We start from the raw sequence: 72,089 nt of genomic DNA, 5'->3' as shown, positions 1-72,089 counted from the left end.
TTTACTAAGAAATGTGGTAAGCGGAATTTATCTTATAATCTTTTCTAGTGTCGGCTTTTGACAATTGGGGATTGCTTGGGAAAACAGCCACCCAACCCCATAAACGAAAAATCCTCCACTCTACTATACCTAAAAGTGGACCCCTACCAACCATTTTCTTTGTCCCCAAACAGCCTCCAACTCTAATATGAATCCGGATTTACAATTTATTAGCAGATGAGTCTATGCAAAAACATTGTTGAGTCTATGTCCTTTGATTTACACAAGTTCAGGGCCAATGTAGCTATTTTCCGATGACGAACTTGAGACGGTAACCACGCCATTGCAGTCCGAAACACTATCTTGCAGGCTCAACAACAGATGAGAAGTGGTGAAACTCATTGAAGGTTTGGTTCTTGGGACCACGGGAACCTCGGCTTCACCCACCAGCATCTGGACCACACCCCTCATTGTGGGTCGAGACATCGGGTCGGGGTGCGAACAAGCTAATCCCACCATTAGTACCCTCCTCATTGAACCCTCCTCGAACTCGCCTTCGAGTCTCGGATCAGCCGCGCTTAACAATCTCCCTTCCTGATGCAAACCCCAAACCCATTCCACCAAATTGGTATTGCATTTCAGACTATTGCCTATGCTGTCTCTCTCGATAGGTCGCCTCCCACTAGCCACCTCGAGAACCACCGCGCCGTAGCTGAATATGTCGGTTTTTTCAGTGGCTCGTCCAGTTAGGAGATATTCGGGTGCCAGATACCCCATCGTGCCCGCTGCTACCGTGGCATCCGGGGACTTATCGTGCTCAACTTGCCTTGCTAAACCGAAATCGCCCAGCTTTGCGTTGAACCCTTCATCGAGCATTATGTTGCTGGTCTTGACATCTCTATGGATAACCTGATGGTCACACTCTTGATGCAAATAGGCCAATGCAGAGGCAACGCCTAAGACTATTTTCTGCCTATGAACCCATGGCAATGGCGTTCGAGCATCATACAATGCTTTATCGAGACTCCCATTGGGCATTAAATCGTAAACTAACAGAATTTCTCCTTTTTCATGGCACCATCCTTGCAATTTCACGAGATTTCGATGCCTAAGAGTCCCCGATTATTGATAATTCAGACAAAAACTCGGCCTTCCCTTCAGTACTACTATGGCTGCATCTCTTTACTGCCACAATGTCGCCATTATCAGCTAAAATACCTTTATAAACAATCCCAAAGGCGCCGTGCCCGATTATTCTATTGCTATTGAAGCATCTCGTGGCTTCTTTGAGCTCTTTATAGGTGAATTCCTTTGGCGATTTGATGATCTCCGACGTAAAAGACTCGGATCTTCTCTCTTTTTTGAACTTTTTAGAATAAACCCAGATTAGAGCCGCCGCAAATAAGGCCAAAAAGAAAGCTCCGGCAGTTACCACTCCGGCGACCGCCCCTGGACCTTGTTTGCAGAGCTGGTTATGGCAAGAAGATGACTTACTGGTCTTTCCTTGAGCGGTGGAACTGGAATCGGAACCTGAAGGAGCCAATGAAGGCGGCGGTGTATTAGCTGTTGGGTTCATTAAAGTAGTCGTTGGCGACGGCGGCTGAGATGATGCTGACCCTGAATTTGACTCGAAAGAAGAGCTAAAACTCCACCATTCTATGTGTTGTGAAGCTCGGTGCTGCCTTGGGTTGAGCCCGAAAACCCAACGTACATGAAATCATTCACATACTGGCCGAGATTCAAAGTCGATGATAAAATGGGTTCTTTGGGTTTCAAATTCGAATACGAAATAGAGACATTAAAAGCATTCGACAAAGCATCGTAATCTATCCACGAATTAACGAGATCGCCGCTCTTCAGATCAATATCCACAGCTCCCAAATCGCCAACTTGAGAAGAAACCACACTGTTAAGATCCAGCCCAGCGTGGTTTCCATTAATGTCTTTGAGTTCAACGTCCATTAGAGTGTCGAATTCCACGGCGACGAACCCCAGGCCTTGACCCTTTTCATCGAGGAGACCCAAAGATCCGCCGGCGGCGCCGACGAATTCCGCGTTGGGGGAAATGACGAAGGCTAAACCGCCGCCGATGGAGGAAGGGTTGAGGTTGGTGACGGAGAAGGAGAAGAAAGTGGAGAAGCTACAAGGGGTGTTGGTTTCGGATTGCCGGAATCTCACCGGCTTCGAATACAAAACTCTGCCGGAGCCGGAGTAAGGAACTTCGAGTTCTCGAGTGAGACTGACGCTCCCGTTGTTTAAGTGAGCGTCGCCGAGGAGTTTTAGACTGCTGAGAGTTAATGTCCCGAAATCAAACTCCGTTGTTCCAAAGATTGTGCCGACATAACAGAAGAAACTAAGGGAAACAATGGATTTGATCTTGTAAGAAAAGGGCAACATTATTTTGGTTCAGATTCTGGTAATTGTCGAACCCCCATTAAAAAGAAAAAAAAAGGAAGATAATAATAACAGTTCCTTGTTTGGGTAGAGGGATTTATTGAAGGCAAAAAACTGAAATTTCAAGAGCTTTTGAAAGAAGAGAATATTTTTCCTTCGGATTAAAACAAGGAAAGCTGAGGAAACAAACAAGGAATAATGAGGAGGAAAAGAGTGAAAGAACCCAGGGGGAAAGATGAGTGAAGGAGACAGGCGGGTGAACAAGGCGACACGTGGATTTTTGCAACGGCCCGTTCTCCTTTGTCGCTGATAATGAAATGAAAAAAATTGTAACCTTTTTCTTTTCCTTGACCTCACAGAGTTTCGTTTCATCACTCTTTTTTTATAAGTAGATTCAGGTGCACGTGACTCAGAAAGGGAAAATGTATTAAAGAAACCCCTTTAAATTATTATTATTTCATTAAGTAAATATTTTTACTTAAAAAAACTTATCAGTATAATATTTCTTATACTGATTATATTGTAAACGAGTATCTAAAATATATTATATTTTTATTTAAATATTTAAAGTATTTTTTATTAAATAAATATCTCAAGTTATCTTTTTAAACAAAATATGGACTAAATTACTTAAACTTTTCATCTAAGTTTTAAAAGAGTTGACATGTAATATTAATTAGAGAATACTTTAGTATTTAGATGAAAAAAATTGAATACTTTAGGTATATATTTTGACAAAAAACTTTACGTATTTATTTTGATCAAAAAATAACTTTAGATACTTATTTTGATAAAAATACTTCAAGTGCTTAAATGAAAAAGATAATATACTTTATTTGCTTATATAAGCCTTTTTTATATATCGTGTATTTGTTTTGAGTAAGCTACACATTTAGTACCTAAATAAGTTTTATCAGTTTACACCTAAATTTTAAAAAAATTCAAAATCATACCTAAAGTTTAGTTTTTATTTCATTTTCGTACCTGTCGTTAAAAGCTTAATATGTTTAGTACTTAAACTATCAATTTTAGTCGTTTTAGTATCTAAAGTTTCAATTTTTTCAAAACTTAACGTTAAATTTTGAATGAGGTATTAAAATAAAACAAAAACTAAAGTTTTTAGTGTGGGTACTAAATGAAATAAAAACTAAGCTTTAAGCATAGTTTAAAAAAATAAAAATTTAAGTACTAAAACGAATCAAAACTAATAGTTTAAGTACTAAATACATAATTTATCCTTTTTTATGCTAAAATTCATATTAATTTTATTACTTTTTGGCTTATTATTTTTTTAAATTTTGAAATAATTAATATTAAAAAATTTCATCGGTATTTTTGTCATGTTTATAAAATATTCCTCTAATTATTGGTTATATTTCTAGTTTTGTGTGTAAATTAAAAGAATAAACCGTATACAATTATTTTAACTCATCTATTTTCATCAACAGTTATAAATATTATACCTTGTAAATATGACATACTTCTATAGATATGAGCTAGATACAAATTCCTCGGTCTATTTATTAGATCTAATAGAAGATATAGAAATTTAAGAATTTAGTTCAAAATTTTAATTTTCTTTTTTCAAAAATAACATGTATGCAAATTTTTTTTTTCTTTTCACATTAAAGTAAATTTAACATTTTTCTCAAATAATAAGGATGCATTTGGCTTCGAACCATGTCAAGGGATTCTCACACAATGAAAGTCTTTCGTCTATCAAAAACCTTTTAACAAGAATTTAATAAATTCAAGAGATTTATCAAGATCAAATCTACTAATTAATTATCGTATTTATACTTCAAACCCGATACAAATATGTACAATAAGTGGATATATACATTTCAATGACATGTAAGGAAGATGATTTTTTTCTTCTTCTAGAATGGTTCCAATTCACGACTGTTCTTCGTCTCTCTGAACTCATCATTGTCGGCCAACATAAATACTAATTATGACACTTCACCCAAATAAATAAGATAAATTGTCTACCGTGGTCATGACTTATTTATTCCATCAACCAGTTTTTATTATTAGTTAGTTTGAACGTTGTGGTTGATTAAATTTCAAGGACTTTAGTTGATGTTTTATTTATAAAGTCGGATATTACTTAACACTGAATGAAGAGAAATTTTTGGGGTTATACTCATGTTTCAGTATTGGGTTTCTTGGGTTGAATTCAATGGCTAATACGAATTTTAATGGGAAAGCAACTTACTTAATGTTCAATGTCGGTAAGTGTTTTGAATTCTCAGGATAAGGTAATTTTGGGTTTTGTTGTTAAGGGTTTTGATGAATTTAAGAATCATGATGTTTAATGTAGGATCCAATAAAGTCGATCCATTTCAATGGCTGAAACCCTGTCTGCCATGCGTTTGATCTGGATGGGCATGGTTGATGGTTGCTCATGGAGGTGATGGTGTCTTTTTGTTGCTCATGCTGATGGAAATATGTGTGATAATGAAAAAGGCAAGTTTCAAATAATTAAACAAGGCTTTTTCCATTTCTGGGAGTTCAACTTTCAAATTTCATGATGTTCTTCTATGCAGTAAGTTAATTTAAAAAAAAAATTTGTTTCATTTTTTGCCCTCTAGAACAAGGATGGTGCTGGCGATTCTTCATTCTCTGTTATCAAAGACCAAATTCAATTTTCTGTTGCGCTTGCACGACACAGTAAGGTACCGGTCACTGTTTATTTTGGAAAACTATTTCAAACTTTCTTAGTTTTGCATGCCTCCTGAACATTGGTAGTCTTTACCTCAAAACCATCATCCAAATCCAGAGGCCATCAATGGTTCTGTCATGTGTATATTTGTAGTAGGTGCCTGTATATTTCAGACTTTCTTAGTTTTGCAGGCCTTCTTGTTTATATGTGTCTTTTATTACATTACAGTTAATGCCATGATAGTCATAGGACCTGCCTTTGCACCTAGATATTAGTCTGGCTGTTGTTTCACATGGTTGTGCCATTGTATCATCCCCTCATGATGGATCTCCCACTTACAACACCGGGAGCCAATCGTCCCACTGGGACATTGTATGCCCGTTCGGTGCCCTGCAACCTGCCCCAAGCATTCGAGATGTTCCGAAAATTTCGCCCACTGGTTGGTCATCGTGTTCATACCGAACCCCTCTCAGGCTTGATTTTTACCCCGGAATCTGTACTGTTTGTCGAGAGGGGCACATAAAAGTCTGGGTGAGACCCGGTGTTGCAGAAAGCCAACCAAGCAACAGTGAAACCGTGTTAAGTTCAGTTTCCAAGGATAATGCATTACTTTCGAGCAAGATTAACAGTTCTAGCTACAAACAATGAGTATTCTCATCATCAAGAGATGCATGGAAAAGGGTCACATTTCTATTTGCTAGTGTGGTGGTCATTCATCGCGCATGATGCAGTTGGTTTTCTTGAAGCCAACAGTCTGTTGAAGACCGTCGCTCAACAACAGGATATTGCGTGTATCTAGGAGGAAATCTAGTGACTTGGTGCTCCAAGAAACAGTCTGTCGTATCTAGATCCACTTCAGAAGCTGAGTACAGGAGCCTTGCAAATTCTGTATCAGAATTTATATGGGTTGAGCAGCTCTTGACTAAAATTGGAGTCACTATAGAAGGAAAGCCTGTTGTGTGGTGTGAAAACACCTCTACTGTTTCTATGGCAGCTAATCCAACTCACCAGCTAGAATGAAGCATGTCCAGATCGACATACATTTTGTTCGGGAAAGGGTGATTGCTGAAAAACTTGTTGTGAACTTTCATTCCCTCTGTAGAACAGCTTGCAGATTTGCTTACTAAGCCTATTCCTCCAAGCTCATTTGCTTTCATGGGAGATAAGCTTGGAATTTTGATCTCAATGAATGTTCAAAAGGGTGAAGGGAGAAGAACCAGGATAATAACAGAGTATAATAGCTAAGCAGGTTGTGTAACTAAACCGGTTGACAGGAGGTTACAATTCTGTTAAGAATTGTACTGGGCCTTACCCATCTCAAGCAAATAATATTTCAGTATTATTCTTTTCAAAGTCAATATTACATTTAGTTAAAATCCCTAAACTACATTCTTAATCTCTGCTCAATTGTTGTTCGTTCATTAATATCACTGTGAATTCTTGATTTCTGTCAAGGAGGCGTAACCAACTGAATCCATTGTATATTCAGGGGGGGGGGAAATGCCATTGACAGCACCAAAGAGAGATGGACGAAGAAAGAACTTCCTTGTAAGTACAAACGGCTATTTCTGGAATATACATAGGATACTGAGGAATCACATGAAGCTTGCTCCTTTAAGATTTGTAGTATATCTTGGAGGTGCATGCGAGTTATTATTTATTATTGGTGATGCATCATCACCATTAGTGTATGTTTCTTGCTGGATAGTAAAACTGGTGTTGAACATGCAAATAGCTTCATGAAGCTGAACTCGTTCAAGTTTGTCCTGAAATTTGGGCAAATTATTTGATGATTTGGTTGAAACATAAGATTCTACTGTCATCATGTGCTTCAATCACTTGCCATACTAGAGCTATATATATATATATTTCAAGTATGGGCCTATCTTAGCATGATTTGGGTGGCAGTAAGAACCCAAAAAGGAGAAAGGTTACTACTTTAAAATGACTGATGGGAAGCTCTACAAACAAAAAGATCAGAGCTTTTATCCGAGCCAACGCATGGCTGATGAACACTTAAGGAGGTCTGAATAAAAAAGGGTTTATGTCAATGCACAGACAAAAGTGGACCCCAAAAAACTGTACCATTTTAGGCTCCCGTCTCAATAAACGATAGAAAATGCAGAGCATCATGTGGAGGGTTCCCACATCCCATGCTCCTTCTTTGTGATAAGAAAAGATTGATCGGTTACAAATTTCTTTGATCTTTATTTTAATTGGCTCACGAAATATAAGATTATCAGAGGAAATAAGATTATTGACGAAAATAAAATTACTAAGAATGTTATATTTTATATATAGTGTTTGGTTAAAAGAATAAAGATTATTGAAATGTATATTTTATCAAATTGTCCTTATTATATATTTATTTTTTTAACAAGTTAAATTATATTATAATATTACTATAATTAATTTATATATATTTTTAAAAAAATTAAATTCATAAAATTTATATAATTTTTTTTATAAAATTAAAAAAATAAATATGTTTAATGTAAGAGTAAAATTTTATTTTAACATCTGAACTTCATATAAAATTTTAATTATAGATTTTTTTATAAATCTAAAATAGTTTAAAGATAAATTTGTAATTTAATCTTCGTATATTTTTTTTATTTTATGATAAAAGAAAGATATTTTTTTTAAAAAAAATTAAGAACATTTTAATATAAAATATTAGTAATATAACAATACTTAAAGAAAGATAATATTTACATTTCTAATAATATACTCTCAAAATATCATTATTAGAAATAAAATATTATTGAGGCTGGGAATGTTTATCAATCAAAGAGGAGAATGACATTTAATTCTCCATTTCTCGATAATACGAGATGAATTGAATCAAACACCCCTTACAAATTAGAAGAATCCTATAGTTGCCACGTAATCTAAAAACACGTCACCCCAGCATCTACCTCTGCTCTCTTTGACCCCACAGTCATTAACTCGCCTGGACGCAAGTGGTGGGAGATTCAGATCTATCACGTTGTTGTTGGTGATTTTCTCGATATATCACCGGTGACCGGTAATATTATCGATCTAACACCGGTTAGATTATATTTCCCGATCTAACACCCTTAGCAGTAAAGCGCGCCCCCTACACCGCGCTATACGATGATTTGGCGCCACGTGGGGTATAGCGCGCCCCCTGCACCGCGCTATACATGTATATCTGACACGTGGGGTATAGCGCGGTGCTGGGGGGCGCTATACCCCTAACTACTGACCCCTCCTCCCTATAAATACCCCCATTGTCAATCAATTTTATCACACCAAATTCTCTCAAATTCTCTAAATTTCTCTCAAATACTCTCTTTTTAAGGTATATTTTATAATATTTTTACTATTATATTTTTACTTTATTAATATTTTACTAATATAATTCTTTTGCAGATATATAATAGAAGGCAGTCTACTTCGCTCGGATGGAAATCATATATTTCTATACTTTGCTAATACGGTAACATTTTAACATTTTAATTTAATTTAAATTATTAGTAATATTTAGTTATTTATTTAATGCATGATTATTATATTAATAATTAAATATCTCGACACTTTACTGATACTAACATTTTAACGTTTTAATTTAATTTAAATTATTATTAATAATTAGTTGATTCATTTAATGCATGATTATTAGATTAAGAATTAATTTTTGTAATTATTTATTTTTAGGAGAATGACCGTGTATTAGATCCTTTTATTAGGAATCTTAAGTTAGTGATACCCAGTCGTGTCTTGCCGTATTTAGTAGAGGCTGGATTCGGTTACATAGGTAGATACCAGGGTCACTGTAAGATAGAGCCAGAACTGATTTCTGCCTTAGTAGAGCGGTGGAGGCCGGAGACCCACCCATTCCATCTTCCGTGTGGAGAGTGCATGATCACGCTTGAGGATGTTTCTATGCACCTGGGACTTCCGGTGGATGGAGATGTGATATCGGGGATAGCTTCCAGTTCTTGGACTGGTTTGTGTCGGGATAGTCTAGGACGTGTCCCGGAAAATTTTATCGGAGGTAGGATACCGTTAAATTGGTTAGATGCCAATTTTTTGGAGTTGAGCGCAGACGCCTCTGAGGATGAGGTTAAGATGTATGCACGGGCATGCATACTGCAGCTGATAGGAGGGTTGCTGATGCCGGACAAATCGCGCAACCTAGTTCACTGCATGTGGTTGCGACATCTTAGCGACTTTCGTCTCGCCGGATCATTCAGTTGGGGCTCGGCAGTTTTGGCTTTACTGTACAGGGAGATGTGTGGAGCCATTGACTATAGGCGTAATGCTATCGGCGGATGTCTCCTGCTGCTGCAGTCTTGGGCATGGTATCGATTGCCCTTTTTATGTCCCGTTGTGAAAAACCCATTCGTATTTCCACTACTTCTGAGGTAATTATAAAACTGATTTTGTATATTAATAATTTTATACAGCGTATAACAAATTTTTTTCCTTAAATAGGTGGTCTACTGATAGGAAAAATCATCAGGAGCTACCTGATGATTTAGAAAAGATTAGGGTGCTAATCGATCAGAAGGCTGGCACACAGTATGAATTTTAATGTTTGAAAATCGATTTTAGATTATAGTTATATAATTAGATTATTATTTTGATAAAAAATATATATTATTTGTTTTAGTTTGAATGGGTGTCATATTCTACTGATGATGTGAAGACGGTGATCCCACCTGAGTTGAGGGGTCCATTAGATGTTTGGATGGCGATGGTCCCTCTGATCTGTTATGCGACCGTCGAGTGGCACTCCACTGATCGCGTGCTCCGACAGTTTGGTTGCTTTCAACCAATTCCGGAAGCACCTCGTAATATGGATGAGTTGCATAGCTTAGATAGACGCTGCAAGACAGATACAGATTGGCTGGTGAGGCAACATGAGTGGGTCGTGTTGTGGGATGATCGACATCGGCGCCTTCCACGTAGAGAGCCCATTTTTACTGACTTCTTGATGTATGCTGAGGATTATTATGAGTGGTTCAACAGTAACGGGAAACCGTTTCTACTTCCCGAGGATGCACGAGGGCAGACCTTTCCACGACGTCGACAGAGACGTTCACCGACACAGCACCATCGTCCCCCGACTCGTAGACGGAGAGCAGGTGCTTCCGGTTCATCCTCAGCTGCACCAGCAGGATCTTCCCAGCAGCCACCGCAGCCATATATGATGCCACCATCACCTTTCCATTACCAGATGTCGCCGTTGCCGCCTTCACCCGGTTTTATGACTCCGCCACCGCCACCGTCACAGATGACCCCTCTTGGAGGCTATTATGGGTCTATGTTTGCAGACAGATATCTGGATAGGCGGGTTCATCACACCATGGTCGCAGCACAGACACCGCCTTCTGTACAGTTTTCACACTCAGCGATGTCTGGGTTTTATGACTTTTCCCAGTTTTCGCAGGCCGGTGGGATAGTCAGTCATACACCTACAGGGTCCTTATTCTACGGAGGTGCTTCATCGTCATCAGCTCCTCATGTACCTGCACAAGACGACGACAACAACAACGACGATGACGACGACGACGATGGTGATGACAGCGAGGAGTCAAAACCAGTGATACGAAGAAATCCTCCTCTAGACCGACAGCCACCGCCCTGCGGAACACATTCGCGTCGCAGGCATCGATAGATTTTGTTTTTTATTATATTTGTATTTACTTTATTTTGTTAAATTGTAATTTTTTTTATTTCTCATTTAATTCTTACTTTATTTTGTTTTTAAAGTATTTCAGTTCGTTTTTTATTACCATTTAATATCAATTATTGTAATTTGGTTATCATTTACCATTTAATACTTATTGTTATTAGTTTGTTAAAATTTAATGATTGTGTTTGTTTTTTAATCTTCATCGGTGATTATCAAATGACATTAACTTGAAGTAAATGCAAATTAAAGTAGAAGAATTATTATTTGATAATAAAATATATCATTTCCTCATCAATTGTTACTTGATGACAACAGAAGTGGACATGTTTTTCTAGTGTGTCCTGGGTTTCTACAATGCCCACATCTTCTGTCTTGTCTAGATCTTTCTCTAATATCCATATCGCAATGAATTCGATTGGATTTTGGACGACCACGCTCCCTCAATAAACTCGGATTTGGTACAATCGGAAGCCAATCTTGAACCTCATCAGGGTCTTTGTCATTACCTATGGGGGGAAACTCAAATTCGTATACCTTAAAAACTTCAGATAATAGGTATACGGGATCCACAAATGGTTATAGTCTTGATGTGTGTGCGAGCAAGCTGCTATCACATGAGAGCATGGATACTTCAGAGCTTGAAAAAACCCGTAGTCGCACGTTCTGTCCCTTAGATTTACTCTTAACGACACATCTTCAATCCCTTGAAGAGGTCGCGGTAAATCTGTGACACGAAACATTTCATGCCTTCTAGAGAAGCTTGTTCCAGACATTCCATTTGATGCAACAATTTTTTTTCTGTAGATCTGCAACTAATCTAGGGAGATAGACATGACCGCCTTGCATCCAGGTTTGAGCTTGTCCGCCGAGTTTCGCAAAAAACGCCCTCAAACGAAAATATGTAGTCTTTACCAAAGCCGCTACAAGTAAGTGACGTGTACCCTTTAAGGTTGAATTGATTGCCTCTGCCAAGTTGGTCGTCATGTGTCCATATCGATATCCACCATCATATGCGTTCGTCCACATTTCTTTATCGATGAGGGTGATGTAATCATATCCTTCCTCGTTCTTCGCCCGCAACTCTTGAAACATTGATTCAAACGTTCGAGGAAGTAGTTCGTAACCTGATCAAAAAATATATAACTTACTAACTTGCTGTCTTTGCAAAATTAAAACGATTGGAAGATAACAAACTTGCTAAGTTTCACTTACCCATGCACACAATTAATTGACGCTCATCATTCTTCTTGTACCTTCCATGGTAGTTCGTGGCAATGTGTTGAAGACAATACCTATGTTGGACAAAGGGTGGTTGCCACATTGGACCCAAAGACTCCATTGCTGCTTTGATCCCAGCTCCGCGATCTGAAATGACACAGATGTTTTCCCTCGTGATAACATGTGCATGTAAATTTCAGAGGAAAAAAGCCCAAGAAGTTGTATCTTCTCATTCGACAAGAGCAAAAGCAACTGGAAGAATGTTGCGATTGCCATCTTGGACAACTGCCAATAATAAAACTTGTTTGTATTTTCCATACAAGAAAGTCCCGTCGATCTGGACCACAGGCTTGCAGAATTTGATAGCATTAACGCACTGTGGGTAACTCCAAAAAACCCGGTAGAATTGGCATCGATCGCGAAGAACTCGATCATTATGGTATGCATAGGAGGTTTCGAAGTCCACAATTGTCCCAGGATTCAACGTTCGCACCAGCCTAAACCAACCTGGAAGTTCGTTGTAAGATGCATTCCATTCGCCATGAAGTTTGACAATGGCATTTTGTTTTGCCAATCAAGCTTTTTTATAGGAGACAGTGTACCCATACTGCGATTGTATAGCTGAAATCAACACTGCAACAGCTATATGAGAGCTTGCTTTGACCATGGGCATGATGGCTTGGCATATCACTTCAGAGTCCAAGTTGGGATGATCTCGGTTGACCCCTCCAACACAACATGTGTGAGGACCGTTGTATACTGTTAGTTCTCATCTGTTATTTTTCCTCTTCCTCTTCGATACGCGAACCATCCAATTGCATTCGTTTTCGCGCTGGGCACAGTAGCATACATATTTTTCGGTCGTGGAGCGGTCTACTCTGGACTGAACAGAATTACGAATATTGTAATTTTTGATAGCCATCATCGCTTCTTCTTTGCTTGAAAACTTCATGCCTAAAGATAACTCACCATTATTTATTGATGAGTAATACCCATAGTTACCGAGATGAGGCATATCCGCAAATTCTGGCCCGTACATTGCACCATAATCAGCTTCATACATGTGTGCAGAGGGTCAGTTTGTTCCACATTTCCTGGAATTTCATCATCATCGGAGTTGAATTGCGGTGATTCTGGGTCAATGAACAGTCCAGTCTCAGCACCATCCGCACCAGGCTCACGAAGCGGTTCTCTGGTGGAGATGATGGTTCCTCCATGCTCTCCACATTTAGGTCAAAGAACCTACTACTTGCACGCCTTCCCCTTGAACTGGAAGGCATATCGATATTGAGATCGAAAAAGCTCGCAGTCGAATGCCTCCCCCTATAGCTTGAAGCCATCGCGTCAAATGGAAACTGCACAGATGGTTGCATCGATGACATCCATATTAAGGTCAAAGGGATTTGCAGATGAATTCCTTCCCCTTGAACTGGACGCGATGTTGCCATACGGATTGTTCGTCGACCTACCTTGGTACATATCGTAAGGAGTTGCGGATGAATGTCTCCCCATTATGGCATTAAAATCATTACATATTACTGTTGTCGGGCTGTCAACTTGATCAACTTGTTCAGTCAGCCCATAGTAGGAGCTTAATGATTGACCCCGAACAACACACACTTGAACAAAATATGCATACATCTCAATAACGGCGTCTGAATAATTACTTTGAGCTTCAACCATCATTTCAACATCATCATTGTTCGAAAGTTCGAACGCTGTATAAGTTAATGGCAACAATGATGTTGGAAATCTATATTGCAACGACGACACTCTTCTACTACTTCCAACATGAATCTTCCTCGAAATCTTCGTTATAAGCTCCTCAAGAGTTATGTTTCTCTTGAATGATATTTTAACACACTCATTTGATACGAAAACAACACCGGTTTCATTTTCTCGAATTTCACCATCATAATAAACAATAGCTGAAAGTCGCGCCATTATTTGAGTTTAAAAGTGCGGCTCTATTATATCTGGAAAAAAATGAAACAAACCTGATTTAATAAATTATATATGAACGAACATATAACACAATAAAATTTTTACACATCAACGTAAATAAATTAAATAATATAATTTAATATTATTTCCTGCACCGCAAAACTATTTCGACGTATGCTCCCGCTTTCCAATTTTACAAACACAAAAATTAATTGAAAATAATTAGTATAATATTTTTTTTCAAATAATCATAATAAACAATAAATAAAAAAATTATAACAAAATTACCTTATAACGAAAAATAGCACGAATTTCTAAATAAAATATGAGAAGATTGCCAGAATTATTGACTCGTTGACGGAATTGTTGTATTAATTTATAAGTTGAGAGGAGAGATGTGAGAAATTAACCGACGGAGAATGGTATTTATAGCGAGGAAAGTTATACAAAACGCGGTACATGCCCCGCGCTATATAAAATTATGTCAGGAGTAAAGGTATGTCACGATACCTGCCCTGCGCTATACAAAATTATTAGGAGTAAAAGTATAGCGCGGTACCTGATCCGCGCTATACTCTACGTGGCGTATAGCGTGCTGCAGGGGCCGTGCTATACCCACGTGGCGCCAGCTCACCGTATAGCGCGGTGCAGGGGGCGCGCTATACCTCACGTGTCACTAAATCATCGTATAGCGCGGTGCAGAGGGCGCGCTTTACTGCTAAGGGTATTATATCGAGAAATATAATCTACCGATTTTAGATCTAATATTACTGGTCACCAATGATATATCAAAAAAATCGTCAATAATCTAACAATATCTAAAGATAATATTTACATTTCTAATAATATAATCTCAAAATATTATTATTGAGGCTGGAAATATTTATCAATCAAGAGGAGAATGACATTTAATTCTCCATTCTCGATAATACGAGATGAATTGAATCAAACACCCCTTACAAATTAGAAGATCCTATAGTTGCCACGTAATCGAAAAACACTACCTCTGCTCTCTTTGACCCCACAGTCATTAACTCGCCTGGACGCAAGTGGTGGGAGATTCAGATCTATCACGTTGTTGCTTCAGCTAAATTACAGCCTTCACACTTCACTTCACGCATAACGCATCTCCTCATTTGAGAAAGAAACCCTCACTTAAAAGTTTTTATTTTTATTTTGTTTCGATCAAAAGTTGAAAACTCAGATTTGCGATTTGAAGCTAAGTTTATCAAAGGATGTAAAGATTTAGTCTTGGGAGATGTTTGCAGGGGGGGAAATGGATCGAGTTCTGTTTCAAGTGAAGTCAAGAAAAAGGGTTCCAATGAAGGTATGGTTAACTGCTCAAAGATCAATGGGTCTCCTCGTGGGTGGAAATCACACATCCTCCAGGTTTTGCACTCGCTAAATTTGTTCTTCTTCTTCCCGTTGGCTTCAATTTCTCTTGGTTTCCTCATTTTAGTAGATTAAAAACAACTCTCCTTTTGATTATTGGATCTTTCTTCCTGCTACTTGAAAAGCACCATGGATTTTAAGACCTTTAAGTCGATCATATTTCGTGGGTCTTTTGGGAGGCGTATCCTTTTACGTGCTTTAATGCTTGCTGCTGCTTTATCGATTTTTCCTTTGCTGCAATTCATCTCTGGGGCAGATCCAGGTATCTTGTATACCCTTTCTTCCTCAGAAGGTTGTGCTATTGGACCTCGTTCTTCAAGCTACATCATGTTCTCCAAACTTTGGGGTTCATTTGGGTCGGTTCAATGCGAGCAAAACATTAACTTGACAATCAGCGTGGTTAAAGAGCTGATGGGGAAGCAAATGTTGAGTAACACTGCGAGAGCTCTTTGTGTTGGTGAAGGCTCAGTGTCGGCTGTTATGGCATTGAGAGACTTGGGATTCTCTGATGTTACTGGGGTTTACAGGCACCCCTTTTTCTCTCTCAAGCACAAGAGATTTGGTTATGAGCTCGATTACGTTGACAATTCTTATGATTTTGTGATCTCTAGGGACCTAGATAAGGTTTCGGCCCCTGCTATTCTTGTGCTCGAGATTGAACGCGTTCTTAAGCCCGGTGGAATCGGGTCCATGCTTGTTGGTCCTAGTGGTTCCGAACCTACTAACTTGATCCGGAACGCTACTCCGGTTTCGTCTTTGCTGAAAGCTTCCACTGTTGTTCACGTTGATTATGTGGACAATTTTACATTGATTGTATTCAAGAAGAAACTCGGAAACACCACTTACTTCGAGCAGTATCGGCTTCCGGCCGATTGCCCGACTCTGGCAAACACCAACGATATAATGGGCAACATTGAGCCTCTTTTGGAGGAGAAACCGGTTGGATTTGGAACAAGTATTGCTTATTTGCCTGAGCTCGTTAACATATCTGATAAGCAACGTTTGGTGTATATTGATATTGGAGCTGGTGAGCATTTGAACTCCAATGTTACGGATTGGTTCTTGCCGTCATATCCCATGGATCGCAAGGCCTTTGATGTGTATTTCGTCGATCATAATACTTCGGTGATGCTATCCTATGTTAACAAGCCTGGTATCAACTTCGTTTACTACCCGGGCCTTGCTGGAAATAGAGCTTCAATCGATCCGGGAAATAAGGTTTCCACTGATATTGATATTATCGATGATTCAGATCCATTTGTTGAAGATGAAGGATTCAACTTCCTTCTCTGGATTAAAGAAACTGTCCAACATGCAGACTTTGTGGTTCTGAAGATGAATGCAGGAGCAATGGAATTGAAAATACTCTCGGACTTGTTCGAAAGTGGAGCCATATGCTTCATCGACGAGCTTTTTCTACACTGTTCGGACCGAATTGAAAACGGAGGAGTGGTGAAGGGAGACTGCATGGATCTCTTCAAGGCCCTTAGAAGATCTGGTGTTTATGTCCATCAGTGGTGGGGAGATTAGAGACACCATTAAAATGGTGGAACTGTGTCTTTTTCGAAACGAGTAGGTCTGCGTACTAGTCTTACGTTGTTATTATGGTTATGGTGGTCAATTTCCCTCATCTTTCTGATAAGTTGAGAGGGAACTGCTTTGTGTGGTTGAGCGGAAAAATAAGCGACCACTAATGTTTTTAGCTTTTGCTTGAATAAAAAAGCTCACACATTATTTGTGTGGGTATTGCCTAGTTTCTTTTTATGTCAAGTTTTTGCAGTGAAGTCATTCAAATGGTGCAAACACGATTGCAGTAAAGCTAAAGAGTGAAACATGATTTTAGAATATCTTTGATTTCTTTCATATAGTATATACACAAAAAATACAAGAATTATACACAAAATTTGCGGTTACATTGCTAATTCAATGAACGCTAATAAAGGAAATGTGGGGGGTTAGTTACTTCAAACATCAGAATTCTATAGAAAAACTGGAAACTAAGCGAGTTTTTGTTTATAATAAAGCTAAAATGATGATTATAACAGGTTGGTGATGATCAAGGCCAACATACTGAATCCATTTTCATTAGCTCAATTTTACAATGTGTTGGTAGAAACTGGAATTTACAGAGAAAGGTCAGAACTGGAGATCAATTTAAAAAGGCTCCTCACTAACCAATTCAGTACAATATAGAACAAAAACCCAGTAAAGAGAAAAGTTCCTCGCTAACAAATTCAAGAAAAAAGAAAGGGAATTAATTACCTAAAAGCCGGCTGGTGGTGGCCATTACAGAGACGGAAGTGATGGCGAAACTGAAGTGTGAAATACGAAGAAAAGGGCTACCTTTGGTCACAGGCATGACTTGAACGTCCTTCATCCTCACTCTAGCCTCTAGGACCATGCACCGCAGTCTCCGTCAACAGCGGAGCCTCCACCGGTGTACCGCCAGACGGCTGACGTTCATGGTTTCAAATTTTCAAGATAGGATTTTCAATGATTTGGGAGAAACGAAGCTATAATTCGGAAAGGGGATAATGTCGATTAATGTTCTTCCTTTTTTAGGTTCTGTACATCTGGACTTCCTAGTGATGTTAACATTAACATTGGAGAAATGTCTTTCCATCTCCACAAGGTGTGTTATTTCAGCTGTATTTTGTATTTGAAATGGCTGCTGTTTTTCAAGGTAAGTTGATTCGATAATGGTTTGTTTCGATAACGATTTGCAGTTTCCGTTGCTTTCGAGAAGTGGGATGCTAAGGAGGCTTATTGAAGAGTGTTCTACTGGTGAATGGTGATGGAACTAGTTTTAGTTTGAGGCTTGATGATTTACCCGGTGGTGCCAAAGCTTTCGAGCTTATATCCAAGTTTTGCTATGGTGTTAAAATTGAACTCAAAGCACACAACGATGTTAGTGTTCGATGTGTGGCGGAATACCTCGAGATGACTGATGATTCCGGAGACGAGAATCTCGTTTTGCAGACGGAGTCTTTCCTTGGGGAAGTACTCTGTACTTGGGCGGATTCGATTAGAGCTCTTAAAGCATGTGAAGAAGTTATGCCATATGCTGAAGAACTTCACATTGTGTCGAGGTGCATCGATTCGTTGGCAATGAAGGCTCGTGAGGATCCAAGTTTATACGACTGGCCTTTGGAAGGACGTGAGAGCAAGCAGAGTCCAGAACATACTGGCTTATGGAACAGAATATTGACCCCGACCAGAACAAAATCTACGGGGCGATGATTAGTGGTACGAAGATGTAACGTTCCTCAGTTTACCGATATATAAAAGACTGGTTTTAGCTATTGAATTAAGAGGCATGAGGGCTTTGAACATTGCTGCATCTGTGGTACACTATTCTAGGAGGTATCTTCCCTTGATGAATTTAAAATATAGCTTGGACGATGTGAACCAGCGGACGAAGATACCAAAACCTTCGGAAGCCTATCAGAGGGCTCTCCTGGAAGAGATTGTATGGCTAATTCCTAGCATGAAGGGAGTCACATTCGTCCAATTCCTCATTAGATTGCTTCATACGGCTATGGTACTGCATGCAAGTCCTTCGTGCCGAGAAAATTTGGAGAAGAGGGTCGGAGTGCAGTTGGATCAAGCTTCACTTGTCAACTCGCTCATACTGGATATGAGTTATTCCGAGACTCTTTATGATATTGACTGTGTTATGAGGATTCTCGATCATTTCCTGTTAGTAGAGCAGGCTTCAGCTATAGTGACTCCGGCTAACATAGTCAAGGAGGGGCAGTTAACGAGCGGATCTGATTCATTACGGCCAATGAAAACAGTGGCCTGTTTGATAGACGAATTTTTGGCAGAAGTAGCACTAGATGTTAATTTCAAGCTTCCCAAGTTCGAGACACTTGCTGCTAGCATCCCCGATTATGCAAGACCACTCGATGATGGCCTCTATCAATCAATTGATTGAAGGTCGTATTATCTCCTATGGCTGATTTCAATGTTTGTTAATATGAGTTAAGGGTACGAGACCTGGATTCGCTTAACATAATCCACAATTTGTAGGCACATTCATGGATTACAGATGTTGAAAGAGAGCAACTATGAAGATTGATGAATTGTCAAAAGCTCTCAATTGAGGCCACCACATGCAGCTCAGAAAGAGAGGCTACCACTTCGAGTGATCGTCCAAGTACTCTTCTTCAAACAACTACGAATACGAACATCAATTTCAGGATGGTTCTTTGAATCTGATAATCTCGAAAACTCAGTAAAACTTAATGAAAACTTAGGACTCAAGGAAGATGAGTCTCATCCAAAAGGCTCTACAGAACACGTGCAACCGATGACAGAGAGGACGATGTGAAGCATAGAGTTTCCGAGATCGAAAAGGATTGTTCGAGTATGAAAGAGGAGATCCCAGAAGCTCGTGAAAACCAAGAGCAGTTGGAAGAATTTCCCTAGAAGGTTAGGATTTAATAAGCCACAATCTTGTTGTTTGAAAAGATCAAAGCCTTCCGATCTGAGGGCAACCTCATCATCCGTACCGTAAACATACAACAAAATTGGGAAAATATTGAGGTGGTGGTACCTGCAGCTTTGAAGGTCAATTAATAAAAAAATCTGTTTTAATTTCTGGCATTTTTATCATGATAGCTTTTGATGTTATATAAATACAACAAAATCTCGACACTTTTCAGATTTTTTCATTAGTAATCGATTTTCGCGACGTTCTAGCATGGTAGAAGGTCCTTTGGTGGTGGTATAATAGATTCTTCAGGTGACTTCCCATTCTCAACAACGAAAGCCATCTTTAGACCCCACATTGTATGCGGCTCCAGGTGACAATGCATAAACCAAACACCTGCATATATTGTGTGATAAGCCCGAGTAAGTTCAATAAGCCAGTATCGATCAATAGGGTAGTTTCTGCGAAAATTTACCTGGATTATTGGCTCGGAATCGTATAGCTGTCCACCATCCAGTTGGCACTCCAACTGTATTTCTCTAGGGAGAATCGACGAGGTTGAACTTTGCAGGGTCCTTGGAGGGATTGAAGTTCCCCATGCCAGTTCCGACTATGAAATAATTGAAACCGTGAAGATGGAACGGGTGTGACTCCTGTTATACCAACTCAATGGTGGAATTGAAAGCCACCTTACTGAGCCTTGTTCCCAATGAAGTGCCAAGGTTTGCCGTAAGTGGTGCGCCAGTGTAGTTAAATGGAACTGGAGGTCTGTCAGGGAAGTTGGTTTTGAATACTCCTTAGATGTTGAAATAATGAGCTTGCAGAAGTCCGACCTTTGGCATCACAAAGGTAACGTTGTTCAATGAAGTTGTGAGTTGTGTACCATTTTGGCAACTTGGACATGGATTTGCCCCCAAACCAATCGTGTAAAACAGACGGCAGTCGACTTTAAGTGGGACGTTTGCGGGTAATTGTGAGGTATTAGGCTTTTAAGTCTTGTTATAGCTCGAGGCGACGTGGGTGTTGTTTGTTGCGGGTAATTTGGGCATGGATGGGAGAACTGTGTTCGGGATGCCCTTGTAATGTAGGACCCCAGCAACAGTTTTGTTATCAACAGGAACTGGTGCATCCATGAAAGGCCTGGCTGCCATGAAGTATCGACTCGGAGGCTGATCGGGTTTGATTAGAACATTGTTTGTTTGACTTGGCGCGATTAAGATAACTCTGGTTGTGAAGGGCTTGGTGTAGACTGCATCAATCTCTACCACAGTCATGTTATGGCCTCCAATTGAGAAAAATAGTTCATCGTTGAGTGCAGCATTGATGATCCGCAACAGGTAAGTTTTGCGAGCCTCAACGTCCACTGTTAACGTATCTAAAATCAAAACAAGTCACGTTGCTTAACATTAGAATACTGCTTGAAGATGAACATTTCTTAAAAACTGTTTTCTTTCTTCTGATCTACAGCATGAAGCTACAGCTTACGTTTGATGAACATGGAAAGAGAGGCCCCGGTTTTCCGTTAATCATATGAGCATCGGAAGTCGGCGGTGGTAGCCCCAACTTATTGGCTTGGTTAATGAGTGTTTCGACGTCTGAATTCCACCATTCCCCTGCATATAAAACTTGTTCTCGTTAGGCACTCCATTTCTCCATATCAAAGAACTCTGAAAAGTTAGTGACCTTAACCAGTTACAAACCTAGTATTATCTTAGTTTCTCACAAGGTTGAGGAAATGGAAACATTGTTCCTTCTTTTGGCATAATGGCAATGGCGCCGTAAACCGTAGCTCGTAGCCACAAAATATGTGCCTGCCACCACAATGTTCCTCGTTGTCCGGTGACATTAAAGTCGTAGGTGTAGCTATGTCCGGTCTTGAAGGGGCATTGTGTTATGTATGCAGGTCCATCGGCCCAACCATTGCGAAATTGCTTTAAGCCATGCCTGCATATGAACAAAAACTATAACTTGATTCAACCATTTCCACTTGTATGTGTGCATGTAAATGACATACCAATGAATGGAAATGTTATATTGTGCATAGTTTTTAACGTTGACGAGAACTCGATTGCCTTCTCAAGCATAAATGGTCGGTCCCGGAAACCTTCCGTTCACCGTGACAATTGGTTTTGCGTGGCAAAGCCTGCTCACATTCTTGACTCTAATCTGAACCCAGAAGAATAAACAAAGCAGTATAAAGAGTTATAGAAAGTCCTTATCCATTCATTGCAAAAGAAAATCATTACAAATCCAGAACATATGAGGAAAAAGAAAAACCCCCACATCAAACTGATACTTCCTCACAGCAGCTTCAGCTGGAAAACTCAGAAACCAAGAAAAACAGAAAACGCAGAGAAAAAATGACCCAAAGTAACTATCAAGCTGCATTGCCATTTTTCAAACGCTTGTGATTTTGGCAGAGAAAAGCATTGATACTTAGAGTGCTGAAAATATGAGGTAGGTTAATGGAAATTGCTGGTAGTTAGGCGCTGATTTCATTATGCTAATAAAGCAAATACAAGGGCTACACAAGCCTTGGAAGCAACAGGTTAAGACGTTGAGATATCCATGTATTGTCTGTTATATGTATATAAAGATGAAATAAAAATATGGCAATCTTCAAGAAGCTAACTTGATATTGATTATAAGAATTTGTGGTTAACAGCTTGGCATAGCAAGTCACCAAAAGCTTTTGCATTGCCTTAACAAATTAATATTGTTGTGGAATTCGGGTTAATTTCCACCAATAATAACAAATTCACATTTGAAAACTATTATCTAGGTGACTAGTGTGAAAACGATTGTACTAAAAATCACACCAAGGTAGATTCCAGGAAAGAGGAGGGGTCACAATGGTCCCTCTTAAAACCCACTTTCCTTAGACAGAACTACCAAGACAAGTAATTTTAATAGGACAATAATTAAGAACAAATATACCCGACAATAGCTATTAAATAGAATAGACATAAAGAGAACACCAAAATTTAACGAGGTTAGGCCAAAATTATGCCTACCTCCTCGAACACTACTAAAATAATATTTCACTAGTAGATGAAATATTACAAAGAGAAAGAAAGAATACAAATAGCCTTTAATATAGAAGAAGGTTTATATTTGTGGGATGCTAAACTAAGGAGGAGGAGGATTTTATTTATAACAAAAGAATTTACCCTCCTCCTTATACAAAACCAATGTGGGATATTTGCAAAAAACCAACAAATCTCCACCTTGGCAAATTCCACACACGTCTCTAAAAAAATCCAATCTTCAGTAGTGTTTGCAAATTCATCTTTCAATTTGTAACAATATTGACCAAGTCTAAACAATGTTTAAACTTGACCGCAGTTACCACTTTTGTCAACATATCAGCAGGATTCTCAGTGGTCCGAATCTTCTGGATTATGACTCCACCTTCTTCTAGAATCTCTCGTACAAAGTGATATCGAACATCGATGTGCTTCATCCTTGCATATTAAACTTGGTTCTTTGCTAAATGAATAGCACTCTGACTGTCACAGTGCACTTTTATGTGCTTTTGTTCCATTCCCTTTATGTGCTTTTGTTCCATTCCCAATTCACCAAACAACCCTTGAAGCCAAATTGCCTCCTTCACAGCCTCTGTAACTGCCATATACTCTGCCTCTGTAGTAGACAAAGCCACTGTTGACTGTAAGGTGGACTTCCAACTATGTGCTTTGTGTTCCATTCCCAATTCACCAAACAACCCTTGAAGCCAAATTGCCTCCTTCACAGCCTCTGTAACTGCCATATACTCTGCCTCTGTAGTAGACAAAGCCACTGTTGACTGTAAGGTGGACTTCCAACTGATTTGGTGCTTTTGTAAATGTAAACACATAACCAGTAGTTGATCGACGCTTGTCCAAATCACCTGCATAGTCTGAATCACAATACCCAACTACACACTGACCATCTTGTTTGTCTTGCTGAATGACCAAACCAACATCTACGGTGTTCAGAATATACCGTGGAATCCATTTCACAGCTTCCCAATGCTCCTTTCCAGGATCATGCATATACCTACTCACAACCCCAACTGCCTGTGAAATATCGGGTCTCGTACACACCATTGCATACATTAAGCTACCAACAGCACTTGCATACGGAACCTTTGACATGTATTCCCGTTCTGCATCATCCTTAGGTGACATGGATGCAACGTGTAACACCCTTAACTCATATCCGACCCGAATACAAGTCCGAGGTGTCATATTGACTTTTCAAAACCTTGACTCTTATAGAAAATCACGTGAATTTTTAAAACTTTTATTAAAACGAAATACATTAATTTACATAAAACCATAAAATACAAAATCGATCAGAGTATTCGTAATTAACACTTATTACATGCCCACATTCTATACATAACCAAGTACATACTTTGTCAATTACTTCTGATCTGATCTCTTAGTAGTATTGTTGTCCGTGCTACTTCTATTTCCACTTTTCTTGATTCTTTGTACCTACGTGTAAATCACTTACACGCTAAGTCATAGACTTAGTGAGGCAATAAATGAATATGCAACAATAAACTTATGAATGTTCATACTTACCATTGGATCATGACATTTCAAGATGCATGTATCTATCACACGATAACATATATAATCATATAATAATACACATACGAAACTTACCTTCTTGTATCACTTTCACTTTAATTCGGTATTTTAATTGCATTGCCCATGTATATTATTGAGAATAGAGGTATGTGAGTGCATTGAGGTTGTGCACTAATGCTGTCACCATAGCTCGTATCAATTCCCTCATGGGGCACCGAACCTTAGTTTAGTATTCGTCCCGAAGGACCACGATCCAGAGGTCACAATATAAACTGCTCATATGTGCCTTTAAACATATGTAAACTGTTCATATGTGCCTTTAAACATATGTAAACTGTTTATATGCCTTTAAACATATGTAAATTGTTCATATGTGCCTTTAAACATATGTAAACTGTTCATATGTGCCTTTAAACATATGTAAACCCTCGACTCTTGGCATTCCAACTACACCTATAGTTCTCATATCGTATACTATGGGCATTATTCTTATACCTTTCATATCACTTGTTCTTTCTTTTTGTCACATACCACATGTATGTGTAATTATATATTTCATATCATATCACATGTATCACAAGTGCATACGTTCACGTAGATCATGTAGCTCATATCACTTAATTCATATCATGTTCTCATATCACATATCATATCACCATAATTATCATGTATGCATGTTCACAATCATTGTATTATAAAAATCAATATAAGGATTAGACTTATCACAAGTCTTATTCCATTATACTATACATATAGTATGCACTTACCTTAGCTTTGCTTTGATTCGATTCTAATCCTTTGATCGTTCCGGAATAAGCTTACTTTTAGTATCTACATAATCACACATGGATCTATATAAGTATTATAACTAATATAGTCTAATGGTTCACTCTTTAGACTAAGAGAAAAGTTAATTTCATCTTTTAATGAAGGTATGCATCGATGCACTACTGATGTATCGGTCCATAAAAGGTATTCGATTTAGTATTATTGCTGGGATACATCGATGCACTCCTTATGCATCGATGCATCGATTGCATTCGATGTTTCATTATTAATGGGATGCATCGATGCACTACTTATGCATCGATGCACGAATTGCATTCGAAGTCTTTATTTTAAAAGAGTGCATCGATGCACTACCAATGCATCGGTGCACATTCAAACAATTTCTGGGTTTTAACCTTGATGCATCGATGCACTATGAATGTGCATCGGTGCACTCTACCTAGAATCCCTTTTTGAACCCGAAAGTTCATTCATTTTGGATGAAATCCTTCATGTTTCATCCCCTTTTTCATTCTTAACTCTAGTACACATCCTTAAACCAATTTATACTCATTTATTTCATCTTTAACCTTCAAATCCTATCCTTCATATGAAATTCAAGAATTACATCAATAATCCAACATGTTTGAATTCCACTTTTAACACTTCATATATCTTAACTAGATTGATGACAAGTCAAATTTAACTTTCAATTCTAGTTATGAACTCTATTCCAAGATTTCATTTAAGAACTTCAAATCTTAAATCTCTCCTAACTCCATCATCCTTTGATGTTAAGATAACTTAAGCTTTCCTTTAGCTTAGTTATCATCTAATGATCAAAACCCAAATCTTAAAATTAACAAATAATTAACTAAGTAGAAGACTCACCTTTGAGCTTGGAGATACGGGAGGAGAGGAAGAAGAAGAAGAAAAGAGAGTTTCTAGAGAAATCTCTCAATCTTATCCCATATATATCATTATCTTATCCTTTCCAAGTCAAATGACCACTTTGACCTTAAAATCCTTTAATAATTACTAACAACTTTTAGGATTTATTTTCATATAAATCATTGAACTAATTCATTCTTCTACTTTAATCACCAAATTCTGAAACTTTACAATTAAGTCACTAACCCATAGTTTGGGATGTTACAACTCTCCCCTCCTTATAAGAAAATTCGTCCTCGAATTTTCACTGCACATCTTGATAAGAACATATCTTCTAATGTTCTTATGTTGCTTCCCTGACTTATTCTTTCTTGTCATCATCAGACACTTACTTTTCAATCCTTTAGTTTTCCAACTATCTTTTTCGTTATATATTCATCTTTTGTTGCTTATCATATAAACAATAACCATTAATATCAATCCATTGTTGTCTTTTCTCTCATTCGATTATGCATTTTTCCTTTGACCTTTCTAAAATTTCATATAATGTCACTCATCACATTGACAGTAACATCCATCTCATCACTCTATATCATAAATTCCATCTATTTCTTCATAACTCTCTAATTACCTTATAACCATACCAAACTTGTATTTCGTCATCATTTGACCAAAACACAACTTTAAATCTTCTTCAATTGTGATTAAACATATACTTTAAGGAGTCAAACAATATTTTCACATCACCTTGCACACTTTTCGTGTTTCTATATCGAACTTATCATTTACACTTCTATACGAATCCTCACTCAATTCACTATATCACATTTACGTAATCAAAATATACAACTATATTCAATACAATTTCATCACAAAATCTTGTTAGTCAACGCTAACTCTTTCATTCTAAAGTACAAATCCTTATCATCTCCACACTCTTTCTTATACACAATACTATCCCTTTGTTTCAAATTCATAACTCTGATTTCATTCATATAATGTTACCTATCCTGTAGACAGTAACATCAATTCTTATAACTCAAAATCAAAAATCAATCAATTGATTTTTTCCTCATTTTCTAATTAATTCACCGCAATCTAAACTTTTACTCATTCTTTCATCATTGTCTGTATTACGATACACATAATCTCTTCATATAACCTTACATACTTTTCTTACTTCTAATCAAACATATAATCTGCACTTCCTTATAACCCTTTATCATATTTAATCTTTCAATACCAGACCATACTAATTGAGTCTGTCTGACTCTCTTTGATGGTACTGAACTCTATGAAGCACCAATTCTCTTAATCATATGAGGTTTTTATTCTCCAAACTTTTCATTCTGAGCTCTTTCTCTTTAAAGCTTTAACACAATTAACCATTTCTTGAAACGATAACAAATTCAAAACCAGTAACACTCTTTTAATTTAAGGCGCAAGTCCTAAACAACAAATCACATGTATCATTTTCAGTCGGAATTAACTCAGCAGCAATTCTGCTTAGCTTATTAAACTTATAACCATACTCATACAAAGTGTAATTCCCTTGTTTCAAGCTTGTGTATTCCAGTTTCATATGTCTTATAAACTGGTCATCAATGCGCTTATTCTTGAACTCTTATACAATTCTAATCACATCAGAACATTCTTCAACATGAAGAATAATTTTTCAAATTTTATACAGGCACTTCCTGAGGTGTTCGCTCTTCTCCCTGCCTGGCCAGGGCAGGTGAATGCTATTACCTTCAGGTTTATTACCTTTCACTTCTTTCGAAGCTCTTATTATCATACTTCTATTATCACATAATAATCTATTTTTATTAGCAAGACAACATACTCCTTAAACTATCAGATCAAATTTTTTTTTCACTTTGAGTTGGCATGTATACTTTTTAAAACACTTCTGACTTCGATATAAGTCTAGAATCGGCTAAACCGTAGCTCTGATACCATTAAATATAACACCCTTAACTCATACTTGACCCGAATACAAGTCCGAGGTGTCACATTGACTTTTCAAAACTTGACTCTTATAGAAAATCACGGGAATTTTCAAAACTTTCATTAAAACGAAATACATTAATTTACATAAAACCATAAAATACAAAATCGATCAGAGTATTCGTAATTAACACTTATTACATGCCCACATTCTATACATAACCAAGTACATACTTTGTCAATTACTTCTGATCTGATCTCTTAGTAGTATTGCTGTCCGTGCTACTTCTATTTCCACTTTTCCTGATTCTTTGTACCTACGTGTAAATCACTTACACGCTAAGTCATAGACTTAGTGAGGCAATAAATGAATATGCAACAATAAACTTATGAATGTTCATACTTACCATTGGATCATGACATTTCAAGATGCATGTATCTATCACACGATAACATATATAATCATATAATACACATACGAAACTTACCTTCTTGTATCACTTTCACTTTAATTCGGTATTTCAATTGCATTGCCCATGTATATTATTGAGAATAGAGGTATGTGAGTGCATTGAGGTTGTGCACTAATGTTGTCACCACAGCTCGTATCAATTCCCTCATGGGGCACCGAACCTTAGTTTAGTATTCGTCCCAAGAACCACGATCCAGAGGTCACAATATAAACTACTCATATGTGCCTTTAAACATATGTAAACTGTTTATATGTGCCTTTAAACATATATAAACTATTCATATGTGCCTTTAAACATATATAAACTATTCATATGTGCCTTTAAACATATGTAAACTGTTTATATGTGCCTTTAAACATATGTAAACTGTTCATATGTGCCTTTAAACATATGCAAACTGTTCATATGTGCCTTTAAACATATGTAAACCCTCAACTCTTGGCATGCCAACTACACCTATAATTCTCATATCGTATACTATGGGCATTATTCTTATACCTTTTATATCACTTGTTCTTTCTCTTCTGTCACATACCACATGTATGTGTAATTATATATTTCATATCATATCACATGTATCATAAGTGCATACATTCACGTAGATCATGTAGCTCATATCACTTAATTCATATCATGTTCTCATATCACATATCATATCACCATAATTATCATGTATGTATGTTCACAATCATTGTATTATAAAAATCAACATAAGGATTAGACTTATCACAAGTCTTATTCTATTATACTATACATATAGTATGCACTTACCTTAGCTTTGCTTTGATTCGATTCTAATCCTTTGATCGTTCCGGAATAAGCTTACTTTTAGTATCTATATAATCACACATGGATCTATATCAGTATTATAACTAATATAGTCTAATGGTTCACTCTTTAGACTAAGAGAAAAGTCAATTTCATCTTTTAATGAAGGTATGCATCGATGCACTACTGATGTATCGGTGCATAAAAGGTATTCGATTTAGTATTATTGTTGGGATGCATCGATGCACTCCTTATGCATCGATGCACCGATTGCATTCGATGTTTCATTATTAATGGGATGCATCGATGCACTACTTATGCATCGATGCACGAATTGCATTCGAAGTCTTTATTTTAAAAGAGTGTATCGATGCACTACCAATGCATCGGTGCACATTCAAACAATTTCTGGGTTTTAACCTTGATGCATCGATGCACTATGAATGTGCATCGGTGCACTCTACCCAAAATCCTCTTTTTGAACCCGAAAGTTCATTCATTTTGGATTAAATCCTTCATGTTTCATCCCCTTTTTCATTCTTAACTCTAGTACACATCCTTAAACCAATTTATACTCATTTATTTCATCTTTAACCTTCAAATCCTATCCTTCATATGAGATTCAAGAATTACATCAATAATCCAACATGTTTGAATTCCACTTTTAACACTTCATATATCTTAACTAGATTGATGACAAGTCAAATTTAACTTTCAATTCTAGTTATGAACTCTATTCCAAGATTTCATTTAAGAACTTCAAATCTTAAATCTCTCCTAACTCTATCATCATTTGATGTTAAGATAACTTAAGCTTTCCTTTAGCTTAGCTATCATCTAATGATCAAAACCCAAATCTTAAAATTAACAAATAATTAACTAAGTAGAAGACTCACCTTTGAGCTTGGAGATACAGGAGGAGAGGGAAGAAGAAGAAGAAAAGAGAGTTTCTGGAGAAATCTCTCAATCTTATCCCATATATATCATTATCTTATCCTTTCCAAGTCAAATGACCACTTTGCCCTTAAAATCCTTTAATAATTACTAACAACTGTTAGGATTTATTTTCATATAAATCATTGAACTAATTCATTCTTCTACTTTAATCACCAAATTCTGAAACTTTACAATTAAGTCACTAACCCATAGTTTGGGATGTTACACACCGAGCTTGAAATGAGGAGCAAGAGGTGTACTAACTGGTTTTGACTTCTCATTCATGCCAAAACGTTTTAGTACCATCCTTAGATATTCTTTCTAAGACAAACAAAGCCTCCCCAATTTATTATCTCTTGATATCTCCATGCCTAGAATCTTCTTTGCTTCACCAAGATCCTTCATCTCAAACTCCCTGTTCAATTGAGTCTTTAGTTTCGCAATTTCTGTTTGACTCCTGGAAGCTATCAACATATCATCAACATAAAGAAGAAGATATATATAGGATCCGTCTTGTATCTTGCGTAAATACACACAATGATTTGCTTCTTGTGTACTTCTGCCCTATCATAAACTTGTCAAATCGCTTGTACCACTGCCTTGGAGATTGCTTCAATCCGTATAGCGATTTTTCTAATTTGCATACCATCTCTTCTTTTTCAATCACTTTGAATCCATCTGGCTGAGTCATGTAAATTTCCTCATCCAAGTCTCCATGTAAAAATGCAGTTTTTACATCCATCTGAACTAGTTCCAAATCCAACTGTGCTACCAAAGCCAACAAAATTCTGATGGAGGAATGTTTTACAACTGGAGAAAATACTTCATTATAATCAACTCCCTCCGTTTGAGCGTAGCCTTTAGCCACCAATCTTGCTTTGTAGCGGATGTTATTCTTGTCAGGAAATCCATCTTTCTTTGCATATACCCACTTGCACCCAATTTCATTCTTTTCCTTCGGAAGACTAGCTAATTTCCACGTCTGATTCTTTTGAAGGGATTGCATTTCTTCATTCATGGCGATCCTCCACTTTTTATGTTCTGAACTTTGTACTGCTTCATTAAAAGTGGCAGGAACGTCATCAATTGCAATTGGTGATGCAAAAGAGACCATATCAGCATAACAAGCAAGTTGTCTAATGGTCCTCTTTCCCTTTCTGAGTGCAATTGATTCATGTTGCTGTGGAGGTTCTTGGGTCTGAACCTCTTCTTCATCTGACTCTTCTTCTACCATAGGAGAGTCAACATCGTTTCTTTACTGGCTGGGTCAATTCTGCTTCTTTCAAACTCCACCCGTTTGGGAGTTCCATTTGTCTGCTCTAATTTTTCTGAAGTCACCTTTCTCAACATGGTAGATTCATCAAAGGTAATATCCCTGCTAAAGATTATTTTCTTTGTTTCTGGACCCCAAAGACGATAGCCTTTCACACTAGAGGTGATCCCAATAAAGATCACCTTCTTTGCTCTTGGATCCAGCTTTGACTCCTTAACATGGTAGTATGCAGTGGAACAAAACACATGTAAGGAATCATAATCTGTAGCAGGTATTCCAAATCATTTCTCTAATGGTGTTTTACCACCAATAGCAGTCGATGGTAAGCGGTTGACAAGGTGACAAGCATAGACCAAAGCCTCAGCCCAAAATTCTTTGCCTAACCCAGCATTAGACAACATACACCGAACCTTCTCCACTAATGTTCGGTTCATACGCTCTGCCACCCCATTCTGTTGTGGTGTACTTTTGACAGTGAAATGCCTGACAATACCTTCTTTTTCACAGACTTTCAGAAATGGATCATTTTTGTACTCTCCACCATTGTCTGTACGGAGATGTTTGATTTTTCTGCCTGTTTGAGTCTCCACCATCTTTTTCCATTTAAGGAAAAATCCTAGCACCTCATCCTTTGTCTTCATTGTATACACCCAAACTCTCCGGGAAAAATCATCAACAAAGGTGACATAATAGTGTGTTCCTCCCAATGAAGTTGTCTTGGAAGGCCCCCATACATCTGAATGAACATAATCCAAAATACATTTAGTATCATGGATTGCTGTTCCAAACACATATGCCATAACCTGGTTGCTTCTGACTCTGTTCATCAGTAGAAGCTGCCACTGCTGATGTCCCAACAATTGTACTACCCAGAAAGTAATACACATTGTTTCTTTTCCGGATTCCCTTCATTATCACCAGTGCACCAGAGATAATCCTCATAATCCCATCTTTTGCCCTCACTTCTAAACCTTTTGACTCTAAGGTTCCCATAGAGATGAGATTTCTCATTAAATCTGGTACATAATTGACAACTGTTAAGGTTTTGATTGATCCATCCTGATTCCTCAAGCGAATTGAACCAATCCCAAGTGTGTCAAGAGGGAAATTATTTGTTGTGTAGACAATTCCACCTTTTAGTTCTTTAAAATCAAAGAACCATTCTCTATTGGGGGTCATATGGTGGCTACAAGCTGAATCTAACAGCCATGAACTGGAATAACTGGTTGATGGCGTAGCAGCGAATGCGAAATCTGAATTTGCATCATCATACTTGACCACATTTGATTTTGAGACAACCTTTCCCCTTTCAGGTTTGCCTTTGTTCTTTAGCCTGAGACATTCTTTCTTCCAGTGCCCTTTTTCTCGACAAAAGGCACATTCATCTTTGCTCAATCTGGACTTTGACTTCGATCTCTCTCTCATTCCTTTATTCTGACTCTTCGAACAGCCTCTAACAATAAGAGCTTCTGCTTCGACACTTGTGTTTTCTTGTTTGTCTTTCTTTCTCAATTCATAACTATACAAGGCAGCAGTTACTTCACTGAGAGACACATCAACTTTCCCATGAAGTAGAGTAGTTTCAAGATACTCAAACTCATCAGGAAGTGATCCCATCAACATCAGAGCCAGATCTTCGTCTTCAAAAGTCACGTCCATATTCATCAGATCAGTCACCAGCTGATTAAAGCTAGTAATGTGATCATTCATAGTGGTACCTGGTACATAGTTGAAGCGGAACAATCTCTTTTTCATATAGAGCTTGTTCTGACCGATTTTCTTTAAAAAATTCTCCTCCAGTGCTTTCCACAATTTACTTGCAGAAGTTTCCTTAGAAAATGCATACTTCTTCTCTCTAGAAAGACACGATCGAATAGTACCACATGCAATCTATTGATCCTCTTCCATTCTTTCTCCTCAACATCATCTGGTTTCTCTCCTTCAATAGCAATGTCTAAACCCTGCTGAAATAGGGCATCTAGAACCTCACTTTGCCATATGCCGAAATGACCGGTGCCATCAAAAATCTCCACTGCAAATCTACATTTGTCACAGCTGTTGACGACGATGTGGATGTTTTTGTTGCGTCTGCCATTTCTGCTACAAATTCTATTTAATAGTTGTCAATGCGGAATGCCAATTATCCCAAGGAATTTTTTTTTTCTGATGTGGAAGATCAGCCTAAGCCGCAACCACAGAACATACTAAAATAAACTAAGAGCTCTGATACCAATTGTTGTGGAATTCGGGTTAATTTCTACCAATAATAACAAATTCACCTTGAAAACTATTATCTAGGTGACTAGTATGAAAACGATTGTACTAAAAATCACACCAAGGTAGATTCCCAGGAAAGAGGAGGGGTCTCAATGGTTCCTCTTAAAACCCACTTTCCTTAGGCAGAACTACCAAGACAAGTAATTTTAATAGGACAATAATTAACAACAACTATACCCGATAATAGCTATTAAATAGACATAAAGAGAACACCAAAATTTAACGAGGTTATACCAAAATTATGCCTACCTCCTCGAACACTACTAAAATAATATTTCACTAGTAGAGGAAATATTATAAAGAGAAAGAAAGAATACAAATATCTTTTAATATAGAAGAAGGCTTATATTTGTGGGATGCTAAACTAAGGAGGATGAGTGCTCTATTTATAACAAAAGAATTTCCCCTCCTCCTTATACAAAACCAATGTGGAATATTTGCCAAAAACCAACAAATATATGCATTAAGCGGGTTATTCTTCAAGGATTAAACTGCCTGTTTAGTTTATGCAGGATAGGGCATAATTTATTTCAATTCATTTTTTTAAAAAATTATTCATGATTGTCAATAATTTCTAGAGCGGTGGTTAAAAACATTGTAGTGGCCCTTGTATGAGGAGGTGTGACTCAATGAGAAGTGAGAAGTGTCTGGAAAGCCAACATCATTGTCGTGGCCCGAGAAAGTTGTGGTAATCGATCAATGAGAAATAACGGTAAATCTTAGGTGCGACAGCTTAATATACGGCTAAAGAAAAAGAGTTATCAAAAATATTATTATTTTTTAACATTTTCGGTAAAACATTACCTAAAATATTATTTGTTCTATCGGAATGTTAATATTGAACATTACTTAAACATTATTTTTTCTACCGGAAATTAGCTAGTGAAATTAACATTTCCGGTAGAACAAATAATGTTTTAGGTAACAATTTATCGAAAATATCAAAATAATAATAATATTTCTGATAATGCATTTTCTTAACCGTATATTAGGCTGTCCACTCATAAATAATGCAACAGAGAATTATAATAACCGACTTTAAGAGAATTGACAGAATTATTTAGAATTTTCAGAGTCTCTTAATAAAATAACTGCAACGAGGGGGAGGTGAGCTCCACTAATGTCCGGGCTTTGGAGAAGTTGAATGATATGCAGATTATCAGATTGGACCTGAAGTCCTGAACAGCCATACAACCATGACCCCAAGCCACTTTATAAAAACTGCCCACACTTCAGCATGGAGTGTAGAAGCTATACCGAGTGGTTTATAAAAACCAAGAAGCCAGCTGCCATCACTTGACCGTAAGACCCCAACAACCGAGCTGAAGCTTGAGGTGATATCGACCGAAACATCCACGTTGAGGCAGACCCAGGACTCGGGGGGAGGAGACCACATTATCAGATTCACTTGACGGGGAGGAGGAGCGGCTATTGTTTGATGAGCAGTGTCGTAAACCGAAGACCAGGCGAGACTTAGGTGAGAACCTCATCCATTGATAAGAAAGAGTCCTCGAACAAGAAAGAATTCCGTCGTTTCCAAGTGTACCACAAGACTGTGGGAAAGAGCATATTCCAAGGTATTGGGACACCAGGAGCTTGATGAAGACGAAAGGTTGGTATGGAGCCACGCAGTAAGGGGACTACTAGAGAAATCCGGATGCAGGGAAGATGGGACAAGACATGCCCAAATAGCACGAACAGAATGGCATTCACGAAGAACGTGAAGAGGGGTTTCAGCATGGGAGTTGCACAAAGGGCAAAGAGGGTCACTAACCAAACCCCGCCTACAAGGCTCAGAGTTAGTCAAGAGGCGATTTTTCAAGACGAGCCTGAGGAAGGCTCGATTCCGTTGGGGAATTAGAAGTTTCCAAATCATCTTCCAGTTGGGGTTAACAGCGTCCCAAAGGTGTTCTGTGAGTTTCTCATAAGCACTGCGGACACTGAAGTTGTAAAGATTAAATTGATTTCTTTATTTGCGGAAAGTTTGACACTCGTCTAAATTCAACCGATCAGTTAATTCTTTGTGTTTGAGGATTAAATTGGTAAAATCTATAAATGTATAAGAAAAAAATATTAAATTATTTAAGAATAAAGTCAAATTATGAGAATATATAAGTATTGAGGAGTAAATATGTTATCATATTGATTAAAAATAAAGATTGACCAAAACATGAATACACTAATAATTGGGTGACTAATCATGTAGTTTACCCTTACTTTTTAATGACACCAACTATTGGCGTAGGGATCAGATTATGCCAATTTAATGTAAAATTATTATTTTCCGCACTTTAGCATATATAACGGAGGGACTATAATGATAATTAAACCAGCGTTCGGTTCATAAATCATAATTCCACACGTAATGGATTAACTTCCGACCTTCGTACATGGATGTTGATATATGATATATCAATCTTATCTAAACTCGTCATATAAAAGCTTAAACCACATTTTTTTTTTCAATATTTTCTTTTTTTTATGTCGGAGGTGTCTCTTGCATTTATAATGCTGGTCATCTATGTTATTTTATGTAAGAAAAAAGGGTAAATTACATGTATAGTCATTATACTATGACAGGTTCTATTTTGATTTTAATTCAATCAAATCAATTAACTATCTAAATATTATCAATCAAATACCCGTAGTTAAAAAAACTATTAACATAATTTGTTTTTAATTTTTTATTTTGCCATTGTCGCATTTCTTATTCTTCTTTTTAAAGGGCATTTTGTATGTTATTAATTTTAATCGAATATACAAAATAACGACAGATTAGAGAATCGTTAAAAAACCTCCTTAAACTTAAGTGGAATAAAAAGATTGTTCCGAATCAATGTCAAACAAAGCTAAACACAAACGACCAAAATCCATAGCGAACCTCTAACAAAAACAAAGCATTCATCATCCGGTACAATCTATTACCCAAAATAACGACCCAAAACTACACGAAAACTCAACCCACGGCCGAAATTGCAGCAAGACTAAAACCAAAACCTGATGACCTCTCATAAATAAACCGGTGCCCGACTCAAGCTAAACACCTATGCCACCACTGCTATAATTCAAGGATCCAACCGCTGCTACTTCTACAGGCACGACCAAGGAGACCCCCACAAGAGCATCTCAAAATATATGAAAGTGCCACCACCATGTACACGAGAACGAAGGACACCATTTCGCTAAGAGTTAAATCGAATCACACTCTTTCCTTAAGTCTTTGTTTCTTCGAAGCTTTGACTCGTTTCTTTCTTTCCGTTGCAATTAAGACTTTGTTTTGGGTTTCAATCATGGAGCTGAATTTCTTATTAACGATAGGTTTGCGAAAAGACTTTTTAATACGTACTGATTAAGATCGTCTTACCTCATTGATAGCTCGAGCACCGAGCTGCTTCTGCTTAGAACATGTCGCATTTCTTGAACGCTCAAGTTTTGGATTGTTGTTATACAACTTTAATGGCTATAAAGCAATCTACCCATCTCAAGAAAACAACTATAGGAGGCCGACATAAGTTGACGCTGTGATTGTTTTTTCACATGCCTCGAGTGAGATTCTATCTGCAATGTCATGTATACATTATTTTTAGCAATTCAATGTGTTGGGTTTTATGGTTTTTAATCACAAATTCTAGATTCGATTCTTTTTAAATAACAAAAGAGGAGATTGATTTGAATAAAAAAGAACAGTAGAGATATGAAAAATCAAAAGCATCTGGGAAGTGACTGTCTAACCACCGGTGAATCTTTCAAACAAAGCAATGGAGATGGCATCAGTCAACTTCATAAGCTTTTACTGACAACGAAAACGGGGACCTCACAAACTGTTTGCCTTCCAAAACGTCAAATCACGCTTCAATTTAATACATGACTCCGCCCATGAAAACATGGATTTTCCTTCTCCTAATTTATATTTCAATGAATTTAGATTTTATTTATTTTGACATAATTATTGAAATTTGTTTTTATTTGATTATAAACGTTAACAAATTAAATTCATCCCATCATCAATTTCAAACTGATTTTGATTTTAAATCTAAAATAACCTAAATTAAATTTATTAAATTATTTTAGTGGTAAAAGAAAATGTTTTTTTAGAAATTTTGAGTTCGAGTAGTTACATGTATGCTTGATGTGTACATTGTTAACTAAAGAATGAGTAAACTATACATTTAGTACCACAACTATCACTTTTATTTCGTATTAATCACTCTATTGTTTTTTTGTTTCAAAATCATGCCTAATGTTATATTTTGGTCACCACTGTTAAAAAATTAATAGTGATACTGACATATCACCATAAGATAATGTCAGTCATCATAATTATTATTTTTTTTTAAATTTAACATTAGTAATTTTGTTAATTTTTCAACGGCAGATGAACAAAATGAAACTAAAACATAATATTAAGTACGATTTTGAAAATTATAATAGCCGGGTGACCAAAATAAAATAAAAGTGATGGGTGGAGTTTTGAATATGCAGTTTACCCAAAATAATTGATATAATTTTTTTTAATAGTTCATATGATTACAAGGTGATATTTGTAAAAAAGAAAAGAAAGAATTGATATGAGCTTAAATTTAAGAATAAAATTTAAAGTAATTAGTAACCACTACCTGATTTAAAAAACTAACCTATAGGCCTTACTTGTTTTTCTTTTTTTTCTTAATTAAAATCTGACCCACAACTCACATGGAGACTGTAGGGTTGGAGTAGCAACAGTGAAACCAAAGCGGCTCTGGCCCCTGGCTAACCTTCCGTTATTGGCATTCATCAGTTGGGCTATATATGTCGGGTGTGTCCCTAGCTAGCCTAGCCTACCATCAAACCTTTGCACCCAAACAAAAAGGACATTCTGAGTGTCAAATGACATGTTTCTTACATTTAAAAGAAAAGACAGAGACATGTTTCTTACATCTTCTTGGCCCTCCCACTTTTTACTGCATCTTCTTTGTGTCATGTCATCATTGGTTTTGATTAGTTTTTTAAATTCATCTCGTTTTTATTTGAATTTGAATAATATTCGTGAATAATTTGATGAACATGATTTGGTTAAACAAACTAAAAAGGGCACTCTTCATCAGCATTTTGTACTTGGAATTTAGTAAAGAGAATCAATTTTCCAGTAAAAAGAGAAGGTTTTCATATATTGATGTCAATGGCAGTGATTTACAAACAAAAATAAGAGTTCCCCCCATTGAAGTAAAATTTCAAGTCTTTTTTTTCCCAAGAGCCTTAACAATTTCCATATATACCTTCTCCTCCGTGCACCTCCAAGTACTACCTGGACAAGTTATATGATTGAGAGTAGCCAAATTGCTCCATCTCCCAGCTCAACTTTGAAGCAACACTTTCATGGCAGGGCACATATTCCTGCAATATTAAGTATCCACGGGTTAATGCGAAGTTCAATGCCGGACCGCCCGTTAATCGGATACCTGGTATAATGAAAGTATAGAGTATGTGAAGGGGTTTTCATTAGTTTATTATACCTCTAATTGCTTTACTAGCTCTTTAGCCGTGGGTGCAGAGACAATGATTTGGCGTGCACTCGGACTAATAAATCCCTCTTCCACGGCTTTATCGATGAACGAAAGCAACGAGTTATAGTATCCATCGACATTCAGTAAGCCAACCTGAAAAAGATTTGTGGAAATTTATGCATTTATTTATTGCTAAGTCCCATGGATGATGATCAGTTTGTAAGGGGGAAATGGGACATACTGGTTTATCATGTATTCCTAGCTGAGCCCAAGTAATCACTTCAAGCAATTCTTCAAGAGTTCCATATCCACCTGCATGAATTTCATGAGTTTCCTTTATCCATTATACTTTTTGCAACCAAATCACATTATTCGGACTCGGGTGTAAATATCGAATATGAGTATGCATAGATGCTTTTTCATTGGACAGAACATCATTTATGGTGGCTAACATGATTTGAAAGACAAGAAGACACACAAGGGTATTCAAAAGCAGTGACATCTATGATTCAATTTTATCCAATCAAAAAGTGAGAAAAAGGGATGGGGCACATAATATGATTAAAACAACTAGATTTAAGGTTAGTTTGGATAATTAAATTCAGCATATGAAAAGGGTAAATAATATGAAGTGTAGTGCAATTCCTAAGACTAAGGAGTAATGATGAGGATTATTAAAGAGAAGTTCAAGTTCATGGCATGCACAACAAGGAGTTCCTTGACTATCATTTACCCCCATCTTTTTGCTCCACATTCCAAAAACAAGGCATTTATTGTTCCCTCCCATCTTTTGTGAAAATAGAGGCATAACTCTCTCTCTCCCTGTTCATTCATGCCACAATGCCTCTCATTCTACATCATTATCACCTTACATAGTTTTTTTCCCATTTGATTTATCATAATGACTGAGTTCCCATTGCTGGAAATTCAAAGTTTGCTGAAAAAGAACTAAAAGGAGTAGCCTTTTGAAAGAGGTAAACAAGATTCCCTTTTAAATGCAGGTGCTAGTTGGCAAACACTCTTTAGTGAAAGTTTTAAGGATGTCCTTACTCCTTACACCCTTAATATGGTAAGGGAAAAAAAGAAGGAAAGGGAGTTCCTCAGAAAGGTCTAATTTTCAGTGTCAAGACGTCGATAGGTCAAGAACCAGGGTCTGAAGGGCTGCCTAATCTTTAACCATGGGTTCTTGGGGGTCTGTGATGTAAGTGAAAGACTCAAAAAAGTTGTGATAATTTCATTAATTTCAGGCATCATGTAGTTGCTTTCAGCATATAGCAGGTACCAAAAATAGCTAGCAGTATAAAAAAAAAACTACAGCAACACATGAGATATGGTCAAATTTGCATGCTGAAATTGAAGTAAAAGGACTAAATAGCTTCAATTTTTTTTCATTGATTTTGCCTTTGGTTGATGCTAACCTGGTAAGGCAATAAAAGCATCTGAATGCTTAGCCATCTCAGCCTTCCTTTGATGCATATCTGCAACAGCCTTCACTTCCCCTACAGTTTCACCAGTTAACTGCAAAGTTTTTTCATAGAAAAACACATAAGAGTACTGAAACCTGGAGAGAGAGAGAGAGAGAGAGAGAGAGCAATGATGAGAGTTTGCAGGCATAGATGACAAGATTTCAAAGAGTTCAATTCTGAGAATTGTCCCTATCCAATGCATGTTTTAGCCTACATAAATGCCAACCCCCTCTCGCCAAATGTTAGAAAAGGCCAACAAAGAAAAAACAAAAAGGAAAAGAAAATAAACCAAATTTACATTATGATCCCATTACAGGAAATGAAAAAGGTAAAGTGGCAAGTTGCAATTATAATTATCAAGTCTTCTTCAAAGAACCAGAGAAATGTAGAAAGCCAAAAAAGAAAATATTAAAAAAAATATTGGTGAAAAAGAATACGAAAGAGAAAAGTTTGCCAATCATAGCGATGGACAAGTAGAGGAAATCAGAAGCAAAAGCAAAGAGAGAACCATATTTGAAATGAAAGTAAATAAAAAAAAACAAATAAACCAACACCATGGATGATGAAAAGATAGCAAATTTTTTATTAAAAAAATAGTGAAAAAACATGCAGCAGACGTACCTCTCGTGGCATGAGCATCTTGGGAATAACTCTGCAGTGACAAGACAAAAAAATCAGTTATAATGGAACCCAAAACTAAGAAGTTGTGTAATGAGGAAGAAAACAGAGCTGTTTCAATGAATTTGTTTCTTAAGAACATGTTGGCAATGTTGTCTTAGAAAACGAAGAAACTTAGAGATTACCCAATGACATGGCGGCCACCATCATGAACAGCTTGTGAAACCAATCCCATCAAACCTATGCTTCCTCCCCCATAGACCAGATCAATGTTCCTTGAAACCTGCAAAACAATAGAATCAAACAAGGCTTAGAATGAAAGACTTTAGAGAACTAAAAGGAAGGAATGTGACCATGGTTCAAAGTTCAAGGATGTTATCTTCAATGCACTTATTTGAGAAAATCAATGTTCCTTCGGAGAAAATACATAAGACTACCCAACAATAAGATTGAAAAGGATGTTTTTTTTTGGGTGTGGGTGGTTCATTCAACGCACTATTACTTTTTTGTTCATTAAAATTTCCAAACTTTTAATAATTTAATGGGGTTCCAGAGAAGAACAGTACCCTTCGTTTCTACCTCATGAATAGACATCTAGAAAAGTCGAAAAATGATTGAAACTTCCCACAGGGGCTTTGGAGAAACATGCTTACAGAAAGCTAAAAACTCGAGGGATTTTGAAAATGCCAGTTACCATAAACCAGTTCACAAACATGTTACAAACACTATACGAAACGAAAGTTTACGGCTTTCACCAACTTTCAGAACCCATTTTCCTCCATATTAGTAAAAAAGATCATGTTCCTAACAACAAAATTATCAAAACAAGTTCCATTTTGTGTAAAGAAAACTAAAAGAAACATACAAAAAAATGGGGGAAAAAAAGGCCAGAGCTTTTTGTTAACTACCAATTCTCTACCAAGCTCTATAGCAGCATCTTGGTAGCTACTCTTCTTGCCTTGGCTACTTCCACAAAACACACAAACCCTCCTAAATTTTGACTGCTGTGTTTCACTCTCCATCTCCATTAACTATATAACAAGCTTCTTTGTTTATGTATACTTTGGATTCACTTTCTAGTACTGTCTCTTTGCTTCCCAAGCAAGACCTATAACAAGGGTGAAAACACTGCAAAGAAGCTTAATATTTTCTTGCTTGACTACTACTACTTTCTCCACAAGGAGTATTCTCTTCATGCGTGTATATATATATAAAGAAAACCTCGCCACACGTGAGTGCCCTCACAGCTCGCTTCTTCACACACACACACAGAGCTGATCTTGGCACGCCTGGACCACTTATTTGTTTTAGTTTTGTTTATATTTTCCGAGCCTATCTGTCCTTTTTTTAGCCAAAAATTTTTGGTATTTGAAACAAAACACAAGGCTATCTTTGTTAAGTTGCCTAGTTGCCAGTTGAACCTAATGAAAATGAAGCTTCACTTGTCTTCTCTTACAACAGCTACAAGTTGTTACCTTGTTTGCGGAACATGCTATTTGTAAAACACTAATGATTGCATACATACAAACATTCACATTCATACATGCATGCATACATACATATTTCCATATATATAACGCCTTTATGCTGAGTGAATGATACAAAAAGGTTGGTTTTTTTCAGTAGTTTACTGATTAGGTCATGCTGTGGAAGATGAGAGCAAAAAACCCATGTCTTTGATTTGTCAACGAAGTGTACGATTGAACCAAGATCAAACAAAGAACTTAATTCCACTTTCCAGTTAATTAATCAGTTTTTTTTTTGTCTTCTTTATATATCCTATATAGAGATAAAGCATGTTCATACTTTATGACTCCAAGAAAAGGCAAGACATGGACAATCTCAGATGGTGTATTTCTTTAATCCTCAGTGGAATTTACACAAAAAAAAAAACTTCAACGTTAACTATAAGACAGGTTTTTTCTCAGCTAAGTTCTGGTTAAAATTCAGAGGTTCAGATAGTGCTACTGCTATTGAGCATTGTGCATTTATGATTGAATTAGTGAATTAGTGAATTAGTGAATTAGTGAATTATGGCCTATGCTCTATACAAAGGAAACGACTGTGATTTTTATTTCTTTTTTTTTATATATATTTGCAGTTAAATAAACGTAATGTTTATAAAGAATATGTGAATTTATACCTCTACACTAGCACCTCACTCTCCCCAAGCAAGTTGTCTCCCAAGGGCAAACCTATTTCCATCACCATTGTTTAAAAAATCGAACTAGAGTTCGAATCGACTGGACATTGAAAACTTGATTGAATTTATTTAATTTTCTTAGTTAAAAATAGGCATAATGTCAAAATTAGCCCCCCAAACATTTATCAAAATGATCCTTTTGATTTCTATTCTTTTTTGGGAGCATTTTGACTTACAATGTTTTATTTGAGTGCAAAAAGACCTCTGACATTTGATCAATAGTCGTTTTAACCCTTATTCTTTATTTCTAGAGCATGTTGCCCCTCGACATTTCAATTTAGAGTAAAAGAACTCATATTTTGGAGTGTTAACCGTTTGTTAAATAACAGTTTTCATCTACAAATGGATTTTTTATCCCAAAATGGAACAATGAGAAATAAAATATTTTATAAAAAAATATGATACAAAATAATTATTGTAATAAACATTATGGACCAATTTTAACGTTATGCCTTTAAAATGACAACTCCCCCACTCATCTTAAAACAAATCCCTTGCTAATTTCTTCTTTACCTTTTATGGTCATCTGTTGTATTAGCGCATTCTCATACTTTTTAGTTACTTCAATTGCCAGGATTGTAGGAACTGAACCTATATATAATATTTGTATATATATATATATTGTGCATAAATGGTATATGGGTGTTATTATATTTAACATTCCCAATCCCCAAAATTGGCCTTTCTAGCTGTTCTTTTGTGGCAGCCCTTTTCTTTTTGTTCTGTCAGACCGATTCCTGCCCACTAGCTATGTTTAGAGATTATAAACTCATTCTTACTATCGCTTAACAGGCCATTAATTAGCGGTCACACACACATATATAATATTGTATAAGTATCAATTAATTAATGGTAAGGTTCTGCATGCTTGCATGCGCATTTAACTCATGTTTTTGTGTTTAGCGAACCCGCATGTATAGGCAATTGTACTATCTACTTTGACTAACTATTTCTCCACACTTAACACATCAATACGTATGCATGTCGTATTTAAAATTGTTATACATTTCAAATCTTCGTATTTAATTCACATACGCATCGAATGTATGTATATAAGTTTACAATGAAAACAGTTCACATCGATCCGACTAGCCAGTTTACGTAGTCAAGTTTAAGAGGAACAGGAACGGAACCATGTAATGCTTGAGAGGGTTTCTTTCCCCCCTCCCCCCTCATATTCTTTTTTCAAATGACACTTTAGGTTCCTATTACTTTAAATATTGCTCAATTAAGCCTCGCTTCCTCCAATTTTTAGGTTTAAATCCTTACTGGTTACTTGGTATTTTGAAGTTAAATAAATTAACCCCTTCTGATGTTTAATCTAAGTTCCGTGCCCGGAAACCTACATCATATTTACATAAAATTTTTAATATTTACAAATCTTATCTTATCTTTCATCTTGAATTAGATTTGTTTACGTGTTTTTGTAATGTAAGAATCTGATACTGACTCTACCTCATTCGACTCTGCTCGAGTCGACTTGATTAATTCTTTTATTATCCTCCATTTCCGAAGGTGGGAATTTGCATGTTGGTTTTATGAATGTTTTTGACATGCAAGAATGATGAGATGTCCTAAAACTTTGTAGTCACTCCTTAATCCCTCACATGGAAAAGATTTATGCAGGCTTAGCCTCCTTAGATTATGGACAACTCTTTTCTTGAGGTAACATTTGAGTATGTTTGTTTTACGGTATATATAATATATAAATAGATGTTAATCATAAGCATGTCCACAATTTCCAAGATGACTGCCATAGCTGTGGTCCAAGCTCATCAAACACATTCTGCAATATATTTATATTCATTTCATGCCTGCTTGTTGAAGAAGAGTGAGATTCCGGAATCAATGGCCAGGATGAACAGTTTCCGGTATAACTCCATTGGGACAACATTATAGTATAATGAGAAACGAAGCAACTAGACAATATTTTATACAATGTATATATTACTTCGCCCCTCCCCTTACTCATAAGTAAGATAATATTGAGCATTTAAATATTATGAATTCTATGTTATTATGTATAATATATAATGTATCGATAAGAATATCAATCAAACTAAATTCAATTAATATTTAATTTAATTTTTTTAAAGAAATTCCATATATATACAATTTCAGACATTTAATTCAATCAATTTATAAAAAGGTATAGTTAAATAAATCTAATTTCAAAGATTGATATTTATATTTTTTTTTCTAGTCGTTTTTCAATGACACTTGAGTGAGTCATTGACTGGTAGTATACATTGTTTGGTCAAAGACGCAATTCAGGTGACATTGGGGTTCCAAATTTTAAAAAGTATATTTTTAGTTATTCATTGCCTTATTCAACACTAATTGCTCCCCACATGAGGATGTAATTATACTGTATAAAATATTTTTAATTTTACATTTTTTAAGATAATTGGATGAGAGAAATTAAAGGTTGAGATTTATAGTAGAAAATGAGAAGATATTCACTAGAAAAAAAATAAAGAGTTAATCTCAACATTTTGATTTTCCTCAATCCACTGGTCCTAAAAATATGCAAAACTAAAAGAGTTTTACAAAGTGTAAGTGAATTATATATATATATATATATATATATATTTATATTTGATTTATTTTAACTTTTTATATATTTAAAAATTTATATCTATGTAATAAATTCAAATTGATATTTTTATTTCTATTTTTTTTAAATTATACTAATTTTGCCTACAAATTTATTTAATTATATTAATATCATTTTTACTAGTAATAATCGAGTTAATTGCACCATGTCCCTAAACTATTATCTTTACTTTAAATTGATCATTAAATTCTTGAATATTTAAATTTCATCTCCAAATTAGGACTCTTATTCTAAATTAGTCCTTAAACTTTTGAATATTCCAATTTCATCCCCAAATTCATCCAAATATGTTATTAGTTTCAACCATAATTTAACTTAAATTTTATTTTTTTCAAACATATAATTATATAACTTGGCCTAACAATTTTATTAACAATGAATATGACTAGAATATACATATAACTTGGAATTAAATTGCAATGTTCAAAAAGTTTGAGAACTAATTTAGAATAAAGGTTATAGTTTGGGCATAAAACTTAAATGTTTAAAAGTTTAAAAACTAATTTAGGATAGTTTATGGATCAAATTAAAATATTTAAAGTTTAGGGATTAAGTTAAAATAAAGATCGTAATTTGAAGACGTGCGATGAAATTAACTCATAATAATCATTATAGTGTTAATATGTTAATTAATTGACGTGATATTTTATGAGATTGATGTGATGATAGTGCAACAAAGAGATTTAACAATTTTTTAGGATATACATAATTGATTTTAATCGAAATTTAGAAAATTTATTTAAATTCAAAGTAAAAAAATTAAAAGAAGATAATTGTGGGTTTGGGGTCTCATTGTTTATTCTATTGTCTATTTCCGACAGAAGTTCATGTTTATAACAAAAAACTAGCTCATAAGACGACAACAATCTTAATCATCTGTCTTTTTTTTTTTGGTTTACCACTTACGCTAAATTGAATTAAATATTGCCCTAGGATTGCTCATCTTTTGTTTGCTTAAACAGAAGCCATGATTAGCAGTTGAGAATATCCCATATGCGAATGAACTCAATGGCATGCATAAATTAAAACTAAAAGCTCTTCTTCAAATTCAAGTCACCTCCACTTTCATTTACTACCCATCATTCCTTCCCACGCTCCACATTTATCAAAAATAAAGGAATGGGCTTGCTTTGGATCAATTCTACAGTAGAAAAGAAAAGTTAACACTCATTCATTGGCACTAAATAAAGACAAATGGAGTATTTGTTGAAGCGATGAAATAGTAAAACCCAGATTAGATATAGGGTTGAGACTACTGATGGTATCATGAAAGCTTCAAATATAATATCACTTCTCTTAGGCTTCAAGTCAAAGGTTATGGAGTTCAAAAGTTGCACATCATTAACCTCACAAATATGTCTTTTGGTGGATGCAAATCCACACTCTATAAAATTAGAATTTTGATTTTTTATATAAACATCGAATACAAATGCTTCGGTTCTTAGGTAAAGATGCAAAAAAAAAAAACTACTAAAAAAATAATGAAATATTGGATCTATCTGTTGATTACTTGTTGTTAGTTGATTGAGCATCCATCCATGTGAAAATGACATCTGAGGATCTGATTAATGATAAATGAAGGGTAGATTATACAGACACGGATCAAGAATTTAAGGTTTGAAGGTGTTGAACTGATGCTCGTATGTCGGTCCACTTGTTTTGCAACACTCAATATAAGATTAGGATAGTCTGCACGAATCAAACGACCTCGGTGGTGAATGAATTGTTCTTATTCATTGAGGTCTCGGGTTCGAGTACCAAGAATGCTAGGGGTGTGAGCATTCAATGTCAAATGGTTGAGAGTTATTTTTGAACAGATATTACCTTGTATTTATCCCATATTAAAAAAATAGTCTAATTCGAATATCAAACATCATACTCGAAATACATATTTGTACTTAATAAAATCTTAGTAATTAATTTTTTTATAATCATATAATCAACATACTTCAATAGCATACAAAACATATTAATCACATAAATTATGGATGTTTCTTAACATTCAAATAACCTAATAAACATGTTTATTAAATTTCTTCATATTCAAGTAATATATGTCAAGGTACCTAAAATTAAGTAAATTCATATTCTTTTTTTACTACCAAAACTCTTCACAGACACAAAGACGAAATCAAGAATCAATTCTTTTTTGGGATCGATATTTTTTATAACGGATCAATCTTTTTTCTTAAAAAATACATTAGATAATATGAACATATTTAGTTGTTTAAGATGTAATTTATCGATTCTAATGTTAATAAACATAGATAAAAAAACATTTATAATATGAAATACATATCAAAATAACATATAATCATACATCACAACATCAAATTTACATTTGAATGTGTTTAATTAATTAAAAATTTAATTATGCATTTCAAGTCACTTTTTGATAACTCACATAGTCAATTTTAATATTGTCGGTCATTTAATATTTTCAAGAAATATGTTTTACCTTATTTAATTATCATTTATGACTTGTCCATATAAGAAAAAATCATCTAAACTAAGAACTTAACTCACCAAGTCTAATTATATACTTGAACATCTACTTATGCATAAACATCATACCAACATACAAATCATGCATTACATTCCTACAATAAGATCTTAATCGAACATATTAACCTATGCGATCATCTTAGGCAGATCTAAATTTTATCTATATGATCATGATTTAGTCAATTTTCATGTATTTAACATCACACATCCTAAGCAAAAATATCATGCATCATTATTACTATCCACAACTATAAAAAAAATCACCACAAATAATATTCCAAAGTCTATAGACACAGACGTTTAAAACATAACATGAAAATCTAAACCCTTAACAAGTTCGTATTATCTTTTCCAAGAAGTTTGAAAGACTTTATTATTTTTATTTTCAATAAATCCAATGCAAAATGAGTGTAAATTTTACCATATTTGTTTTTAGTTCTATTTTTTACTAAACTTAGGGCAGTTTGGTATTACCTCTTGACAGCACTTGTCGCTTAAAAGCTCGTTTAAAACGTAAAAGGAGTGTCAAACGATTACGCAAAGATAAAAACATGTTTTAAACAATAAAATTGAACCAACAGCAAAAGCTACTTTTAGTGAAAAATGAGAGTAAATTTTACTAAATGAATGCTCTTAATCACTACATATATACACAACAACCAAAGATTAATCAAAAGCATACTAAATAACATCACTAAAGTTACTTTTTCATTAATATACATCATTTTCATGTTTCATTCACCTTTGCATCTCATTTCTCTGCAAATTCAATTGAAAACAAATCTCTGTTGGCAGCAAGGATGTTTTCCTGAATATGATAAAAAACTATTATTGCTATTTTTTTGTTGATAATCTGTTTTCGCTCCTAAGTTCGGTCTTTTGTTAGGATTGTTCTGACCACATATAATATCTGATATGGCTACAATGAAGAAACTGGCATTGCATAGAATTAGCTTGGTTTTCTTGTTCACAAGGGTTACGTTCCTCTTGCACTTGATCTATACGCTGTTGTTGATTGTCTGGCTTCTCTTTACAACACCACCCACCATTTCCAAATTTAGATCTTCCAAGGGCTATCAAAATATTATTGGAAGTCGTCTCTGAAGTATAGAGCCAAGTTTCGATCCTGGGATTATTGGATTATGGACCCACCACGCTTCCGCTGTGCCACTCTGATTTGTTGATTAACTTTGTTTAACGAGATTTTTTGAGTGAATATTGAAGCTCTCCATGCAAGTCCTAGGAAAACATACAAGAATGATAATTCTAGGAGGGGAAAGCGGAAGCGTCATATCATCAATGGTAATATAAAATCACCACAAACAAAGTTCCAAAGTCTATATACAAACATATGAAACATAATATAAAAGTTTAAACCCTAAACAAGTTTGCATTATCTTTGTCGATAAGTTTGAAAATTTTTATTACTTTTATTATCAATTGCCTTCCAGAATTACTTCATAATCCTTTTTAGCTATATTTACAAGTACATTTAATGAAAAACAAGTGTAAAAAATTAAGTAAGCTCAATGAATGTTCTTAATCACCACAAACATACACAACAACAAAAGTTAATCAAAAGCATATACTGCAGCAAAACAGATTTTTAGCAGTTTTTTAGTCATATAACAGCGTTTTTAAGTGCCGTTAAAAACCCTATTGACGAAAAAAAGCCGCAAAAATATAATCAATCAAAGGAAACACAAGGTTTGTTGAAAACACATTAAGTTAGAAGTTGATATCCCTAAAAGTGTTAAATGAAGTATTAGGATTATTATGGTTTGATATGCCTGCAGTAAAGAAACTGGTTCGCAGTTAACATCATAAACTTGCATTACGTACTCAAGAAATGCCACTGCAGTGCCCCTTGCATTCTCCTGCATTGAAGGTCAATATGTAACTCAACAAAACTTCATCAAATTTAGGGGGAAAAGAAAAAAAAACTTGCATTGAAGCCATCTCTAAAAGGACCTGTGGGTTATGGGCCCACCATGCTTCCACTATGCCACTCTAATTTGTTGGAAGTATTGAGCTATTGCATACTAACACTAAAGAAAGTTTACACGCTCTAACACCTCGATACACTATTCACCTACATCATTTATTTTCGAAGTAATAGCAGTTTGTATCAACAGTGAAGAACTGAAATGAATATAGATAAATTAACGTGGTTAATTACACCAGTTTACAAGCACAGTATGCACCGTCCTTAATGGCATTCTATCACAGCACAGATATGAAGAAATTGCTTCCAAATCCAATGTTAAGTATATTAGTGGAGGTATTCCTTGGATTGTCTTGATATCGTTTTTTTAGGGGAAAAAGATAGAAGTTGGAATTCCAGTTTGCACTCAGAAGTTCAGAACTTTGGTGGATATTAATGATTCTCAATTTTATCATGTGCAGGTGCCGCTCAAGATTCAATCAAAGTTGCACAGGGGTACTCGTTCTTTTGGTTAGTACTTGAGGATAATGAAAACGCTTGTCGCTACCATAAACTGAGTTTCTTTATGTCTCATTGCAGTGGATGCTTCAAATTCCAGGCCCAACATGCTGCTGCGAATAACAAGATGCCTCATACAACTGAAATCCATCTTTGTACTTTGGGATTTGTTGTCTATCAGGCATATGAACCAAGTAAAATTTCTACGATGTATTCGTTCAATTGTAAAATGTTGATATGTGACATTAATTAAAGAATATTTGAAATATTTTAATGAAAAAAAATAATCTACTTTAGGTATATATTTTAATAAAAATATTTTAAATACATATTTTGATTAAAATAATAATTTTAAATATTTTGAAAAAAATAGTTGAATAAAAAAATAATATAATTGATATATTTACTTATAATATAAGCCAAAAATCAAAGTAGGCCTAAATTTGGACCTGACTCAGACATTTTCCAACCCATACTTGTTTTCCATTCAACTCCCAACTAACCCAAAAGAAATTTAAAACCAGAAAAAATAGAATTCCCTTTCATAATTTCATCTGTTTCAACGCCGATGTTTCACTTCCCATAATATATCCGGAAGCTACCATGACCGATCACCACCACTGTTTCGACCAAATCCAGTCCACATCCCATATTCTCAAACAAATCGCTGTGCATTTCACCGCCCTCCTTTTCACATTCCTTTTGTAACATCCTAATTCGGTACGATTCTCAGTAGACCGTTTTGAAATTGAAATGGCTGACCAACATTTTCCCATTTTTCTTACTTTAAAAAGATAATTCTCAACATAAAATCAACTATAAAAATATAATTTAAACTTTACATATGGGGAGCTCCCAAATTAAAATATTTACATTCAAAATAATATAAACCAACTGTTAAATAAATTTACGGCTCAACTTTATAACATGGTTTATAATTATACATGCTCTTCAAAAACATAAGACATACTCTAATATGCTCTCGGTCTGGACCTCGGTCTCTAAAGCTCCTCAACTGTTTCACCTAATTTGCATAAGAAAATAAATTCCAAATGCTAAGCTATCTAGCTTAGTGTCACACTAACTACTTACATTATACTCAGAGTGTATTAGGGAAAAACATCAAGCTATCCAAATCTTTATACATCTGTGAGTATATTCATTTACTCACTCTCTACTCTAGGGTAGACATCATAATGCGACTGAAGGATTTTTGCATCTCGGAGCTCACGTATCCTTCTAGTCTACCGATGATGGTGTCTGAATCTCTGCATCGAACACAACATCCTCGACTAACCCACCCCTCGTGGGTGTTGAACCTCGCGCCTTAATTAGTTAGTTTAAAGTGCCTCGCACACTACCTAAGGATATCCAGAATGCATCTATACATTGACACCTCTAGCTTTTCTAAAGGAATTCGGGTGTCCTGATAGTTTTCCGAGAATTCAAACAAGGATAATTTTTTGTCACTACACTTTATCTTATTTCTACGTTTGATTAAGCATTATTAATGTTATCACTTGTAGTCTTATTTGGGAGAAACTATAAGCTGTTGGGAAACTTACTTGCCTCTACAATGCTGCTTTATTTAAAGCCCAAAACATAACCTTGGTGTCGATATTGGCCTTACAATATTGGTACACTCTCATTGGTATCGATTCCATACCCAAAGTATCAATACCCCAGTGTTGAAATGCCTCAGAAGAAAAGGAGAAATATTGATACTCGTGGGGAGTATCGATACTTGGACCTTGGGTATCTCTATTCCCTAGAGTAAGGATACCAAAATGGTATTCTGGATTCCCATTTTCGATACCAAGCCCTTCGTTCTAGATACTAAACCCTCAGTATCGATACTCTTGCATAGGTTATCGATAGCAAGAGTATCGATAATGTTCTTTAAAAACTCTCAAATTATGCCTTTAATATGAACAATATCGATACTACTTCTTACAGTATCGATACTCACTCTTAAAAATGCAATATTTGGGCAGGAAATTACCTCTTAACCTCTTAAGCTATTTTGCATTTCTAATGACCCCCTAAAGGTATGAAGGAGTTGTGAGTGTGTTACATGTCTTCCTTGGCTGCTAAAAACCTCCCCTAATCAATTAAGGGCCACATTTTCTTTCCCCATTGTTCTAGAACTTTCTCCTACTTCCTTAGCTAAACAAAAGTAAAAAAAGGATTACCAACTTGTTAATGGCTTGAAACTGAGTTTAAAACACTCTATACAACTTAATAATATTCAAAAAGGGCTTAAATCTCTTGATTCCCCTGAACCTCTCAAAAACACATTTTTGAAAACTTAACCAAAACTTGAGATTTAAGGCTTGAATTGAAGTTTGATTGATGTGGATTAAAGCTCTTACCTTGGATGATTCTAACTAGGCTTAGGATTCTAAAAACTTCTACCTTTTGTTGACTCTTGGAGAGAAAATGAAGGGAGAAGAAGAGAGAAAATAAAGGGAGAAGAAGAGAGAAAATGAAGGGAGAAGAAAGAGAAAATGAAGGGAGAAAATTTGGTAAGCCAATGGTGGAGATATTTCACATGAAATCTATTTAAAATAAGGGGGTTTATACCCTTTAAGCAAGCCATGGTTAAATTGTTTTTAGTCACTCTCATTTAATCCTAAATTAAAATCATTAATTATCCTTATTCTTGGGTCAAACTTAAGCCCAATATCCTTATTAAATGATCTAAACCGATTTAAGAAATTTAATGGACTCGACTTATGGATCTTTGATTGATCAAACTACTAACGATTCGGGTATTACACCTTTTTCCTTTATTTCCTCATTTTTCTCTTTCCGTTCTTTGGTTGAATACGGTTCCCAACTCCTCACTTCCTTTATCGACAAAACCCCACTTTCAAATCCCTTCTTTCCCACCTCGATCTTCACCCTTCCCATCCGTAAGTGCGTGTTTACCCCGCTCGGTGTCACACGCGCCATCCTTTCCTCATCCTCACCCGTGTTGGTACTCTCGAAGACGATTTCTTTTCTTCTGACGATGATAATCATGACCGCTCTCTTTTCAGTTCTTTCCCTAACCGCGACATCAATGGCACGCAGGTGGTTCTTTCCAACTTTGACACTAAATTGGGATTCTCGTATTTCGTGGCAGATAATGGGATTATGGTCTTGAAAATTGTTCATCACAGAATCAAATTCAAGACTACGTCGTTTGAATATGAAAAGAACCAAGGGGAGCAAATAGTGGAAAAGATTGAAGATTTTCAATTCGTTTATAAAGGATTTGAGGTGGGCCGTCAAGATGCAGCGATACTATTTTTTCTCGTCAGCTTATTGTCGTTTTCATATGGATGGGTAATTCTAGGGTTTACAATGATTTACTCTTTGGTTTCAGGTGTTCTTTACGTTACAATTGTTAATGATTTGATTGTAAGGTGTTGAATCAAAATAGAGCAAAAAACTCTAATTGATCGAGAAGAAGAAAAAAAACTCTCTTTAGAATAATCTCACAAAATTACAGAAGGGAAGAACTCTTAAGAAAGCTTTCAAATGCTTATAATTAAGCTTTGATTATTAGATGATAAAACTCAAATACAAGTAGGGTATTTATAGGTTACAAGAAACAATCTAAATCACTCATTAAAATAATCACTAAATAATCTAAACCATTGAAATTAAAACATGAGAAAAATACTTAATTTTTACCTAACTAAATTGATGTAAGTAATGACATCAAAACTAAATTGATGTAAGCAATAACATCAAATTAATTTAGGTATGAACTTATTTAGGCTAATATTAAATTTTCAACACTCCCCCTCAATGTTAGCCTTCATTCTTTGAATCACGTCATGTTGACGACGGAAATGTTCAAACTTTCCAACACTCAAGCTTTTTGTAAACAAGTCAACAATTTGATCATCTGTCTTGATTTGCCTCATCTCAATCTCTTCTTGCAAAACTTTTTCCCTAAAAAAGTGGTAATGTACTTCCACATGTTTAGTTCTTGAATGAAAAACAAGATTCTCCGCCAGCCGAATTTCCGATTGGTTGTCACAGTACAACGGAATTGCATAATCTACTGGTTGATGTAGATTATTCATCAACTGTATCAACCATGTACTCTCCTGAGCTACCATTACTGCTGCTCGATACTCAGCTTCAGTGGTTGACAATGATATCGTTGGTTGTCTCTTGCTACACCAAGAAATTGTTCCGGAGCCAAGCTTAAACACATACCCAGTTGTTGATCTCCTAGTGTCATGATCTCCTGCATAATCAGCCTCACAATAACCGACTAACTTGTAGTCTTCACATTTCTTATACAAAAGACCATAGTCAATTGTACTCTTCACATATCTCAGTATTCGTCGAACTTCTTCCAAGTAAGGCTTCTTTGGATTTTGCATATACCGACTCATCACACCAACTGCATAAGAAATGTCAGGTCGGGTCAAGGTTAAGTAGATCAGACTACCTACCAATTGTCGATACATTGTTTCATATTTCAAATCTTTTCCTTCATGTGCACACATTTTGACATTTGGTTCCATTGGCATTGAAGTTGACATACATTCAAGCATTCCAAACCTCTTCAACAAATCTTTAACATATTTCTGTTGACACAAAAATATTCCTTTGTATGTGCGATCAACCTCTAGACCAAGGAAGTGCTTAAGTTGTCCAAGTTCCTTCATCTGGAAACGAACTGATAAATTCTCCTTCGTCTGAAGAATTTCTACTCATCATATCGTTATGATTAAGTCATCCATGTACACTAGCACGATAGCTAACCTTCATTGACTTTGACAAATAAACTAGAATCTGCAGGTGTTACTGAATAGCCACTTTTCGTTAGAAATTTAATAATCTTACCATACTACGCCCTAAGTGCTTGTTTCAATCCGTAGAGTGCTTTTCGCAGCTTACACACATATTCAGGATTATCTTAACTCTGAAAACACATTGGTTGAGTCATGTAGATTTCTTGATCTAGCTCTCCATGAAGAAAAGCATTATTCACATCCATTTACCACAAATTCCAGTCTTTGTTGGCTGTAAGTACAAGTAGGACTCATACGTTTGTAAGTTTCGCCACTGGACTAAATGTTTCATCATAGTCTAGTCCATACTGTTGAGAGAAACCACGAACTACCAATCGTTCCTTGTACCTTTTAATTGACCCATCTGGATGGTGATTTATCTTGTAAACCCATTTTCAAGATCCCAAGTTTGATTTTGCTGAAGTGCATCAATCTCTTCTTTCATAGTTGTCATCCACTCAGAACTCTGCGATGCTTCTTCGAACGTCTCAGGCTTTGTTGCTTCTTCAATTATGGCTGCATTGACATATTTGGGATTTGGCCTTCGTATTCTTGTTGACCTTCGGAGTTGAGATTGTGGAATTGATTCTTCTGTTTCACTAGGCCCACCTTCTTCGTTTGGTTGTTGATACACGCCAGTTTGCCAAAGATTCTGAGTCATTCTTTGTTCGACTTCATCGCCATTTGGATCTCCTAATTCATCTGAACTTGTTTGGAGTTGAACAGCATGCTCCCCCATCTTTTGTTGCAATTTGTCTCCAAATTCTCTCGAATCTGGCAACACCTGATTCTCTGAGGATCACCAAGAAGATGCTTCATCAAATACCACATTTCGTGACGTGTAGCATCCTCCACTCATTTGATCACAACATTTCCACCCCTTTCTCTAGCTGTCGTATCCAACAAAGATAAATCTAACAACTTTCTTGTCAAACTTGCTCCGTAAATGATCAGGAACAAACACATAACATACACAGTCAAATATTCGAAAGTAGCTAACTGTAGGTTTTATGTTCCATAGTTTCTCAAAGGGTGAAACAAATCCTAACCTTGGTTGAGGAAGTCTGTTGATCACAAAGGCTGCAGTCTTCATTGCTTCAGCCCAAAACCTTCCAGGTACGTTCTTTGCATGTAGCATACTTCGACAAATTTCTGCAAGATGCCGATTTTTTCTTTCCGCTACACCATTCTATTGTGGCGTGTTGGCTCAAGTGTACTGATGATGTATTCAACATTCCTTTACGTATTGAGAGAACTTGTTTGATCTATATTCTCCTTCATTGTCTGTGCGCAAGCAACATATATTCTTTCCCACTTCTACTTCAGCTGAGTCTCTGAACATTTAAACTTTGAGAATGTCAGATTTTTCTTTCATAAAGAAAACCCACACATACCTAGAGAAGTCATCAATGAATGTTACCATGTACCGCATACCGCTAATTGACTGTTGCTTAACTGGTCCGAACATATCAGAGTGAACTAACTCTAACGGTTCTTTTGCTTTAAACTTCGACTCGTCATATGGTAATTGGTGTGCTTTACCATACTGGCATCCTGCACAAACCGTGGCTGTTCTCACGTCTAGTTGAGAAAGCCCCTTAAGCATCGACTTCTTCATCATCACACTTAGCTTGGAATAACTAATGTGACCTAACCGCATATGCCATAGATCTGATGTCTCATTTTTCCTTGTCCTGTCTACATATGCAGACATTGCTGACATCAGGTAGATTGACTCCAAACGTCGTCCCTCCATTGTTAGTGTTTTTAAGATTTTGACGTCACGATAAACTTTTACATCTTGGGGACCAAATAAGACATAATGACCTGATGATGTTAATTGAGCCACAGATAGCAAATTTTTCTTCATTCCTGGGATATGATAAACATCTTGAAGTTGCACCTGGTTAGAATTATGTCGAGGCGTAACTATCATCTTACCTATGTGAGTTATCGGTAACCTTGAATTATCAGCTGTCACCACTACACGATCTCCATTGTACTCAGACAGGTTTTGCAACTTCTGTTTGTCACCCGTCATATGATTTGAGTAGCCCGAATCTACGATCCAATCATTCTTGTAGTCAATCCGTTCTGGTGTTGTTACCGTGAGAGCTGATCTTCTTCCTCCGTAGTAAATAACGCTTCAACATCCCAACCATCTTCACTATTCTCCTTCGAACTGGAAGTAGTAGTATTACTTTCAACAGGCTTTTTCTTGGTCCAACAGTCTTTTTCCATGTGGCCCATCTTCCCGCAGTTGTAACACTTGCCATCGAACTTTATATTATTACCGCAATTCTTAGAAGCTTCCCCTGAATGAGGGCCTCTATTTCCTTGGTAATTTTTCGCCTTGTCACCATCCTTTTTAGATCCATTACCAGTATACCACTGAAAAGTGCCTCTACTTTTGCTGGTGTAGAGCGTTTCCTCTTCACCCTTCAGCGAGACTCCTCCCATTTGCTTGGCCATGGCTTCTTGACCTGCAAGCAAATTTTCAAACTCAACAAGCGATGGTTGTGTTGGCCATCTCTGTACAGCGATAACAAACCCTCGATATTCGAGTCTCAAACCATGGACAATTATTCTTTTTATCCTGGCTTCCCCAATAGCTGTTGTCGGATCTAATTCTGAAATTTCGCGGCATATTGACTTCACCTTGTGAAAGTATTGGGTAACCGCCATGTCCCGTTGCGCCATTGATTGAAGTTCATTCTCGAGAAGTTTCAATTTTGTATTGTTCATCTTCAAAAAAATGTAACAAAAGTGTCTCATGCTTCCTTTGGTGTTTTAGCATCCCGGATGTGCTCCAATATTTCTTCTTCAATTGTGGTCTTTAAAGCAAACATTGTTTTGCCTTAATTTTCCACTTTCGCAAGATGCCATTGGCATCTTCTGCTGCCGGTTGTGTAACTTCACCACCAGCGACAACCTCCCAAAGGTCTTGACCTTGTAAGTATGACTCCATACATGTTGCACACGTGTTGTTGAGCTTCTTGATTCCTCCAACTACTTGAAGATCACCCATCTTAACGGCAAGGCTTTGACTACACCGAACAAGCTTGAGTAACAAACGTGTAGAGTACTAAATTACTCTAAACACAAAGAAGCTCCACAAGGTTTATAATAAACTCGACAATAATCTCAAGAAATCTTTTCTGATGTGGAAGATCAGTTAAAAACTGCAGCCACAGAGCATACTTGGAATTTTAAGAGATCTTAAAACGTGGCTTGGATACCAATTGTAGAATCAAAATAGAGTAAAAAAACTCTAATTGATCGAGAAGAAGAAAAAAACCCTCTTTAGAATAATCTCACAAAATTGCAAAATGGAAGAACTCTTAAGAAAGCTTTCAAATGCTTATAATAAAACTTTGATTGTTGGATGATAAAACTCAAATATAAGTAGGATATTTATAGGTTACAAGAATCTAAACCACTCATTAAAATAATCACTAAATAATCTAAACCATTGAAATTAAAACATGAGAAAAATACTTAATTTTTACCTAACTAAATTGATGTAAGCAATGACATCAAAACTAAATTGATGTAAGCAATGACATCAAATTAATTTAAGTGTGAACTTATTTAGGCTAATATTGAATTTATGGGGGCTTTTTGGACGGTCAAAAATGGGTTTGAAAAAGCTCATCGGTTTGATTTTAATGAAATAGGCGGTAAGAGACGCCGTGAGTCAGCTTCTTGGATTATGGTATTTCGGAGAAATTCAGGATCACTACTCGTTCTTCAAGCTTTTTGTCAGGTTAAAGATGATGCCCTTTTCTGTCATGTCTCCTTGGATAGCGGTTTCGTGAAGGAGATTTCTGGGTTTCTGTTACTGGTTCTTGGTGGATACTTTAGTTTCATTTGCATTCTCATCAGCTCCTTGGATTGCCATTGAAGATCCGAGAAGAACGGGGAGGGAAATTATTAGAGAATGATGTTATTTGCTGTCAACAATGTTGAGTCAAGCTATACAAATCAAGTGTTATGAAGCTATCTTAGGTGGATCTTTTGCTACTTGGTTTTGACTTTCATAGGCGGAGAGCTTTTCGTTAATGTTGTTCAGGCAGCTTTGGAGGTGTATTTCATGGTTGCTTGGTTGATATTCTACTTTGTGGTGTGGTTTAGGGAGGCTAATGCAGAGGGTAGAAGGTATGGGAGGAGGGAATTGGAGGTTTTGATCGATGGACCTAGATGATACTAAAGTTGGTAAAATTGGGTTGAAGTTACTTTGCTGATAGAATTTTCGATTGTAACAGAGGATATAGACGACTATCTCAAACAAGTTGATAGTGATGCAATACTGTCATTGTTTGGTGTAAGAACCTGCCAATGCATTGCATTTACTTTTTATCTTGAGGCAGTACATTACTTCTGTATATTTTCCGGAAAATTGCGGTTGTCTGTATATTCTGTTGCAATCAATTGTTCCTTGCTGGTATCAATGAGAATGGTAATGGTTTTTTTCTCATGCTCCAAATGGTGCTGAATGCTGGTGCTGTTATATTTTAGAAAGAGTGGCAGGCATGTTACATCTGTATTTATGCTGTGATATTGGGGCGCGGCATCCGATTTAGCTAATATTAGATTATGCTTATATGCTAAGGTATTAAAACGAGGTAAACCTGAGTTATGTGCTTTAATGACAAGTGAGATGAATTCATCCAACATAGGCTAGCTTCAGGCAAGTTCTGCAAATAAACCTGTTTCCTGTTTGTATTGATGATTTTTAGAGGGTAATAGAAAGTTGCTTATTATTGTTGCTTAGTTGTGGAGTGTGGAGTTCAATAAGTTGGTTTTGTGAATTAATAATTAAGGGGTCTACATTAGTTAAATGAATCTAACAGGCTTAACGATGATGGCCCGCTTAAACAGTTAACATTATCCTCAATGGATTCCATTGTTCCAATGTGTTCGGCTATTGGGTAGCAGCATGTATGACTGGTTCAAAGGTACTAGTTTTGGATTTTAAAGGAAGATTTCGGTGTTTGCCCTTTGAAATATATTTTCCTCCATGTTTACTGGCAATCTAAAGCTTTTGGCCTTTGAAATCTTGTTTTTCATATGAAAGGATGATCTTATCATAAGCCTTGTCCATGCGTGTGCACCTACCAAGTTTTCTGACAGTGTTCACTGACATTTTTAATGATCATCAGATGCAAATGCATATTAGTATTCTTTGGAATTTTTGGACAAGTTTTCTTTTGTCCTTCTCCTTGACACTAAATTTATCAATATATTTTGGTCAATTGAGAAAGTGTGGGTGTAGATTTGTTGTTTTACGACGAATGAGTTTTTGTACTTGTTAACCTCGTTGTTATAGACAGTTTCTGATGCTAATGGAAAAATAATACGATACGAGAATCAACTACATGCCAGTTGGTGTATTTAGCAATTATATAATCTCAAGTTCCATCGATGTACTCTTATGATGCCAATACCATCACTGCCCCTAGCATAATGGTTCAATAGTTGATTGACTTATTTGTCTCTCTTTTAGTTGTTTATTAATGTTTCGAGTGTTCCATTGGACATTGATTACTTTTTGTTGGTTGAATAAGAAAGTTGGAAACTTGGGAATACGCAAGAGCTAATGCAGTTCGAATCATTACGTTAAGCTTATGAAAATGTGCAGGGTTGAGCAAATATTAGTGTAAGACCACTAGTTGTTGGTATTAGAGGCGTAAATGAACATAACACTCGATAAATATCAATGCACATTTCGTATAACGTTTGTTATGTTTGTTTATTAAATTAAATAAACAAGTATGAATAAAATTTTATGTTCGTTTATTAAATAAACAAACATGAATAGAGGTGTGTTCGATTCGTTTATGTTTACAAACAAGCTTGTTTATTGAATCATTTATAAACTCGTTTATTCGGTTCTCTTTTCCCTTTTATTTGTTTACATTTTAAATATTGGTGAAATTGTGAACTAAATTGAACATTAGGTGAACTTTAGAGTTCAAATTGTGAAGCCTAACAATTTTAAGGACTAGTGGTATAATTTCATCATTTTTTTCACTTGCAAATGAAAAGATAAAAAGAGAGTTGTTTGTAAACAAACTAATATTAAATTAACATGTTTGTAAACTAATGAATATGAATACATTAGAAAATAAACAAATGGACATTAGAAAATAAACAAATGGACATTGATATGATATTAAAAATTTAAACGAACACGAATAAAATGGAAGACCTTTGAAATAAATCAAAAAATTATTCATTTACACCTAATTATACGTTAAAGGACTGGATTTTTTTTATAAAAAGCCATTTTTAGCATCATCCAACCTTCAGCTAACTGCTTGACTCGCCTCGTTTGTTTGTCTATGGACTTTTCTTGTTGATAGGACGTGAGAATGTATAGATGGGAACGAATTGCAAACACTACTTTCCCACCGCATAAAGCCCTAACTGGAAACCTTAAAATGCCGACAGCGTCATGGGGTCTGGTCCAGCTTCTAGCATCATACTGTGTGATGACTTACAGGGAAAAACAGAGGTTAATATTTTTCAATCGAACTACATGTATAGATCACAATATTTATGTTACAAAATTTTAACATTAGGACTTGAACATGGTGAATCAATCAAAGTTCCAGCATGAATTCCGAAAGACACCGGGAGAATCTTTGATCTTGCCGACAACGAACGACATCGAGGAAGAGGCTTTCATCACAAGGAATCCAGAGAGTTTGGAAGATAGATAGATGAGCTTATAAAGTTAGAAGATGTGATTGTTAGACAAAGGGTGATATGTTCAAGTAATAATATTTTGATATATTTAGAGTCTTTATATTCATTTTGCATATTAGAATCAAACATGGAAAGGGTCACACCTTTACAACTAAACTTGGATAGCATGTTTTTGCTTTACAGCAAATTACAAATGCTTTCTTCCTATGTAATTTTCTTTTGTAACGGTGGAAAGGAGCGACTTTGGTCGTAATCGGTTGTTTCGGACGAAGAACATAATGATCGGATATAGGGCCATGCGCCATCGGATACAGATGAATGGTTGCCGGTTCATGGATACGGCATAACACAGGCATTGGTAGGGGACGTGCAACATGCTTCAGTTTAGTCTCACACTGCGACTAACAGTTTAGATAATGACTAATAGCATAAGATCCAATATAAACCACTCTTAATTGTTAACAAATTAAAGAGAGGACTACCATCCTATTCAGGTGGAATCAAATGAATCAAAGAAAAGAAAAGCAGAAAGCTAACCCCTTTCCAGTTGTGTTTATGTGCTGAGCTTAGAAGATTTCACCATTTTCCTGGTTTTTACTGTAACTTGGAATGTACCGTACAATTTCACACTGCAACTAACAGTTTAAATAAAGATTAATAACATAAAGTGTATATATTAATGATCATACAAATAGTGGAATTTCTAGAAAACTCTTCGATATACCCACTAGTAGGCTTGCGTAGTCTCTTCTTTCTTACATGTAAAAGATTACTGTCGACAGTCGTTTTCGTCCGAGTTCCGATTCGTTATAAGTATAATATTATTACAATATATTATTATTTTTATATTATTATATTAATTATTACAATTTTACAGGCCCAAATATGAAGCCCAAATTACAACTCGAAGGCCCAAATGAAAATACAACCCGAAGCCCGATTACAACCAGACTCGGGGCAGATCCAGACCCGGTTCAGGCCCAGACTTGACCCGAACAACCCAACAGGCCCAGAAGCATATGCAAGTTTAGTTAGGGTTTCCCACATGCATCTCCAGCTCCACACAAATCTCCACTGATGGATCTGGAGAGATCTAACGCCACAAGTGTGACCAGCAGGATCCCTAGGGTTTTCATTACACCCTAGGGTTTTCATTACACACTAGGGCTATTCCGCCGCCATAGAGATGATGATGTCTCCGCCGCCGAACGCTCCAACCAGCAGATGCCACGACACTGCCACGTCTCGCAGGATCCGCGAGATCTGGGTGCATTTAATGCACCAGTCCCTCCACCCACAGCTCACAGCCCCCTAGAGTCACCACCGTAACTCCGGTGACTCACCGGGGTCCAGTCTTTTAACCGGTCCAAAAGGAGCATCGAATACCCCTATAAATAAGGATGAACCTACAAGACAACAAAAAAATGAAGCAAGCCAAAGCTGCAACCAAACCACATAAAAATCAGAGAGAGAGAGTGAAGGAAGCCTTACCACTATCGGAACATCCACGAGACCTCACACGCCACCGGTGTAGTCAAACTTCAAAGGTATAAAATCCTATATCTACGTTGATTAAGATTTTTTTAGGGGAAACGGTCGCTGGATTAGCTTTAGGACGAATCAGGCTTCATTTGGGTATGTTTGGGTAAGTCCGGCCACCGTGGAAGGTGGCCAGCGGCGATCGGCTATCGACCGGGGACAAATTCCTCTAGTGAGGGAATTTTAGTGAGAAGCAAAGGAGAAATGAGGTTTGAAGCCTCTTTAGGCCTAATGAGGCCTATGTATACCTCTCCCCGAACAACGTCGTTTAGGGGAGGGACTTGTGTGTAATTCTAGGTAGGGGAAAATTGTACCTGTGATCTTGTAATTTTGTAAATTTGCAATTTAGTCACTGAAAACATGTTTATGCATTCTAATTTTGACTTTTAATTTATATCTTTATGTTTTGATCACTGCCGCATATATATATATATATTTAGGATAAATACCTATTCAGTCCTTAATTTTTTTAATAATTTATATTTTGACCTATATAATAATTTAGGGTAGATACATTATTAGTACACAATTTTAATAGTATTTCGAATTATGTTAATTAATTTTAATATTTTATGTTTCATCATTAATTATTATTATAAGACTAATTATAATATTAGTATAATTATATATATTAGGATAACTTTATAATTTAATATATATAGTTTTAATATTAAAGATTATAATAGGACTATTAATATTTATATTAAACATTATTTAGTATTTATTTATTTTAAGTTATTTGTAAATTTAAGTTTAAAACAAATTTATAATTTATTGCAAGACACTAATTAATAAACACCGATACCAATTTTGGGCATTGTGGGGGTGTTATCATTCCCTACACGTAATCGACTCACGAACTCATTTTTTTGTAAGCAAACCCTTTGTTGTATTATTTTAATATTATTCTCATGAATTTATTAGAATAATGTAACATTTTGGTACCAGTCTCACCATATTAAAAGATTGGTGGCGACTCTACAATTTGGTGTTTCATATGATTCAAGGAAGATAAACACTTACTTTTTTGAGACTAGTTACACCTCAGGTGTACTATTTGCACTCTTTGTCGCCAGGCAGAGAAACGTCTCGACAGTTGACGACTCTGCTGAGGACTTTTTTATAAAAAAAGAGTCATGCCACCAGTTTATTAGTAATTGTCTTTGCAATTAAATTTTTAAATTTGTTTTTTTATCCCTTAATTATTTATTAATCATACTAACTTTTGTTTTTTTATGTATATATTTAATTTTGGGTATTTAGAATAGAATAATAGGTTGTACATTATTTTATTCTTTTTATGCTTTCCTCACCCACTGTGCACTGCATTCATGACATGAGCTAAAACTCGGCTCTTACCCTATTTAGTTCGAATGAGAAACTACTCCTCGTGTGGTTTTCACCTCCGTATGGGATAGCGGACCATTCTTTGTGCTCACACCTTATGTTCCTCGTGTGGTTTTCACCTCCGTATGGACATAAAAGTGTGTTCCTTCGAATTGAACTTAATCTGAAAGTCTGTAATGAACCAGGATTGAGGGCTTAGCAGTCCAATTGGACACCAATAAAGGATAATTCGTTGACCCTTTTACCCTAGAGCCAAACCTAGCATATAGTAAACCTAAAAATTGAATATAAACAGAACCTAACCCGATTCAGTATTTTAAGAATTTAGCACACAAGGAAAAGCTTGTTGGGTCTTTAAATTGTTACTTTGTTTAATAAATGCATGCGAACTAGAAATTATGTGGTTAGGATTGTTGTTCTGAATAAAGCATGGAACTAGATGGCATGAAATTAAGATTTCTTGAATAATTATTCTTGATTTAATTCTATTCCTCATTTTCATTTTGCATTCTGCATTTTCATACCATGATGTTGGTTCATGATTGATTTCATATAGAAAGCTGAAAATATGGAACAAAGAGTCCAACATGAAGTAGAAGACAATACAGTTGTTTTAAATGGTCTGAGCAATCTCAACTTATCAAAGGAAATAGCTTATCACCGGGGTACGTGTCAGATTTGATCAGATATACACATATTAACGTACGCCAAAATAATTTGAGTGAGTGAAAGAAATATGGGGAAAATGGGAAACAACTGACAAACAGCTATTCTACCAACTATGGTGACATTGCTCATCTTTTGGACATTCCTATTGATCGACATTTGTTCAGAGCTTTATCACAATTTTGGAACCCTACCTACAGTTGCTTCACCTTTGGCAAAGTAGATTTGCCACCTACTGTGGAAGAATATCGAGCTCTTATTCGCTGTTCGAGATCTTATGAAGACAGGGTATATATCAAGCCACCTAATACTGGTCCTTTTAAGAAGAAAGTGTTCTTATTGACCGAAATGAGTGAAGAGTGTGCCACAAGAAACATAAAAAAGAAGGGTGATAGTGAATGTATCACTTGGACTACCCTGAGAGAAGTGATCTACCGCCATGTAGAAAAGAAAGAAGATTGATATGTTGGCTTTAGGTATATGGATTAGTCATTTTCCAAAGATCATGGGGCTTGTGGATATATCGACTGTAGACTTGTTTGAAAGATTGAACAAGAATGTAGATTCGGTTCCTACTATGTTAGCTGGAACATTTCGTTCCTTGAATTCCTGTAGACGTGAATGAGAGGGACTTTGTATAGGTTGTGCACCTCTGTTGTTGGTATGGATTATAATCATCTTAAACACGAGGAAACAACATTGACAGTGTTCCTGGAAGATTTTTCACCCTTACAAGATTTCCTTTCTCAAAAATGGCCCGAAGGTTATGATGAAGAAAAATGGATGAACATCTTCCAAAATCTCAAAGACAGAGAAGTGTTATGGCGAGCCTTGTATAATACTTCTTATATTGTATAAGTGTGGAGAGCATGATTGGGTTTCTTTGCTTGGTATTTGGGGTTCAGTAGGATATGCACCTTTGATGGTTTTTAGACAATATGGATCAAGACAGTTTGTTCCCGTGATATCAGGTTTGCCTGAATCAGAGTTTGCATTTAGAAGTGATCAGCACAAGGATAAAATTAGGAAGGTTGTTGAGGCTTGGAAATGGATTCATCAAGTAAATTTATTCACTTTCAATCAAAAGCTTTCACCCGAATACGAGTAATGGAGAATTAGCCGAATCAATGACAACATTCCAATGGTTAATTTCGAGAATGTTCTACCTATCAAAAAACATTTGAGAATTATACTATCTCCGTTAGAGTTGGAAAAGCAAGACTTTGAGATTGAAAGAAAACAATGAAAAAGAACTCTGCAAAAGTTGAAAGAGGAAGCGTACCATAAAGAAATCGAAATAGACATCCATAAAGGACGAGCAGATCAAGTTAGCAAAGTTGAAAAGCAACTCAGGCTAGATTTCGACGATCATCCTACCAGCATATGGTAAAAACTCAAACTATAGAAGGATCAGGCAAACAAGCATCGACGGGTTTGAAAAGAAAAGCTGAAGAAGGTAAAGAGGAGCTCAAACAAAGTAAACACCATGCCAAGATATTTTCCAAAGAAAATAAGGCATTAGAGCAACGATTGTTGAAAAATCAAGCCCAAAACCAGAAATTAAAAAGCAAGATCGTAAGGTTGAAAACTGCATTGCAAAGTAACTCGGAAGTTAGAAGCCTGAAAAAACAAGTAAATGATATGGATGTTAAGATTCAGGATCTTCAGAGAAAGGCGAATCAACTCCCTATTGTCCCTTATGAAGGAATTTTGCAATGGCGCTATCGTTGGGAACGTGCCCAATGGAAAGTCAAACAAAGAGATGATCTTATTGCAAAGTATTTGGACTAAGTTCAGGGAGTGGCACAATATCTGATGGACTTGGCATATGAGGCTACCATTTTGAGTGAAGAATTAGAGCCAGAAACCAAAGAAGCTCATAAGGTCTTTGAGTTACTAGAGCATATACAACAGTTAGGAGAAGTTGCTCAGATGTATCTGTGATGTTGTATTTGTACTATGTTTTAAAGCTTTACAATAAAACTTTGTTTTAGTATAAAAGTTGTTCTAAAGGAATCATCTCAATATCAACACCTTGTATTTTACATAAACATTTTTGGAATTTGACATACTTGTTTAATAAGCATCCATATTCATTAAATAGGGTTTTTTCTTTTTTAAAGAATTCTGGACAACTCTAAGCATCCATACAACACCAGAAAAGGGTAATGGACGATAAGATAGCTCAAATTGAAAAAGAATCAGCTTGAGATGCAAGATAATTTTAAGAAAGCTCATGAAGAAATGCATGAACAATTGATAAAATCCCAGAATGATATGATGGAAAATTTTGCAAGTATGTTACAAAGGAGAAGTATGTTGGTACTTTTACTGAAGAACCTTTATATCCTTCAGGCTTTACACCAAGAGTAGATTGTCAAAAAGCTAAAGTAGCTGAGGAACCTTTATACCCTCTAGACCTTGCAACACCTCATGTTAAAACCCATTCAAGAGAAATTACTCAGCCAGAAAAAGTAAACATAAACTTACCTAGTGCTTCTATAAACCAGCAACAAGTTGAAAATGTTCCAGATTTTGATCAAGAAGAAAAGAAAGAATCAAACAAACAATTGTAACAACTAATGGAGGAAGTTAGGGTCATGAAAGAGGGCTCCAATGTATATGGAATTGAAGCTAAAGAGTTGAGTTTAGTACCTGATTTGGTATTACCACCTAAGTTTAAGATCCCAGAGTTTGGAAAATTTGATGGCATGAAATGTCCTTCTACCCATATCACAATGTTTTGTAGGAAAATGACGGGTTATATAGGGAATGATTAACTACTGATCCATTGTTTCCAAGAAAGTTTAACAGGTTCGGCCATCCGATGGTACAACCAATTAAGTAGAGCTAATATTAAATCTTGGAAAGATTTGGCTAAATCTTTTCTGGAACAATATAAGCATATGAAGGATATAAGACCTAATTGAATGGTGCTGCAGAACATGGAAAAGAAATTCTATGAAAGTTTTAGACATTATGCCCAGAGATGGAGGGACATAGTTGTGCAGGTACATCCACCCATGGAAGAAGAGGAAACAAATGTTCTCTTTGTGAACACTTTAAAAGCTCATTTCTTTACTCACCTCATAGGGAATTCTTTTAAGAGCTTTGCTGACATAGTCACAGCAGGTGAGATGATTGAGATGGAAGTTAAGAGTGAGAAACTCAGAAGTAGTGAACCTAATAAGAAGCCATTAATGAAAAAGAAAAATAGTGAGGTAAATGACACAAGAAATATGAATCCAATATTACGGTGTCTCGACCTCAGGACATTGGATCCTCTACACAAAACTCCACCAAACAAGGGACAAGGGAACCAAATATGGAAAGAGAGAGACCTCAGTTTGACCCAATTCCAATGAAAAACAAAGAGTTATACCATATATTATATGAAAAACATATAATATCACCTTATCATGTATCACCCATACAACTTCCATATCCTAAGTGGTACAATGATAACTTGCAATGCGAATATCATGCAGGGGCTCAAGGAAATTCTATTAAAAATTGCATCGCATTCAAAAGAATTGTTCAAAGCCTAAGAACAAAGAATATCATAAATTTTAGTGATAAAGAGAAACCAAATATGGCTCAAAACCCGTTGCCAAATCACATTAGCATGAATCAATGCAGTTGTAGAGGAAAAAGGAAAACATGTGATAAAACAAGTCAGTGAAGTAAAATCATAGATGTTTTGGGTGTGGGCTCAAATGATCAAGGTTGGTTTGTTGAAATCTAATCTGCCAGTAGAACGATTAAACTGTGTAAATGTATTATTATCATTGTTGCAAAGGACATATTATACAACAATGTCCAGATTTTCAGGCTTTGGTACAAAAGATGATGGATGACAAGGAAATGGAATTTTTCAAAGAAGTACCAGAAGGGGAGGAAATAGATATTTGTGCCTCTGAAGAATCATCTAGAGAGGTCTACAACTTTAATTATCCTCTAATTATCACACCAATGACTTAGGTGTTATATAAAAAAGCTTCAAATATGGTCATCACTTCTCCATCACCGTTCTCTTATAAAAATGAAAAGCAAGTACCATGGAAATATGACTGCAAAATGAAAGGAAATGCAAATAAAGAAATAGATGAGATTGGACATTTTAATAGAAGTGGAAGATGTTATTCTAAGGAACCTGAGAAACAATCATGCCCGACCCAATACATGTGCCAGATGGGCCTTAGCCCAGGGCAGCATGTTTGAGGGGGGGGCATCAGTTTTCTAGTGCTTATAGTGTGTATATATATATATTTGGCCTAAAACAATTAGCCCAAAACACCTGATCGGTCGATGAAAGGCTTAGGGTAGGCGACGAAGATCCAAAATATTAATAAAGTCTTGATTATCGTAAAATAATATAGGTTTTTTTCTTCAAAAAATGCACAAAGACATAATTTTAGGTGATATTTGTAGCCTTGTTGGTTTTGGTTTGTATTAGTATTGATATTGTTTGACTATAATTTCTATTACATTTTTGCTTTAAAAAAATATTTATGTTTTGTCTATTATACGGTACAAGTATAGGGACATAAAATTATTATCTCGCCCAGGGCATTAAAACTCGTTGGACCGGTCCTGCAAACAAGCTACAGTTGATAAAGAGAAAAATGTTGAATCTGAAAGAGGATGAAATTGTCATTAAAGAACTAGTAACTGAAAAGGAACCTGTAGAATTCTTGAAGTTTCTCAAACACAGTGAATACAATATTGTTGAACAGTTGCACAAATTGCCAGCACGTGTCGGTCTTATCACTTCTATTAAGCTCCAAAGCACATCGTAATGTAACACCCCAATTTAGGGGCTAAATTTAAGAAAATATAAATTGGTGGATTTAATTTGGTATTTTGAAAGAACAGGGGATTAAATTGTAAAGTTCTAAAGTTGGCAAACCGTTTTCAGAAGTGCAGAAAGTTCAGTGGCTAAACCCATGATTTAACCATTTTTTAATATGTTGAATTATAAATCTGATTCTCGTGCGCAGGCAGCAGAAATTTTCCAGATTTCCCTTCTCCAGCAACCCAACTTCCAACTCCGATCTACTCGCCGTCCGACCTCCAAACGACGAGCCGAAACAACCATCGTGTTCGTTGTGAACCGAGGAACAAAACCCCTCAAACCTTTCATCGTGAATCATCGCCGTTCGTCGTGAATTTCAGTCGGAAGTATCGTCGGTAATAACTCGATTTTAGTTGGTTTTTCATCGATTCACGACGATCGGGTCATCCGTTTACGACACCTCCCGCACCATCGTGTTCCTTGTACCGTTCCGAGTCCACCGGTGTTCTCCTTTTTCTCCGGCGGCGGCGGCGCGTTGGGAGGTGAACCGGTCAAACTTCCCGATTTGTTGAAATCGAGCTCTCCGCCGTTCAAAATTGTGAACCGAGCTTTGTAAGTATCTCGAAATCGCTCAAAATAATTTTTGAAATTTTTCCGGGATTTTATCACTGTTCACGCGCCCCCACGCGCCGCCACTGCGCGTGGGGAAGGGAAAAGTGACCGGTTTGACCGGTTTTGGAACTGTTTTGACCGGTTTGACCGGTCACAACCCGACCCAACCCGTTTACCCGACCGACCCGTTTACCGACCCGTTTACCCGACTCGACTCGTTGACCCGACCCGTTGACCCGTTGACCCGTTAACCCGTTGACTACTGTTGACCAAAACTTTGACTGGCTTTGACCGGGCATTAAACGACCTTTGACTTTGACCGAGTATACCTATCCTGACATTTTTCGACGTTCCAAATCCGATTCCGCTGTCCGTTTTTCGAAATTCGAACCCGAAGGCCTCGAAATTGTCAGTCAAACCCGTTGACTTTGATTTTGACCGAAAATTCCAAATTTCCGAAAAGTCATATTTTATGCTTTCGACGTCCTGAATCCAAATCCGAAGTCTGTTTCGCCAAATTCGAACCCGGTAAGCCGTCTTTCACTGATTTATCACCCGATTCGATCCGTTTATCGTAATTAAGCTCTGTTTCTGATATAATTTATGTTGATATGTATCTGAGGAATTATTGGAAGTTGAATTGAAGATCAAAGGCGTTCGAATGGAATTTTTATGGTCGA

At 36.2% G+C, this 72,089-nt stretch overlaps 2 protein-coding genes, 1 long non-coding RNA gene and 3 pseudogenes across 3 annotated transcripts in view; 3 read left to right on the top strand and 3 right to left on the bottom strand.

Moving 5' to 3' along the window:
• LOC120165715 overlaps positions 1 to 5,051 on the top strand; it is a 17,737-nt gene extending 12,686 nt beyond the window's left edge. Inside the window, exon 3 of the long non-coding RNA XR_005519851.1 lies at positions 4,968 to 5,051. This is a non-coding gene — a long non-coding RNA (uncharacterized LOC120165715). The remainder of the gene's footprint in view (positions 1 to 4,967) is intronic.
• LOC120165714 lies at positions 44 to 2,530 on the bottom strand (annotated as a pseudogene).
• A 9,905-nt stretch (positions 5,052 to 14,956) lies between the features above and the next one.
• On the top strand, positions 14,957 to 17,018 carry LOC120165712. Its single transcript, XM_039175173.1, has one exon. The coding sequence runs from the start codon at positions 15,387 to 15,389 to the stop codon at positions 16,785 to 16,787; it is 1,401 nt and encodes a 466-aa protein (XP_039031104.1). The 5' UTR covers positions 14,957 to 15,386; the 3' UTR covers positions 16,788 to 17,018.
• LOC120165718 lies at positions 16,868 to 19,838 on the top strand (annotated as a pseudogene).
• A 106-nt stretch (positions 19,839 to 19,944) lies between these two features.
• Positions 19,945 to 22,265, bottom strand: LOC120165716 (annotated as a pseudogene).
• Positions 22,266 to 38,752: 16,487 nt separating this feature from the next.
• LOC120165713 (cytokinin riboside 5'-monophosphate phosphoribohydrolase LOG3-like) lies at positions 38,753 to 42,200 on the bottom strand. Its single transcript, XM_039175174.1, has 7 exons — positions 42,081 to 42,200; positions 41,358 to 41,455; positions 41,176 to 41,206; positions 40,507 to 40,606; positions 39,330 to 39,400; positions 39,098 to 39,241; positions 38,753 to 38,978 (listed from the first exon to the last, which is right to left on the bottom strand). The coding sequence occupies exons 1-7, from the start codon at positions 42,198 to 42,200 to the stop codon at positions 38,886 to 38,888; spliced, it is 657 nt and encodes a 218-aa protein (XP_039031105.1). The 3' UTR covers positions 38,753 to 38,885.
• Positions 42,201 to 72,089: the final 29,889 nt, after the last annotated feature.

The sequence above is a fragment of the Hibiscus syriacus genome, unplaced genomic scaffold, assembly GCF_006381635.1.
Source record: "Hibiscus syriacus cultivar Baekdansim isolate YM2019G1 unplaced genomic scaffold, ASM638163v2 tig00111588_pilon, whole genome shotgun sequence".
In the NCBI taxonomy this organism is placed as follows: domain Eukaryota; kingdom Viridiplantae; phylum Streptophyta; class Magnoliopsida; order Malvales; family Malvaceae; genus Hibiscus; species Hibiscus syriacus.
The sequence above is the reverse complement of the archived record's forward strand: the minus strand, read 5'-3'. Positions and strand labels throughout refer to the sequence as shown.

Bases quoted from the DNA above. Each gene is read 5' to 3' on its own strand.
- LOC120165712 (XM_039175173.1), top strand. From the start codon at position 15,387: ATGGATTTTAAGACCTTTAAGTCGATCATATTTCGTGGGTCTTTTGGG.
- LOC120165713 (XM_039175174.1), bottom strand. From the start codon at position 42,200: ATGGAGATGGAGAGTGAAACACAGCAGTCAAAATTTAGGAGGGTTTGT. The intron at 41,456-42,080 runs GTAGTTAACAAA...ATTGTTTTGCAG, and splicing joins TAGAGCTTGGTAGAGAATTG to GTTTCAAGGAACATTGATCT. The intron at 39,242-39,329 runs GTATGTCCCATT...AATCTTTTTCAG, and splicing joins TAGGAATACATGATAAACCA to GTTGGCTTACTGAATGTCGA.